The 72,089-nt window shown below is 41.5% G+C and overlaps 2 protein-coding genes and 1 pseudogene across 2 annotated transcripts in view; 1 reads left to right on the top strand and 2 right to left on the bottom strand.

The window, feature by feature from the left end:
• Positions 1-8,953, bottom strand: part of akap1b (A kinase (PRKA) anchor protein 1b) — a 48,056-nt gene extending 39,103 nt beyond the window's left edge. The window contains exons 1-2 of the mRNA XM_086216127.1: positions 8,732-8,953; positions 1-1,060 (exon numbers count right to left, since the gene is read on the bottom strand). The exon at positions 1-1,060 is cut by the window's left edge and continues 538 nt beyond it. Coding sequence (XP_086072253.1) covers positions 1-1,035 — 1,035 coding nt within the window. The 5' untranslated portion in view covers positions 1,036-1,060; positions 8,732-8,953. The remainder of the gene's footprint in view (positions 1,061-8,731) is intronic.
• Positions 5,352-6,514, top strand: LOC147254482 (zinc finger BED domain-containing protein 4-like; annotated as a pseudogene).
• Positions 8,954-45,089: 36,136 nt separating the features above from the next.
• LOC147254480 (mucin-5AC-like) lies at positions 45,090-61,651 on the bottom strand. Its single transcript, XM_086216126.1, has 18 exons — positions 61,569-61,651; positions 61,270-61,301; positions 61,128-61,158; positions 58,614-58,661; positions 58,345-58,522; positions 57,158-57,267; positions 55,774-55,960; positions 55,363-55,469; positions 53,785-53,956; positions 53,448-53,557; positions 52,551-52,722; positions 52,329-52,438; positions 50,233-50,404; positions 50,039-50,148; positions 48,977-49,154; positions 48,613-48,722; positions 48,340-48,514; positions 45,090-47,932 (listed from the first exon to the last, which is right to left on the bottom strand). Exons 2-18 carry the CDS (start codon positions 61,279-61,281, stop codon positions 47,833-47,835), a joined length of 2,082 nt encoding a protein of 693 aa, XP_086072252.1. The 5' UTR covers positions 61,282-61,301; positions 61,569-61,651; the 3' UTR covers positions 45,090-47,832.
• Between the last annotated feature and the right edge of the window lie 10,438 nt (positions 61,652-72,089).

Here is a 72,089-nt window from a genome sequence, read left to right as displayed (position 1 = left end):
GTGATGCTGCTTTGTTGCCGTGATCAATTCATGTTGGGAGCCTAGCCTGCCACTAGCCAGTGGCATGCTGCTACTGCAGTCGGGCTGGCTGTTTGTGAACTGACAGCTGGTGACATCAAGGACCTCCTGAGTGGCTGCAGAGATTACCTCACTTATGAGTCCTGCTGCAAGAAGCTCAAGGTCCTGCTCCTCTCCATTACCAGGATGCATCTGGATCATCTCTGGCATCACTGACGGGGTGGTAGTGTCTTGTACTGTGGCTGGGGCTGAGGTCAGAACCATGGAGGTAGGCGTACTGGTTACAATGTGTTGATGAAAACCTTGCACTGATGGGGGTGTCTCAAGAGAATCCATCTCTGATGGAATTATTGTCTGCTCTTTGGCTGGGGTGACAACACAAACAGTATGCTTGCTAACAGTGTTATGGTGCTTTTCAAGGTCCTCCTCTGCATCAAAAAGGCATGTCATTGTGGGGGATAATTGTGAGACTTTGGTAGACAGGCAGGGCATAACGATCTGTTCTAATGTGGCTTCTGAAGTAGAGCTCTTCGGCTCTGATGCCAAGGAAGAGACGGTGCTTTTCTCTAGGTCTTCCTGGTCTTGCAGCGAAACCACAAGTCTCTCTTCCTTTTCAGGTCGTGGCAGAATCAAGACTGCAGGCTCACAGACTTCTTGACTTACTCCACCTAGGTGATGGCCTGCCTCTTCTGAACTTTGTTCCAGTGACAGTGCTGGTTCCATTGCCTGGACATGTATCTGTGAAGTATTTTCCTGCTCAGTTTTCTGGTCACTGACCTTTACAGGCCTGTGGGTGAGCTCTTCTGTCCCCTTTGGAGGGGATACAGAGTCTTTCTCAATCAAACCATTGCTCCACTCTGATGGAGAAGTTCTAAGGCTAACATTAACTGGAAGCTCATCAGGGCTGTCATGACTGATGCGCCGCTCTTTCTTCCTTGAGATGTACCACCACCAGCCGACCAGCCCAAGGACTCCAGGGAGTGTGTAGGGCACAACAGAGCGAAACCTCAGTGGCATCTCCTTGGAATACTAGCAGCTACACCTGAAAAGAAATTTTGAGAAAAGAAAAAAAAAATCACAGAAAGCACATTTTCATTTTGGTTTAAGTATGTTTCACAAGTAACACAATTTGGAATAAACTGGTTGACTCAACTCCAATCTGAAATAAGACCTTTGAAACTGCATTTAATTAATCATCCCTTTTTATTCTTGTCCACATCCCACTGTGCTTTGCATAATGACTGGGGAGCAGTGTCACTGATGTTTGTAGTAGCAGCTAGCTTTGGACAGTATTTTGACATGGAGGCCTTACACTGGCACTTGTAGAAATTTTTTTTTTTTAAATCGTGAAACAGACAATTTTAAGATAGAAACACTTTTCAGAAAATTAGACTGTTAAAATATTTTTAAAAAAGATAACAAATGAAGCATGGCTAGCACAATACATATCTCTAACTCAGTGCCAGCTATTTTGTAAGCGCCAATTCAAATGGGGGCAAAAAACGATGAGACAGAGATAGGCAGCTGTTACAGTAAGTCCTATCATCTACAAAATGTGCCTAAATTGGACACCATTCTTAGGACAACCCTAAAGAGAGGAAGTAGGTAATCACTCCCCAAAGACAACAATACAAATCATAGGAAAAAGAGAGGATGTCACAAGCTACATTCCAAAAACAATCTGTTACTTAAGAAAGTTGAATTAGCTGCATTTAATGAAAGCTTTTCTGGTCATTTTGACTCAAATATCTCATAGACAGGCAATCACCTAACAAACTAAAATGGCAAGAACAAAAGGTTTTGTGTCAAAGGGCACTCAGATCAATATGCAAAAAGTAATAGGAGGTAGGGAGTTATTAAGTAAAAGAAAACTTTGAATAAAAATTGAGAAAAATGTAAATCAATTAATCTAGTCTTTTTAGTCCCCATTACTCTCAAAGGCCTTTTTCATGCTTTGCACAAAACATTGCAATACCATTTGTTGAAACATATACAACTGAAATTATCTCAGTCTAAATCAAAGTGAGCTAATAACAAATTTAGTTAACTGCAGTTGTTCATCATAATATATCATCTTAACTGCATTTATTAGTATGTAATCACAAGACTGGTGCAAGAACCATCACTGTGGTGAAGTGACAAAAAACACTGAGAAGCTTTTTTTGCACAATGTGATAATGTTATATCATGTACATGATTAGAGAAGATTTCATGGATTTGGACTTGACTTCCCTTTCGCTTCTTCTTGGCTGTACACTAAATGCTTCTCAGACAAATAAACTAAGAGTCAGCTAACAAAAATGCAATGCACCAGCAACTCAGTTTACAGAAAGTAGATAATCCGGCTGCAGTGATGAGCATAATATAGACTTGGTCATTTATTTTACTAAAAGGTTGCTGTTCAGTGGTTGATCTTCCATCAGAGCACCCATGAAGAGAGGTACGAAGAGAGCTTTGAAGTGTTATTTCAAACCTTAACACCTTCATGTTGGCAATGTGTTGAATGAAAACCATGAAGTCCATGGTGATAAAAATGGTGGCCCACACTACATTCATCGTGCTACATTCTGGTAGACATGTCAATGGTCCTGTGCACACTTGGTATTAAACTTTGTTCCTAGCAATCCAATCACAAATGGGCAGCCTTAAAACCAGGTGTACTCACTCAATGCATCACGAAGGCTTTTTGAGATCAGACCACATTCTGAAGTGGTTTCGGCCACATGTGGCCTAATTCTTTCATGCACACAAATGCATCCTGGACCACAATGAAGGTTCAACTCATTGGCTAATGTTCTTGAAGTGGAAATACACACTGATAAGTGGGCAAACTGCAGCATATAATAACAATGTCTGATAAAGTGAAAAACCCAAAAAGACATTATAGGTGCAACAAACATCATTGACTGGTTTGTCAGGAACATGCCATACATCTGCATTATTGAGATTTTTCTCCTAATAATTTCTGACTGAAACTACGGGCTAGTATAACTGGCTGTGCTGCTCACTCTCTTTATCAAGAGCCACCCTTCATGTGGCTTGTAGGGACGGGCACTGAAAGAAATTTTCTTAGTACACAGCAGAACATTTGTTTCTTCCCGTCTCCTAAAACTAATAAAATATCTATGCTCATCCCTTGCTGTTTGTATTGAATATCAACTCAGTGGCACTACTGGTACCTATGCAGATTAAAAAGCTTGTAATAGCAAGTAGTGTGTGTTTATTTGCATACAAAGTGGAACAGCAGCAGAGGTTGACTAAAATAATGACAGCAGCTGCTAGCAGTGGCACTTCAGGTGGCAGGGTCACCATTTGAGGACCTGCTGCGACTTTTTGAGGAATGGCCATTGCAATTGTGCACCTGTCACAGTTGAACCCTGATTTACAATGGGCACAGCTGCGTCATGTTATGTATTCCTTGCAAAACGCTGCAGCTTTGATGTGAACCAAATACTTGATGACAACTACCTTGATCACCTCGTGACCTGCCAGAGCAGACAAGCACCCAAGTAAATTAGGGGTGAGGATGTACCGCAGGATTTGCAACCGTTTGCGGACCACTGAAGGTCTCTTTAGGTGCCAACATTTCGTTCAGATGTTAAGAACTCTTCCCATTCACAATTGTTTATTTCTTTCTAAAAAGACAGGTACGGGGTATTCAAGGTTTGATTTAGCAAAACACATAAAAGCCTCAGATATTGCATCTGAACTTTGATCTTTCACAGTTGCTTGGTACTTTTACTGCTTGGTATCTCTCCAACTCAAAGGTCAACAGAAGTATATAGCCTATGTTAGGGTTGGGAACCGAATCAAAAACGGCGGGTAACGAGTACCCATAAAAAATATTTACTTTCGGTTCTGCTGATCAGTTCTTGGACACACTTGTAACCTTTTTTACAATGGCTGCATGTCTGCCAGGAGGGACCTGTCTGTTACGTGACTACGTCATGCATTCAAGCTGACTTCAACTTGCCGGAGGGAAAAAAAAAACACCAGAGAAACAAGAGGAAAAAGCTGTAGCTAACTGGCCTAACTATGCATGATGGATTGTGGAAAACACTCGAAAGCGTGGGTTCACTTTGAAAGACAAAGTGATGAAAAAGGAAAGTGCAACATATGTCATAAACTAATTAGCTGCAAGACAGGTTGCACGTCAAATTTGATGAAACATTTAATACTGCATGGCATCTACCTGAAAGACTGCACAGTGTTTGATGTACTGCGGTCGTCAACACCCGACAGCCAGTGCTAATGTTGCTACAAGCAGTATTCGCACCTTGCCAGCAGCCCCAACAGAGACACCGTTCATGTTGGCGAAAAAGAGGCTGACAAAAGAGAAAACTGAGGAGTGTCACTGTGCAGTAAAAAAGTTTGTAGTCAAAGGACTACATCCTTTCTCAGTTGATGAGTCTCCGTCATTCAGGTGAGTTAAATAATGTAACGTTGCTTATTTCCTTCCTAAAACCTTTGGCAAAAATACCGTATTTCGTATTGTGAAGGCTGTTTCCCTGCAAACGTCAATGACATATCAACTATAAAACGAGTGAACTTGTTCAGAATTAAATCAAAACAAATCTATAAAATAGAATAAACACAATAAAGGCATTCTCTATTAGTTTGAATTTTCATTTCAACTCTTGCAATTGTGTATTTCTGCCATTGCCACACTGTATTACTGATTTCCTAACAACACAACAATGTGATTAAGGTTGGAAATGGACGAGGTTTAAGTTTGTAGAATAAAATAAAAGATTTGATGCTAGATGATAGAAAACTTGTACAGTAATAGTTACTGTTATGTTGAATCTTTCTTTGCAGGAAGATGACCAGGGCCCTGAATGCAAAGTACACACCTCCCTCCAGAGATATTTTGGCAAATCCTTTTTAATTAATTAATAAATTAATTAATTAATTCCTGCCTGGTACAAGGTGGAAAAGTGAAACATATCTGAGCTTAATGATGTCAGCAAAGTTGCCATAACCAGTGACAGCTGGACAAGCCTGACCCAAGATCATTATCTTACAGTGACAGCACACTATGTCGTTGAGGGAAAGATGAAACAGACAGTTCTCAGAACAAAAGCAGTCTATACATCACAAACAGGACCAGTGGTGGCTGAAGAAATTAGTGACATTTTACAAGAATTTGGCATAATCAACACAATCACAGCTGTCACTGTTGATAATGCAACAAACATGAATGTGGCAATAAAAAGGCTATAATTCATAAAGCTAGCCTGTAGCGCTATAAGCTAAATCTGGGAGCATAAAGTGTGTACTCTGTTCCATCAGTGGCCAAATGGACGGCCAAGATCAGAGATGCTGTGATCTGGATGAAGAGGTCATCCATGGCAAAGATTGTGCTCAAAAACAAACAAAAAATCCTCAGTAAGTATCCCTCGGAGTTTGTCTTACAGAACAGCCAATTAATTAATGCAGAATAAAAATAAATCTATTTTCCTGTGATTTTCTGTTTGTCATACAGTAGATCTGCCTCAGCATGCCCTGATCCTTGATGTTAGGATGCGTTGGAACTCCCTCTACATGATGATGGAACGATTCCTCGAGCAATTTCCTGCAATTCAGACAGCCTGCCATGATCACCATCTGAAGAGGCCATTGGAGATTGACCTGCTTGTTCGACTGACAGATGAAGACTTCAGAAAGGCAGAGGAGTTCATCCATCTGATGAAAGTGTTGTACACATCTACACTCTGTTTTGTCTGAAACAAGTCCTACATAGAGTCAGATCCTGCCAATTCTGAAGAAACTTGAGACGCATTACATTGTGAAAGAAGAATACACAGTTTTTGCATCCGATCCGAAGCAGGCGATCTGGGGAAATGTGTCAAAGCGGTACCAAAATGATGACATTTTTAGTTTTCTTGAAGAGGCCACTGCAGTCGACCCATGTTTAAACACACTGTGGAGGACAGCACTGTATGGGAGCAGGTCAAGGAGAAGATGATGGCAAGAAAGTCGACTGAGTCTGAGCAGCCAACAGAGCAGCACTGTGGAGAAGATGGTGTGATGCTAGAGGGGGAGAACAAAAGAGAGAATAAGGAAGAAGGAGAGAAGAGTGAGGAAGAGGAGAATACGCCACCTCCCTGCAAGAGGGCTATGAAGTCTCCACTGGAGGAACTTTTTGCTCATGAAGACAACCTGAAAAATTGAAATTCTGTCAAGCAGAACCCCATCCATCCAGCACCAAATTGAGACAGAGCTTAAGATGTACCAAGAGATACCACCACTGCTGATGTCTGATGACCCTGCCACCTGGTGGTGGAACAACAGAGCCATGTACCCTTCTCTATCAGAAGTGGCCTTTTCATATTTGTGTGTACAGGCATCCTCAACCCCGAGTGAGAGGGTTTTCTCCACTGGTGGAGAGACCATTTGCGCAGAGAGATCACGCATACTACGAGAAAAGGCTGATATACTGATTTTTCAACATTTAACAACAACTGTTGAGCTGGACACTAACACAAACAGCTAAAACGCACTGAATACACTACAGATGTATTTTACCCTCAGTACTGCTTGGACATGGTATATGTGCAGAATGTGCACCATGGGATGCACTTTAATTTGTATTTCACAATTTATTTCTCAGGGATATTTACTTATTGTTAGCAGCTGTTATTTACTGAATGCACTTTATTTCTTGATGTTTATTTGCTGTTTTGCAGTGAATGCAATGCAGTTTAGTATTTTAGCACTAATGCTGCTCAGAAAGGATTTTATTTTTATTTACCATTTTCTTAAAACGAGTAATGTTACTTTTGTGAAATAAACATTTGACCTTCTATTTCTTTACTGTTTTGGAAACGAAATAAGGAATCGTTAGGAACTGGAATCACTAAGCAGAACCAGAATCAGAATCGGATTCATAAAAATCCTAACGATACCCATCCCTAGCCAAGATCCGGTTCACCATCTGCTGTTCCAAGTCCACAATCAGCAACAGGTCTTCCAACATCTACAGAATGTTTAAAAGGAGTTAAATCAATTATTGCTAGACTTCTCCCACCTCTCTTACCTCAACAGATGCAGAAGCCCCTGTACATCTATATTTTGGTGTAAGTATAGCCAGGTCAGGTATGCAAACTGATGGTGTAGGTCCCTTGTTGACCCTTGTTCCAGCGATATTTTTATGAGATGTGACTTTAGGAACTGCGTCAAATGCTATCAAATGCAGTCTGGAAAGAATATTGCATATAACAGGTTGTTCCACTCCAATGAAAGATTAATATGGAAGTTTTACAATACCAGTAGACAAGTAGAGGTTCCATTTTGACAAACTTAGTTGTGTAGGGAACAAGTGGTTAATTATGCCAAGTTCGCAGCATCACCTTGTCTGCTACTTTAAGGTAAATAGGATGCTAAGAATCACAACAAATAACTCAGCTGGCGTTGTTTCATGCAGTTGTGTAGCACTTGTGGAGATCTACGAACAGGTCATAAAGAGCTAATGACATTAGCTTGCTGCCAGGTTTGCATCAAAGACCACAGTGTTAAAGTTTGTTTTCTTCGCAGTGATACTGAGACGAACATGTTTACACTTTCTCTGTACGCTGTAAAACTTTACATGACAAACCTTCGACAGTCCATCTCTGCAGAAAACTCAACTAGTGGGCGGCGGAAAGCTACGAGACTAAATTAAATTTCACTTAACACGTGCCGCTTAGATCATTATGTGAAAGACCAATTAATCGGGTAATATCTCGAAGGCGACCTGAGGTCCGACACTGAAACTCAAACGTTCTGCTCGTTAACGTCAATGAAGTGCAGGGAGAGAACGTTAACCTTGTCTGGAGTAATGACACCAGAGAAGGTTGTGACCTAACGTTACACTGCTGGAAGTACAGCATGGCTGGTTCGGAGGCCCGGTGCATGAGTTAGCCGGATACCCCGCACATAACCTTTGGTGCACAAACGTCATTAGCCAAAGACACAAAGTAAAACGTCCAGGCAAATAATCGGGTATTCCCACCACGGCATTACTTTTGGGCCCAAAGACTGACCGTAGATTGGTTACATCATCACACGCCAGAAGACGGACATTTGAGTTTCACGTCTGTGCAACTACATAAAGACGGTATAACACACACCTAAACGCATCATCAGAATCCGTCAGGGGGATTTCCGAAAAATAAAACCAAAACAAAGCAAAAAAAAACCAAAACAAAACAAACGTTGAGCCAAGGATACCAAATGTCCTGCATGGGCCTCAGACCTTCAAGACAGCATGCTAGCCGGCCTAGCAAAAATGACAGCAGCTATACTAACGTTACTGCTGCTGACAACCAATAGGCATTTGTCATTTTTCCAGGATACCTGTCCCTGGTCAGTATGATCAATGAGGCCAATGGCTGGGCGAAATTAAGTTAATTTATCGTTAAGTTACACAACAGGTAAAGCGGCTAGTTTGAGTGAGTTGACTACGAAGTAGGGAACGTGTAGGCTAACGGTAATTCTTCAATGACATGGGATTACCACTCAGGCCATACCAATTGCGATACCGTGAAACTGCATCTAACCAAGAAGCATGAAAACTTTGATGCGCGAGTTTTCCAACACTCCATGTGCTTCAAAATTTAGTGAGTAACCTTAAGTCACGCCGTGTGTACATGCATATAGCTACAGGCTAACCTGCATTCCCCAACGACTTCTATAGACCCTTATTGTCTACATAGTTTTCAAATTCACTTACGGTAACTGAGGATTCTTGGTGCCGCCACGATGAGAGTGACACTGGTGTTATACTGCAACGTCGGTTTTAAAAAATATCCCTGTGGAAAGTTAGTTTCTCCTATCCACGTGTTGACCGAATAGCATCAGCCTAAAAAACACATACGAAACAGCTGGTCAAATCTTCTTCTTCACTCAATTAACTGGCGGATCGGGAACATTTTCTTCTTCCCTGATATTACTGGCGGATCGTAACCAGCGTAAAGAGATGCATACCGCCACCTACTGTATTTGAATTGGCAACATGCGTGCTTTCGCCGGTTACATGACAAAAAAAATCAATATGTGTGCGAGTTTCATCATAATATCTAGAAGATTTTTTGAAGCGCCCCGATGCAATTTACTGCATTTCTGTGCATCTTAGAATTAGAATTTAGTTAGATTTAATGCGTAGTTTGAACCACTTATGCACACCTTAACAATCGTATTGCACACAGTAGTATGCCGGAACTAATACGCCTTTCACTAACGCTGGCTTGCTGGTCGTTGCATTAATCACCTACAACAGAACAGACACAGGCCTATCATAAAGACAAAATTCACTACCACCCCCACCAGCAGCAGCAGCAGCAGCAGCAACGGATAGATCTTCCTCTTCATGAGCTTCAGCTTCTTTAGACGTCTTTGAAAAGAAATCGCCCAAAGTGAGTAGCTTTCTTTTTGGCATTTATACCTTTGATAAAAAAAAAACATGCCTAAAATTGCATTTATTTGGCTATCATATCAATATTTTGGAGCTCCCCTAAAATTTCACAAACTATGTTTGTAGGGGAGCTTGTGTCGCCACTTGGGGAGCCATGGCCCCTTGTTCCATTATAACTTGTTTGCTGATCAACCACACACTAAAAAAACCTACACCAGACACAAAATTATTTACATTTACTGGTAAAATTTAGAAGTGCAACAATACATTTATAAGTATTTATTTTAATGTATGTTCTAAATAATAAGAACTATAAAGATAGCTTTGGAGCACTCCCCCTTGCCCCTACTCATCCCTAAAAACCCATTCAAGCTCATTGCAGTATTAATACATGTATTTATATCATGGAATCTTCCTCTCTTAATTATATGTACTACATGCCATTATGACATGCTCAACATTTTTAGGAAAATCACACAGTTATCTGATAAGCTATCTGCTATTAAGTAAAGAGTTGATCTTAATCCAGAATGCTCACATCTTAATCTTGAAACAAATACATCATGTCTTCTGCACTTCCCTTTGAAAGCTTTCACTTCAGTTGATTTCTATATGCTGTAATAGTGCCTTCCTTAGGTAAGTGTTTCCTGCTTCTTCCTCTATAAACCAGAATCCAACACAACAGTTCATCTATTACAACGCATGATAGTTAACATTTCCATCAGGAAATCATCTGTTATTGGTACGTTTGAATTCAAGGTTTTTAGAGCTACAGTGGAGTCTCAATATATGACAGATCTCTCAGGCCTTACCTCTCCTCGCGACTGTGATGCTAGTATTATAAGAACTGCTATCTCTGTTTAAAATGCAGTTAGTCTATTTTGAATTCCTTTACATATCACCACACTGAACTCTTGTCATATATTATACTCCTGTTCCAACTTGTCCACTCTGTTGCTCTTTAAATCAATCCATAAATATTGGCGTGATGCTGAAAAATTCCCTCTTCATAAAATCGGATACCAAAAAGGCAGCGTTATTCTCATCACCTCCAATCCATTCTCTCTTCTGCTCAGCAAGTTGCAGGTTTACCTCTGGCACTGAAAGTATCCTTGAGGGAACATTACCCCACACAGCATTTGGTCCATACTGAGAGTTGTTCAACTCACAGGACCAGAGCAACCACTAGATGTTGCTACAGCCACACTCATGGCCCACATGGGTGGGGTGATCTGTGAGGGGATTTTTAGAGGCAGCCCTGAGAAATGAAAGGCAGAGAGAAGAGCTGCTATTGAGTGTGATAACAGGGACAGGTCCAGCATTTTATGACAGGAACTGGCAACAAATATGCTCTCTCAACTTGAAAGAAAACCAGTGAACTGTATCATCTGAATGATGTAAAACATGGGGGTTACATGCAGTGACTGAGGTCTACATAGTGTGCTGGAGCTACACTGAGGATTTAAAGATGAAGTTTACAATAGCAATGTTAATGTCACCTGTCTCTGTTGTACCGCACGTCCTAAGAATCCCTAAGTGGCAAACAATGTTGTTGGTGTGGCCCCAATGTATAGCCTCCCCCTCAGAGTTCTGGGACCATGACCAATTTGTCAACAGAATACTCTGGGGGAACCTGAACATTGATACAAGCTGACTGAGCCGAGACCTCAATGTTCCAAGATAAAGCAGAAACAAAGCAGGACTCTGGGAGTATTGTCTTGGGGGCCTGATTGGAATTGTCCAGGTCAAAAATACGAGAAAGGGAGAGTCGAGTTTAGTATTTTTGGAGCTGGGACATGTAGAATCTTGCTTACTTTCTTTATTGGTTATGCATTTCCTTTGTTATGTTTATGTATTTTTCTTTTATTAGATGTGAGTTATCAAGTATTGAGCTAATGGTAATGCATAATGCCTATGAACTGTGTAGTTCTTAAGAAATATATAACCAGCTCCAACTCTTTTAGATCTGTTAGTTTCTGTGCTTCTCCATAAAAGGTCAGGAAGGATGTGGTGAATTGTCACAGCTGAGACTAACTGCAGACTTAGGGAATCTTCACAGGTGCTGTTAAAAGCGTTGATACAGCATTAAGGATGTTCATGTGCTGACTTTACGAATGTACTTTATGTTGAAGGACAAACCACAGGTGCCAACATGTATACCATATGGTCTGGTTTTAAAGGTCTAAAAAAAACTTATTTTGTGGCTTCTGGGTGACAGATAGATGGTTGTCTCTGTTGGTTCTAGAGACTTGAACCATTTGGCTCTAACCTAAATAGCCACCTCACAAAAGTCCAGGAACTCTTTTTAAATTTTGTTCATATCCTGTGTTTGACCCCAATCTACATGCCCCCTCCCCAGTGGACGTGAAGAGATGTATAAATACCTGACAGTTATTCAGAACAACAGAGAAATTCTGATGCTCCGTGAACATGCTGTAACTTCTCTCTAATGCATGAATAAACTAGGATATAAGCTTTGGTATTGAGTTAGCGTCCTTTCTGGTCGCTGTTCTGCTGAACGATCACCTCACACCATGCCACCACAATTATATGGCAGCGAGGATGGGATCCTAAATGCCTGAGGTAACAGACTTGATGCAACTACTCCACTGATCATACAGACATATAGGTAAGAGGACACCTTTTCTAAAGATTCTCAAGTTTAGTGTCCAGTGTTTAGAGTTGCATTCTTGACTGTACTGAAGGTTACAAGATCCCTAATAAAAAAATTAAGGTAAAGAACACGGGGTGGCCCGAGGCCCCTCATTTGTGAGGATACAGCCGTGCGGACAGTGTGGGAAAAAGGACGAGGCTAAGAAAATGGATTAAGGGCATTTCACCTCCGCGTAGTGTGAAGCAGAAAGTGACACTGACGACTTATGCTTAGTAAGTAAGCCTCGCAACCTCACCGAGAACGGCATGGAGTTGTCTATAATAAGTGCATACAAACAATGTATGTATGTAGTATCGTTGATTCTCATCCATGTCTGTGGGATGGAGGATTGCTCCCCCATACAAAGTATTGTAGAAGAGATCAAGTAACCCTTAATATTATTTAGCGAACCTATGAGTTCCTGTTCGCTGGCAATAACCCGACCTTTTTCCTCAAAACCAACTTGTTGCCCTAACCCGCCTGCCTACTATGCCTGATCTCCAGCCCCGAAACCTCTACCTGTGCCAACCGTGCTCTCTGCTCCAACCTGCTCATGCGCAGCTGCAAGCACAGTCCCACTCTGACTCTCACGCCCTTCCTGAATCAATAAACCATCTGCAGTTCGTGAAACGCACTTGGGTCTCCTGTCCTGTGCCTGACAAAAGAGCTCTATTTTGGGAAAGATTGTAAAGGAGGGAAGTATCCTTTCTAAGAAGGAAGATGTTAAATGGGGTTTAGTGAAAGCTGTAAGTGAAAAACAGTCAGCAGCCACTAAATTAGAAGAAGTGACAAAATATTTAAAGGAAAAATCAAGAATTAAAAAAAAAAAAACTTGCGGCAGCAGATACAGGTAGATGAGGCAGGGAAGGTGTTGCTCACGGTGAAGAAAAGGATTTAAAGAAAGTCGAGGAAGGAAAGCAAAGGATGTTGAGAGGGTTGATAAGGAAGGATTGAAATAATGGATAGATAGGAGAAAAGAGGCAAATAGCGACATAAGCAGATCAGTGTCTCCCAGTGTGTGCAAAGATGTAAATGCAAAAAGGAAGTTGTATTAAAATGCCCTCAATTAACTGTAATTGCTGAACCTACAGCTGAATTATCAGTAGATGGAAAATCAATTGAACTATTAGTGGACACAGGCGCAACAGTCTCTACTATTAATAAATCAGACGCTACATGTTTAGGATTAGTTCCTACTTCTGATCACGTAAACACAGTAGGAATACCCGGGTAACTATGTCAAATCCTGTTGGAGCATCAGCTTAACTCAAATTTGGACCTATTTCATGTGAGCATCCATTTGTGATCACTGACTCACCATGTAATCTATTGGGTCACGATTTGTTAACCAAGTGGCATGCAACTATTCATTGTTCTCCTAACGGCATATACATAACAGTTCCTGTTACGGTATTTAGGATCACAATTCTCTGTGTTTTCAGATACCTTGGCAATAACCCCTAGAGGTGTTTTCTATTTACCGAACATTGGAGATTTGGCTTTGTCATTATTTCAGATTGCTGGAGCTTTGCCCCATATTTCAGTGGCTGTCATAGAAGGTGTAGAACAACCGCAATTAGGCCCTATTGCACATCATATGACTCACAGTGTACATTATAAAGGTGTAGGTTGGACTGTGACTGTGAATGGTAATTGGTATGATGACTCATTCTTTCCTGTGTGCACTGTTACACCGCTGCCTTCTACAGCATCAGTTCCTCAGCTAACTCAACTTATTTTGCACCCATTACTACAGGATATTCCATCCGAGCTTTGGTCTTCCCACTCTTTTGAATGTGGATTAATTAAATCAGTTGCTCCTGTGTTTTAGACACAGTGTTCCTCCTCCCAGAAAACTGCAGTATCCATTTCTAAAGAAGCTATAGATGGTATTAGACCAGTATTACATTCATTATTAGAACAGGGAATAATAGTTCCATTCCAGAGTCAATGCAACACTCCTATTTTACCAGTAAAAAAACCTAACAAAGTTAATGATTGGCATTTTGTGCAAGATTTGAGAAGTATCAACGATTATGTGGCTCCCATTGTCCCTGTGGTTCCTAATCTACATACAATTTTGACTTCCATACCACCCATCACAGAGTAATACACGGTAGTGGACCTGTGTTCAGTGTATTTCAGCATTCCAGTGCATCCTCATTGTCGGTACTTGTTTGTTTTCACTTATGAAGGACAGCGTATACTTAAGCATTTGCCTCAGGGATTTGTATACTCGCCCACCCACTACGCTAAGGCGCTTAAAGATAACTTAGAAGATGTAATTTTGCCTGGTGGTAGCACACTGTTGCAGTATGTTGATGATATCCTCATAGCTAGCCCCAGTAAAGAAGCCTGTGCAATTGATACGAAGGCTCTGTTAATGGCATTTGCAGTAAAAGGACACAAATCTAGCTTGGACAAGTTACAGCTAGAACAAACGAAAGTGGACTATTTGGGACATGTGTTGTACAAAGGAACTCGTGAGGTATCTCCAAGAAGACTTGAAGCTTTGATGGCTATTCCATGCCCAGTGAAAAGAAGCAAATGAAGTCTTTTTTGGGAATTACTGGCTATTCCTGCCCCTGGCTTTTGAATTATGCCAAACTGACTAGACCTCTCTATGATATGGTGTTGAGCTCTGCACCTGAGCCTCTTGTATGGACTCCCGTGGCTTCTCTGCTCTAAAGACTGGTCTAGCATCTGCTCCTGCACTGGTATAACCAGACTATTCAAAACTATTTCACTTGTATGTGCACGAAAAGAATGGTTTTGCCTCTGGAATACTCACACAATCACATGGACCCAAGCAACGTCCTATTGGATACTATTCCAAGTGTCTTGAACAGAGTTGGGTTTATCGCCCTGTCTTCCTGCTGTGGCGGCTGCTGCATTTATTGTTGAAACCACATCTGACATAGTGTAAGCCTATGACTGTCATCTTTATGTTCCTCATGCTGTACAGGCTATGCTTTTGTGGGCAGGTACTCAGCATTTCACCACTTCGCGACAGAGCAGGTATGAATTGGTCTTAGCTTCTTTGCCAAATTTGCAAATACATTGTTCACCTGCTCTCGATCCCTCAACTCTATTGCTCACATCAGAGGATGGGGACCCATCATGATTCTATTTTGGTGACTGATAATCAGTGTTGTTCATCTTACTTTGAAAAAGTAATTAGTTACAGTTACATATTACTTACCCAAAAAAGTAATTCCGTTAGTAACTGAGTTACTTCATTGTAAGAGTAATTAGTTACTCTGCAAAGTAACTGGGACGTTACTTTTCATGTTCGATACGCTATTACGTTCTACAACATCTTTAACATCAAAAATGTTTATAATAACTGATAGAAGAATACAAATATTTTCGAACATTTTGTATTTATTTGAACTGCACAATAAACAGTGCATTATCCAACTCTTAAACATTCAGTACAGTAAAACAGTTAAAAGTTGAAAATAAATAATATTTACACACTTTCAAGTACAAAACCCAATTCCCAAAAATGTAAACTTGGGTAAGGCAAATTTGGCCTTTAAATAGTGCAACTCTCTTCATCCGTACAACACTGCACAATAAAGACAGCAATATCCGACTCTTAAATAATAGTGAAATAATAAAAATGAAATATTGAAAATAAATTATTTTCAGTTATTCACATACTTTGCTATCAAGTGCAAAACTAAAATACACGAATGTAAACTTGTGTGAAAAGAAACACGGGAAGACCTGGCCATTGAGTAGTGCAGCTATCCAACTCTATTTAGATTAACATGTTGTTTGTTCTCAGTGAAAATGAACAATACATTAATCTACACTAAAATACTCCTCTCATCTAATGACTAAACCAGTGGTTGTAACGAAGGAGGAGAAGCTTTTCGAATCTTTTGTCAGACAGTCTGTTCCTCTTCGGAGAGAAGACAAGCTTGCCCTGGCTGACCAGTCTCTCAACAGGTGCACTAGATGGAGTAGCAGCATTGTAACGTAGTGAAATTTTCTTGATGAGAGAAAATCCACTCAGAGAGTTGAAGTTTTGTGCTGGGGATCTAAAATAGTCTGCCGCCTGGTTTTCTGCTAAAGAGGAGGTGTCCTCCTCATCCTCCTCAAAGGAAAAGAAATCGTTCTCTTCTGCTGAATCTGTGTGATGTGAAGATGTGCCAGTACCTTGATGTGGTTCTTTGAGGACAACTTTCCGGCACTCTGCCAGCAAACTTGCCTTAGCCTTATCCTTTAACTCCTGTGACCGCAACCAGCGAAGTTTGAATTTTGGAAGAGTTACGGCAGCAAGTATGCCTCTTCATTTCCCAAGACATCAGCAAATCTGTTTTTATAGCCTGAAAAAATAAGAATAATCACATTAAATATATGTATCTACACAAATAAGTGTTATTATTAATAGTAGTGGTAGTAGTAGCAGTCGTATTTATTATTATGAGTACTACAGCAATGCTCACTTAAATTATAATAAAATATTCAATTTAAGTTCTTACTGTGACAATGGCATCAGGAAGGTCCTTCAGTATTTGCAGGCCACTTGGAAGGGCTTCTGTCTTCAGTATTAATGTCTCTATCGTTGGTAGGAGTGTACCATAATAACAGTTGTCTTCTCCCTGGAGTATATCCAAGGCTACAGTAAGGGGCTTCATCACAGTACAGTACTCCTTTAAGAACTGGTGTCCCTTTCTGTTATCGCTGTCAGTCCTAACTTAGAGGACATGGTGTTAAGGCCTACCATGGATATTTCACAGATTCGAGCCAGGGCATCGTAGAAGGAGTTCCATCGTGTTGTACAAGGTACAAGCAGCTTTTTTGACACCAACTCGTCAACTGTTTCAGCAGCCAAAGCTGATCGACTAGTCTTGTTCCATAGGGCTGTACATTTGGCAGTAGCACTTCTGTAAATAGCCTTTGTTGCAGGTTTTGACAGCAGCCACTTGTCAATATCTGTGCACGAAATCAGATTTAGTGTGTGTGATGCACACATCTTGTGTGGGGGCAAAGTGATCACAACATCACCGTCATTATCATTAATTGCATGTAGAGCATCATTAATGTCTGTAAATGTCCCCTTATCTTCATCGTCTTCAGAATCACTCTCCTCAAGTGGCTGGAACTTCTTAAATGCTTTAACAAAATTAGAGCCATTGTCAGTCACTGTTGCTGCGATTTTGTGTGTTATCCCATATGTTGAGTGAATATTGTCAAGCTCAACTGCAATGGCATCATGAGTATGATGCCCCTTAGACCGTCTGCAAGAGCTGCTTTCTCTCTTTCCATGTTATCTGGATTGATCCAATGTGCTGTCACGCCCATGAAACTTCTATTGTGGGCAGTCCAGGTGTCTGCTGTGGTTGAAATGTACTCCAATTCCTCAAATGACTTTTTAAGCTCAATATTCATTTTTTTCGTATTCACTGTCTATGAATTTAGCAAAAGTGTTTCGGCATGGGGCACCCCCCCCTTCCTCCTCCTCGTATTGGTATCTTTGCAACTATTGCTCTGAATGGCTCAGACTCCACAGTGGACAGGGGTAGCATGTCTTCAACAACATACCTGGCTATCATTGAGTTCAGCTCGGCCTTGGTCACCTGTTGTTGCTGACCCGAAAAATCGAGCGTGGCTTGTTGTTTTGACGTTACTAGAGTGGCTCCGTCTCCCTCGCTAGCTGCATTTGGTCTTGGGGTTGGGTCAGAAGCAGCAACAAGTGTCATGTTAGCATGTACTGACGTGAGGTGCTTCATGAGGTTGGAGGTGCTTGAGGCAGACGTGGATAACGTCTTTTTCCCTGGGCATAGCGTACATATAACATAGACATTCTTGCCTTTAATTTCAATGAGTGAAAAGTAGCGCCGGTACTTCCAGTTGGCGAACGCTATCTTTGAATTTCCCTGCCTCGTCGCCATCGCTCCAGCCATGTGTGGCAGTCAGCATGCAGTGATCCACCCACCCAGCCAATCATCGTCCCATTCGCAGCGGCGTCATCATCCCCCAGCCAGAGGATGAGTGGCCAAAACATGACACTTCCGCTGCTTTTACAATGCTTGTGCTTCATATATCTCTGATTCAACCAAAGTAATTGTGTAGTAACGCGCCACGTTACATTCTCAGTAACGGCAACGGCGTTGCAATGATGAGAAAAGTAATTAATTAGATTACTCGTTACTGAAAAAATTACGCCGTTAGTAACGCCGTTATACTCTAACGCCGCTATTACCAACACTGCTGATAATGTATATGTGGTAAGAGACCACCTATGTGACCAACCTTTCTCTGAGACTGATGAAGAACGCATTCTGACTCTGTTTGTAGATGGGAGCTCTAGCAGAAACCTTGTTGGTACTTTGGATGCAGGTTTTGCGGTGACTACTCAAACTGATGTTTTATTATCTGGCAAATTACCCGACATGTTCTGCTCAGCAAGCTGAACTTATTGCTTTGACCAGAGCTTGTAAAAGACAAGGTCACAGACATATACACTAACTTTCAGTATGCATTTGGTTGTTGTCATGATTTTTGAGGTATTTGGTGACAGACAATTTCTCACTGCCGCTGGTACTCCTATTAGAAATGCCTGGTAAAACTGGTAAAAGATCTTCAGGATGCATTATTGTTACCTGCTAAAGTTGTAATTAGCAAATGTGACGCACACACTGGAAAGACTGAACCTGTCAGTGTAGGTAATGCATTAGCAAATTCTGCAGCTAAACCTGCTGCCATTTCACCTGATCATCCTGTGACCTCATTACCAGTAATTATGGCTCCCAAAGATTCTCCTTCTACTTATGATGTTGCTGCCTTTCAAACAGCCGCTGATGCCTCAGAAAGTGCTCATTGGGACATTCATTGTGTTCTCATAAATAATGTATATTATTCAGTGGATGGACGTCCTGCCTGCCCCAGATCATTACTCCCTTATTTGCTTCAAATTGTTCACGGTAAGTCACACCTGAACAAAGGGGGAATGGCAAAGAGTTTAAAATCCTCATGGTACATTAATGGAATAGATAAAGCATGTGAGAATTTTGTTCAAGATGCTCAATTTCTCAACAGTTTAACATAGGAAAAGTGGTAAAAATGGAACAAGGTGCGCACCCTGTGATAGGGATCCTCCCTCCCATGCTCTTCATGGCCCTCCTCAGGCTGATTCCAGCACAGGTGCCGCCTATCAGCAATCAGCCATGCCTGCAGGCAATTGCCGGGCCAGCTATAAAAGGAATCCAGGACCTTCAACCCGGGCTTGATCGTACTGACCCCACGTGGTAACTTTGCTGACAAGCTCCTTTGTTTTTCTCGCAGTTTACTACTTCATTGTTCGCTTGCTTCTAGCCGTTCATTCGTCACTCATCCCGTATGACTTTGTTTTTTTCCCCAAGATTCCCCCTGGCTCCCAGCTGCCTCCGAGAACCCCTCCGTGATTTCCTCCGCGTCTCTCGTCTGCCTCCTCGTCTGCCTCCTTGACCCTCCATGACTCCACGCCCCACTCCTGGACCATTCCCTATCCTCGACCCTCGACTTCACCCCCATCTCTGTCTCCTGGACGAATCCCAACTCCCTGCCTTTGCCTTCCCTCCTCTGGACACTTGTGCCCTCTGTCCCTAGCGGTAGGGCTCCCTTCCCCACGGACTGGTTAGTACACGCACACGCAACATTTCACAACGCACACCCACGCATACACATAGTTAAATTACACATCTCATCTTACACAGCTACGCACCACATTCCCCCCATTTTTTAGGTCCCTAAGTTGGTGTAGATTTTTTCCTTCCCCTTTTCCTCCATCCAATAAACAGCCTTCGGGTGGTTTAATCTGGCTTCTGTCTGTCTTGTTCTGTCTGTCTGTGGTTGTGCTACCTGGGTCCAGACACGTTTTGGGTCGCCTTATTCTGAGCGTAACACCCTGCCCCCGATGGTCCTTTTGTAGACTTACAAATAGATTTTGTACAAATGCCCAAACATGGCAGATACCAGTGGATACTGGTAGTTGTAGATAGTTTCTCAGGATGGACAGAAGCTTATCCATCTGCGAAAGCAGACAAATTAGCAGTGGCTAGAGCACTGCTCAGAGATTTTATCCCATGATTTGGTATTCCTCACTCAATATATAGTGAAAGGGGAACGCATTTCACAAGGTATGTGATAAAAGAAATAACAGATGCATTGGGGATAAAACAAACTACCAAGGCCATATCATCCGCAAAGTGCAGATGGTGGAAAGATCTAACCAAACCTTAAAACAGAAATGATTTGTTTTTGCAGCCTTACCAAACAGAGTCCTACGTGTATGTAAAAGGAGGACCTGTGTGTAGTTGGTCAACGGGTAAGTCGGCCATGATCTGCTCTTCCTGTTTGCCTCGCAACTTGCGACAAATGACAGTTGATGGGTCTCTTTCCCCAAACTATACAGTTACCGCCTGCTCTTACAGCTTTCACCGTAAAATGTCTACCTTGGTGATAAACTCTCATGAAAGTGTCGGATGAGCAGTAGACTGACATGATGTTTGCCAGGAATTAATATGGGGTGTGATTCATCTGATGTGAGCCGGGCTCTCTCCAACCTACCTCCAACTCTGAGAATATGATCTGAGTCAATGAAGGGACAAAGCTTGCTGAGTGGGCTTGATTTAGGGACAGGCCGCCCTTCTTTGAAACATTTGATGTCCTCTGCATACACTTCTCTCTGGACAGTGTGAATGATGGTAGCTTTGGCCTGATTGAGTTGCTCTTCACCAAGATGTCTGTTGCACTTATGCCAGCCGGGACAAATATTATCCTTGGGCCTCTTGATGAAGGACTTTGCAATGTGTCCAAGCCAGGCAACAGCTTTCAAGAGAGGACTCCAAGAAGAGAACTGTCCAAAGTGTGCACTGCCAAACTTATTGTGACTGAGTGGTGACACAAGTAGTAATGTCTGACCGTAACTCTGCATCTGACTCAGAGTTAACAAGGCTGAAAACCTTCCCGGATGATTGAATCTGTCTTTCATTGGTGAGGAAAGCAGGTCCTGTTTGCCATGAAGAGAAGACCAGCTGGTCAGCTGGTAGTGATCGGGTGGCATGATCAGCTGGGTTGAGGTCGGTGGGCACATAGTTCCACTGACTTGGCTTTGTGGACCGCCTGATGCGTTGCACACGATTGTGGACATAAAACCGCCTTGACTCATTGAAGATGTAACCAAGCACCACCTTGCCTGGAATGGCTCTCATGACGTCTGGGCTGTTAGATGCAATTTTGTGCAATCATAGATTGGACTGTGCAAGCATGTGTTCAGTACATGAACGGCATCCTCCACACTGGAGAACGACTTCAGTCCATCGTCGACATAAAAATGACGGTCAACAAAGAGTCTCACATTAGTTCCATACTCCTCTTCTCCTTCCATGGCCATCCTCTTAATGCTGTAGATGGCTGGGGACGGGCAATTCCCAAACACATGCACCTGCACACGAAACTCCACAATGTCCCCATCAAGCTGGTGGTCTTGAAACCACAGAAAGTGCAAGAAGTTACGATGCTCATCCTTGACCAAGAAGCTGTGGAACATCTGTTGAACATCAGTCATTTCTGCAAAAGGTTTGGGCCTGAAGCGGATAAGCACACCGATTAGGCTGTTATTTAGATCTGGGCCTCTAAGTAACACATCATTAAGGGATACATTGTTGTAGGCCAACCCAGTCTCATGTCAAAATGTGAAAAGGCTACATTTGTCCACAGGGCAAAACGTATCAGTCCTACGATAAAGGCCTAAAAATTGTAAAATGTCTACGTTTTTTTCCCCTATTCTTTTCTATTGGAATGCCAGAAGGTCACGTGACTCTTTCATGCAAGCCTCTCAAAACAAAAACACGATGGCCATTCCTTTAATTCTCAGAGGAAAGTACGTTATTCCAATATAGTTTTGATTTAAAATAAAACATTTTGATGACATTTCTAGCGAGAAATATACATTTTCTTTTCACAATATTAGTTCAGCTCTTGTTTATAATCTTTTATTTGTTCGTTATCACGATGAATCTTTCACCACTCGGAATAGAGTCGTTACAGTGTTACGTTTTCTGCAGTAGAAACAAAACAACATGGCCATTCCTGTCATTGTCGGAGGAAAGTGCCTTATTCCAATATAGTTTTGATTTTAAAAAGCATTCTGATGACATGTCTAGCGAGAAATATACACTTTGTTTTCATAATCTTCGCTCAGTTCTTGTATATAATCTTTGATTTGTTCATTTCACAATGAATCTTTCACCTCTCGGAATAAAGTCGTTACAATGTTACGTTTTCTGCAGTTGTTATGGTGGTTAAAACCACGGAAACCTAAATGGCGTTTATGTTCTTGTATTTTGTCGTTACATTGCGTCGTTATCTGAGTTGATAATATATTTGTGATTGTTGACTATATATATTAATAAAAATAAGATAAAACATATTGCCTCATCAAAATATAAAATAGCTATGCTTGTTTGTTGTTGTTTGTGTGATTGTTGACTATAGCTGTTCAATAAAAAAAAATATGAAATGGATTTTAGTGCCCCAGGAACTACATATATCAGCTTCCGTGGAATTTGGCACCCCCGTTCTTCTGTGAGACAATCCGGAAATTATCGCTCGCTTCAAGAAAAAAAAACTATTTTTAATACTTCATGTTTTGATTAATAAGACAATCAACAATTTAATTTAATTTCTGGTTATTTATGCAGCCTACACAATATAAACAATGATTAAAACGGGCGCGGTAAACTAACGTCACATCCGTCACAGAGGCTAACTCATGCACTCAGAGGTGGCCTTTTAGTTCTATCATTTCACGCTATATTTACAGATTTATTATTGAGTGAAACAAACCACACTTATGTCTCTGTTAATCAAGGGTATTATTACAGAAATCCAAACTTAAAACCCATTTTGCGAAGTCTACGATCTGCCATGGGTATTTTCTTGTTACACGGCAGCTGGGCAGTCACACCCACTCAGATTTAAAGGCCTGAAGCGCCAACAAGAAACCATTTGGCGACAACTATCATGACGGGAAGCACCATGGATCTGCTCAAAGACGACGACGCCTTATTTCTTGCTGATGTGCTCTTGAATGAGTGTGAGGTAAGCGGTACTGTAATTATATCTCCTTGAACTTTCTGAAACGAAAGCTGTCTGTTTAACATTACGTGATAAAGTATATTAAGGTAATACCGGCATGTCCCGTGATGTTTATTTTAAGGAGGCTCAACATAAACAACAAACAACAGAGACCTTTGTTTGGGCGGAGGAGGACGTGTAAGGGAACCCTCTCCCAAAAAATAGAACGGGGGAGGGGCGGAAGCAGGCCTCATCCACAGGTTGGTTTCCCCCCCAGTAAATTTGCTGGTCACTTTGTTGAAATAATGGTTCTTGTTTTAGGATGAGCCTATTGTCAGTGAATGACGTGGTGATAGCGCAAAAGTCAGTTCACTGTTTGATTGATACTTGTGTGTGGCATGTCCGTACATAAAAGATCCCAGCTCCTGTGTGTGTGTGTGTGTGTGTGTGTGTGGTGGTTTCTGTTGTTGCATACCCACATGTAATGTTTCAGGATCAATAATTTTTTTTTTAAGTCGAAAGCCCAATTACAGACAAGAGCTGGAAGTGAGCAATAGCTTTAGACTTTCTTTACAACTCATCATTTTAATGCTTTGTACTGAAACTATTGCACTGAATTGTCCCGTTCAAATAAATTCACACAACACTTTTAACTGTTACCTCTGAAAGCGTGGACCTGTTGAAGACCCAGCCCCTTCACATTGGAAGGATAGACAGGCCTCCATTTTGTAAAAGGGGACATTGTTAAGACCCCAGCATCTGTGGATCCATACACATTCCAGTGCCCTCTGACTGCTTTTTGCTACGGCCCCAGCTTTTTCCTACAGTGGTTCAACAAGTGGATGCATGGTTAAAACACACTGTGCAGGCTGGGCCAGGACTGTGATACTGATGCCTGTATGGAAAAGCTGATATTTAAATTGTACTTTGATTATTGTGCACAATAAAAAATAAATTCCTTGCAATATACACTTAATTTTTTTTCTGCACCATCTTAAATTGCTATATTTAATGTATTTGGTTTTCAGATGCTGAAGCTGTCAGAAACATTTGATAGTACTTTCTCACACACACACACATATATATAAATTAAAACAACCCCCGAACCCTACAGTTTTAAGAAGTTAAGGTATGTAAGGTAGGTCTGGTATGAGCACAGGAGTTGGAGTATATGAGGTTACTCTTTACTGAATGTAAGAACTACATTTATCCTTTGGTAGAACGCCTTCAGGGAAATTGTTTCCAGCAGCTTTGTTACATATTACACGAGTGAAGAAGAACACAGAATATAAAAAAGTAGATAAAATATATACATATGCAAACAAATTAATAATGAAAAAATGTTTAAAAATTGTGATAACATGTTGCCACCCAAAAGGAAGCAGCTGGGGTGCCGATTCTATTGTAGCTTCCTCTAATCTGTGAAAAAATGTGTTGTGTGTTTGGTGTGTGTGGACTCTGCTCCACCGATACCAAGCACAAGTCCCTTCCATATTTGTTTCCAGAGATATAGTAGTAATGACAGTGCACCTCCATTATAAAAAAAAACCTGCTGCAGTCTTTGGGGTCTTGTGTTTCAGCTCTGTAACTTCTAGATGGCTGAAAATGTCAGAATCAGTCCACTCACTGACATCAATCATTGGTGTGACTTTTGGTGGCTTCAGCTCAAATGAAACCAGGGAAGCAGGGCCAGACTTTGAGGAGCCCCTTAGGGTTAGTGGATGCCCCGGGACAGTGCTTGGGCCCCTTAGCACCTAGATGGCTGAAATTCACAGCACATGCTACTCTTGGGCATTATATTACCGTAAATTCCGGACTATAAGCCGCGACTTTTTTTCGACGCTTCATGCCCCGCGGCTTATGCTCCGGTGCGGCTTATACAAGGATTTTACCTTCACCCTGGGGTGTGGCGGGCAGCGGCAGCGGGCAGTAATTCCCTATTGTTCCTGATGGTAGCTCCAAATACCGTACTTAGGGAAATTCCTAGCCAAATGTTATGGTAATTTCTCTAAGTACCGTCCAGTCCATGCCGCGGTGCAGTGAAAAAGGAACAGTATGCTAAATCTTCAGCAGCTCCAAATACTGTACTTAGGGAAATTCCTAACCAAATGTTATGGTAATTTCTCTAAGTACTGTACTTGGAGCGTCCAGTCCATGCCGCGGTGCAGCATAAAAAGAGCATCACATGATATTTTCAGTCATTTGTACTCACCCTCAAGATGGAGAGCAGCAGAAGGAATGCCTATGATGCAGCTTTCAAGCTAAAGGCAATCAATCTGGCGGTTACAGATGGAAATAGAGCTGCAGCACTTAAGTTTGGAATAAACGAATCAATGGTGAGACGCTGGAGGCGGCAACACGATCAACTGACCCAATGCAAAAGGACGACAAAAGCTTTCCAAGGACATCATAGCAGGCGGCCCGAACTTGAGAACGCTCTGGAGGACTGGGTCAACACGCAGAGAACAGACGGCCGAGGTGTTTCCACCGTGCAGATGAGACTGAAAGCCAAAGCATTCGCCACCGAAATGAAAACTGCGGATTTTCGAGGTGGGCCATCATGGTGTTTTAGGTTTATGAGGAGAAAAGGTCTGTCCATCAGGGCACGCACTACTTTGTGCCAGCAACTCCCTTTGGACTGTGAGGAAAAAATTACAAACTTCCGCAAACAAAAATAGCGGAGAATTTCATTGGACCAGACAGACATCATAAATATGGACAAGGTGCCTTTGACGTTTGACCTGCCTCTCACTAAGACTTTTATCAATATGTGACTTGCACAACTAGGAGAGATAAGACATTGGACCTCTGCTATGGTACAATAAAGGGAGCATATAAATCAATTCGGTTGCCCCCATTAGGTTCTGCTGACCACAACTGTGTGCTCCTTCTCCCTCTGTGTTTCCACAGATCCACCAGAGCCCCAACCGCCGCCTGCATCGCCCCCCCCCCCCTATTCCCTACTGTTACACCGGCCTGCGCTCCCCTTCCATGAACCAGTCTGCCATCCAGTCCCCCATCAAGCTGGCTTGCTCTCCCTGCCTCCCCTTCCAGAAGCTTCCTTCTTCAGCTGTTATTAACATTTCCATGTTTCTCACATTCTGCATTGTAAACTGTTTTCTTGTCTGTAGCAACATCTACTGCACGTCTGTCCGTCCTGGGTGAGGGATCCCTCCTCTGTTGCTCACCCTGAGGTTTCTCAGATTTTTCCCTGTTAAAAGGGTTTTCTATGGAGTTTTTCCTCAGTCGATGTGAGGGTCTGAGGGCAGAGGATGTTGTTATGATGCCATGTGAAGCCCTTTGAGACAAACTGTTTGTGAAAATGAGCTATACAAATAAAATTGCCTTGCCTTGCCTTGCCTTACTTACAGAACTGTGCTAAAAAGGGAAAAAATTCAGACCAAAGAGGTCAAGATCTGGTCGAGGATTCAACTGCTTGTCTCCAAGGCTGCTTGGACAGCACTGATTGGGAGATGTTTAAGGACTCATGCACAGAGATTGATGAACTCACTGATGTAGTCTGTTCGTATGTGACTTTCTGCGAGAGCATCATCATTCCCACCAAAACAATTAAGGTGTACCCCAATAATAAACCCTGGATGTCGAAGGATGTCAGGGTTCATCTACAGCAGAGGAGGCTGTCTTTTAACCTGGGGAAACTTCTGAAATAAATGCAGCTAAAAGAGAACTGAGAAATGAAATTTTACGGGCCAAACAGAGGTATAAGGCTAAAATAGAGAGCAAACTAGCACAGAACCCTTCTGCAGCCTGGTCCGGAATGGAAACAATGGCAGGCAGACAAAGAGCACCTATCTCTCCATGGACGGTTTTGGGTCAAACTGTGAATTAGCCAGTGCCCTTAATCATTTCTATGGGCGATTTGACAAGTTTGACTTTGGTAAGGAAACCGAAAGCCTGAGGTATAAGCTGAAAAATGATCTTGAACACCTCATACTAGAACAGAGAGAAGTGGAAAAGTCTCTCCTCTCTTTCAAAGTAAATAAAAGCCCTGGCCCTGATAGAATCAGTGGTATTTTACTAAAGTCATGTGCACATCAATTGAGCTCTGTCTTTTGTTACCTTTTTAATATGTCGCTGAGGCAGCAAAAGGTGCCCGGGCTGTGGAAACAGGCCACCATTATTCCTGTTCCCAAAGTTAGCAGACCAACATCTCTGAATGATTTTAGACCAGTTGCTCTTACCTCCCTTTTAATGAAGACATTAGAAAGACTGGTTAAATCAGAGCTTTTAAAAAGTACTGCACATGCTATTGACCCTCTGCAATTTGCTTATAGGGCGCATAGAAGTGTGGAAGATGCCACACTTGCCCTTTTAAGTCTTTTATTTAAACACTTGGAGGGGAGGAAAACCCACGCTAGACTCACTTTTATTGATTTTTCATCTGCTTTAACACCATCCAACCGCACATTTTAGCCACAAGGCTTATTGAGCACTTTCACCTAAGCAATAACCTGGTGGGTTGGATTTTAAACTTTTTAACAGAGAGAACTCAGAGAGTCAAGGTGAATGGAGTTTTATCTGAGTCGCTATGCTCTTCTACTGGCTCACCACAAGGATGTGTTCTTTCCCCCTTACTTTTTATTTTTTATACAAACATGTGCAAAAGTACTTATGAAAACAGGCACATTTTGAAATTTGCAGATGATACTGTCATTGTAAGTCTGTTGTCAAACAGTGAATCCAGCCATGGTCCTGTTTTTAAAGATTTTATTGATTGGTGTGATCGTTCCTTCTTGGTGCTGAATACAGCCAAAACAAAAGATATGATCATTGATTTTAGACTACAGGCTGTAAACCATGATCCCACCGTCATTAAGGGTCAACCTCTGGAATGTGTTGAGAGTTACAGATACCTTGGGACTATCATTGACTCAAAACTAACTTTCAACTTAAACTGTGAAGCTGTGTGTAAAAAGGGACATCAGCGCTTGTTTTTACTTCGGAGACTGGCCCGTTTTAACATTGATAGATCTATGCTGACCCTGTTTTATCGTGCTTTTATCGAGTCTTTTTTATCCTTCGCCCTGGTCTCTTGGTTTGGGAATTTGTCACTTCAAAACAAAAACTCACTGAACCAAATTATAAAGTGGTCTGGCCGGCTTATTGGAGAGCCCCAACTCCCCATTACAGAACTGTACAATAGGCAGTTACTGAGGAAAGCAAACTCCATACTGGGGGTTCGCTCCCACCCCTTAAATGATGAGTTCCGGCTCCTCCGCTCTGGCCGCAGATTCAGCGTACCGAAGGGTCACACAAAGCGGTACAGAATCAGTTTTATACCCAGAGCAGTCGGAATTTTAAATGACCATAAGTCTAGACCATAGGGTACCGGACATAAATCTATATAAAGTTATTTATAACTTATTTATATGGATTTTACTTCTGATGATTTCAATCAGATCAAAGGACGCACTGACAAGCACTTTTACCATGTTTTTATATTTGGATAGATTTTTTGGGGGGGGGGGATTTTATTTGATTGATTTTATTGTATGGACCTGGCTGGTATGTCTAGTGTGGAGATGTGAGTGGTATGAGGGGATTGCTGAATTCCTGCCTGCAAAACAAATTTACCCTCGGGTACAAATAAAGAAACCTTGAACCTTGAAGACTGTCAACAAAAAAGGTGAATCGTCGGTCACACTGAAAACAACTGGCCATGAGAGAATGCATTTCACCTGTGTTCTGAGCTGCACAGCATCTGGACAGAAGCTTCCACCAATGGTGATGTTTAAGCGGTTGACAATGCCGAAGGAAAAATTCCCGAAAGGAATCGTGGTGAAAGTCAACAATAAAGGGTGGATGGTGGAAAGCCTAATGAAAGAGTGGCTAAGAGAGTGTTACAGCAAGCGACTTGGGGGATTTTTTCACCGCAAAAAAACTTTGCTCGTTTTTGACAGCATGAGGGCCCATATAACTGATTCAGTGAAAGCTGCCATCAAGAGTACAGACTCGATTCCAGCTGTGATTCCTGGGGGCACCACGAAGTATTTGCAACCACTGGACATCAGCGTGAATGGTGCATTTAAAGTGGCACTCCGGGCTGAGTGGGAGGATTGGACGACCAGTGGCGAAAAATCCTTTACCAAGACTGGTCTCATGTGGAAAGCATCTTTTGCACAAGTGTGGATCCTGACAGCGTTGAGCCGTGTCAAAAATTCCACAATTACCAACGGCTTTCAAAAGGCTGGACTGCTGCCTGGTGAAGAGGATCACACATGCTCCAGTGACAGCGATGACGGAAGAGACACTGATAAAGTGAACGAGGAGATATTGAGACTGTTCAATTCAGACACTGAAAATGAGGACTTATGTGGTTTTAGTGCTCAGGAGGAAGATGAATAAGGGAAATATGGTAACTTCTCCTGTTAGGCTGTGTTTTACCAGCCCTGTAAAACAACACCACCAGCACTGTGACAATATTTGCGGTATGTACCGTATTCGTTTTTAAATATTGCATACATTTGTGTATTTTTTTTTATAGTTTTTTACAGTAATTAAACATTTAAAAATCTTTAAAATTGTGTTATACCTTTCTGTGTAAATACAGTAGTATATCTCATATTACAACGTTTTAACCTTTTTAAACTTCATGTTAACACACACACAACGGGAACTGATGCCGCACCGATCCACCTGCGCTCCATCCGTGCCCGACTCTGAAAAAGACCCCAGACACTCCTTCATAGTAGTAAACCTTTTAAATGTTAATATTGTTTCACAAATATTCAAAGCAAAACTCTGAATGAAAACAGCCAATTAAGTTCTCCAGAGAACATCAGAAATATAAAGCATCTCAGCTGCGCAAAGTTAAATGAAAAGGATTTTACATCAGAAATAATTACCGTACTTGTTTTTGAGGTTTAGATTTTTAAAACAAATTAAAAGTCCTTCGCTAATTAAAAACAGACACTTGTTCACTTCCAAGCACTTTAAAGTGCCTTTCAATTCATTTTAAGGCGATCTGCAGCTGGCAAGACGCAAATCAATCCGTATCAGAAAAACCCGATAAATCCACCGACAAAACAGGAGAGAGAACATGTGGTTTTATAACTATCACACTCAGAGAAAACCTTACGTTTTCTATTATTACTTTTCCATATGAGACTTTGATGGAAAATCATTTCACCAGTAATTTACTTTTTAGGTGATAATGTCACCAGGTTGACACCCGCGGCTTATTTACCGGTGCGGCTTATACGTGTACAAAGTTGATTTTTTTCCCCTAAAATAAGCATCTGCGGCTTATATAACGGTGCACTCTATCGTCTGGAATTTACGGTATGTGTGTAAAGTTTGGTGTATGTAGCCCAAGTAGAAACACCAGAGCCCAGATTTGATCCTCAATTCTGCTCCAAAAGGCTCTAGGAGTGCAGAAGTCACAGACCCTGATTTTGCCCAGTTTCACAAGAGGATGTTTTTTTTCTCGTTTAACCTAGGAAGTTGAAATTTTAGTATGTTGTTCTGTCCTCCATAAGGATCGCATGTATGGTGGTTTGACCCCCCTTAGTCCTTTCTGCTGTCTGTAAAGGGCGTGGCAAAGTCCAATAAAGTCTTTAAATTACTTTAAACAACTTGGTCAAAGTTGCTCCAAATGAGATGAGATTTCTGGGATGAGTTCACACCTCTGCCAGAAATCAATATTTAAAATTTTGAAGCCCCACCTCCTTCCTGAAGCTACTTCCTGTTTGGGAGGGGGTTATAGACAGGGGTGCACATAACTGGTATGCAGGTACGCATGCGCAGCGAAAACAACGATTGCGTACCGGAAATTGTGTTACAGAGTGCCTTTGCGGACCACACTTGATCGGTAATTTACGTTCCAGGATGTCTAACAAAAAATAACAGACATTAAGCAGCTTCTTTGGTGTTCACCACCAACAAAGAGACACCAACCAGAGCCAGAGCCGCAGAAAAGACTTTTTTTTAGAGAAGTGGCTTCAGGATGTGCAGTGGCTTGAAGCTAACGATGATTGCACTGAAATGTGGTGCAAGATTTTCCGCGCACATCCACAGATAGCAGATGAAACAGGTGCGTTTTATAAAGGCTCAAAGAATTTCAACCACCCTCTTTTTGACAAACATGAAAAGAGCAAGGAGCATGCGAAAGCGGCACAAGCTATGGCTAATAAAGAAGCTAGCCGAGAGGAGCTGTCCAGCCATCCACTTGGCAGGTGGCGGGACAAGCTGAATGAGGAACAGCGCCAAGCTCTGTTCAGTATTTTTCTCCTCGTCTTCCATAAAGCAAAACACGCACGTCCCATGTCTTCCTATTCTGAGGACATCCCTTTATTGAAGCGGCTAGGAGTAAATGTTAGAGGCGCATATCATTCACGTGAAGGAGGGGCACGGATCATGCAGAGCATCGCTATGAGCCAAATTGCAGTCTGCTGAATTTTGGGGGCTGCTTTTTGATGGATCTGAGGACATCACAAAAACTGAGCAGGAGATTGTTTACATTGTGTCTGTGTTGAGCAGTGGAGAGTTTACCTCGGACTCTCTTGGACTGATTGAACTGGGCGCAGACAGAACTGTGCAGGCAATAGCTGACGGACTTGTGAAGCTTTTCCTGGACACAGGCTTGGATGAGTGGGCATCAAAGTTGGTCGCTGTTTGCACAGAAGGGGCTGCTGTCAACGTTGGCATCTACAATGCCGTTGTCCCAAAACTCTGACAACTTGTTGCTATTGGAGAGTTCCTTGTCCACGTCCTGTGGATAATATGAAGCCACCTTGCAACTTGACAAGGATACAGCTGTGACAGAATGGATGCGCTTAAAGCAGGCAGGAAAATGTCTGCTTGCCACCTCTGTGTACGACTTGGTACAAATAGTAAATACAAGTAACCCAGATGCTAACCCCAACATCAACAAGGTGGTTAGGCTGTCTCTTACACTGCCTTTAAGCAGTGCAGCCTGTGAGAGGGGATTCTCACATCTCAACATAATAAAAACCAAGTACAGATCTCGGCTGTCTCATCCTCGTATCACCGCCTTGATGCACATTCACCTGTCCAAGCAGACCACAGACACATTTGACCCAAAGCAAGCTGATGAACTGTGGATGGAGAGAGCTAACTGGAGGCTCAGCCAAGGACAAAGAGGAGCAGCTGCAGCAGCTTCATCATCTACCATGCAAGGAGCTGAAACAGAAGACAGTTGGAGCGGCACGGAGGAGTACAGTGAGGAAGACGGTGCTTCTTGAGACCATACTACATATGGAGTGAGAACCAAACACCATGTCCTGGTACTCACCTGAGTACTTCACTGAAAAAGTTATGTGCACCCCTGGTTATAGAATTATTCCACCAGATTATGATTTTATACATTTTAGAGGCCTCACAGTTCAAGTTTCAGGTCTGTATCCACTGTAGAGGCCAAATGAGAGCAAAAGAGCAACAGGGTCAAAGGGTCAACAGGCCTCATGTCTCAGCCAGGCCTCAAAGGGTTAAGTGAGCCTTTTGGAGCTCCTTTGAAAAAAGGCCTGACACCAATCTTGTTCCACGACAAACATGAAGAATGATCTTTGGGAATATTTTCACATCTTTAAGACCGCCTTGACTCCTTTTTATAGCAGGTGTCACTGAACAGCACAAAGCCTGCTATTTCAGCCCATCAGGCCTCATTTCCTGATCAATTATTATTGTTTGAAACAAAGCTTAATATAAATTGTTTATTTTTATTGTAATCATTTTGAACACCTGATAAGAGAAACACAATAAAAACATTTGAAAAGGAAGGATCAAGGTGTTGTTGTTCTGCAATACTACTGTACAGCATCAGAGACATTCAGTTATTGATTGCCTGAATGATTGAGTTACCCATGAATAGGAACAGCTTTGTTGGAGCAGTAAAAATATACATATCAGAACAAAAAATGTTACATTTGAAAAGAAATTACATGACATTACCAGCACAATATATGAAGAACAGTTAGGATAAATTTAACTTGCCAAATAGTTTGGATTTCTTTAATTATATCCTTGATTAACCCAGACGTAAGTTTGGTTTGTTTCACTCAATAATAAATCTGTAAATATAGCATGAAATGATAGAACTAAAAGGCCACCTCTGAGTGCATGAGTTAGCCTCTGTGACGGATGTGACGTCAGCAGACCGCGCTCATTCGTTTTAATCACTGTTTATATTCTTAATGCTGATTGTTAGATCTATACTGGTTACAAATGTAAGTATTAAAAATATGTTTGGTTTTTTTTCCTCGGAGCGAGCGATAACTTCCGGATTGTCTCACAGAAGAACGGGGTGCCGAATTCCACGGAAGCTTATATATGTAATTCCTGGGGCACTAAAATCCATTTCATGTTATTTTTATTGAACAGCTGTAGTCAACAATCACACAAACAACAACAAACAAGCGTAGCTATTTTATATTTTGATGGTAATTCCTGGAGCAACATGTTCCATCGTCGTCTTCCGCTTATTCCTTACAAGTAAGAGTTGCGGGGGTGCTGGAGCCTATCCCAGCATCTACGGGCGAGAGGCAGGGTTCACCCTGGACAGGTCACCAGTCCATCACAGGGCCAACATACAGAGACGAACAACCATTCACACTCACATTCATACCTACGGTCAATTTAGAGAATCCAATCAGCCTAGTCCCCAAATTGCATGTCTTTGGACAGTGGGAGGAAGCCGGAGTACCAGAGAGAACCCACACAGGCACGGGGAGAACATGCAAACTCCACACAGAAAGATCCCGCTCCCGAGCCGGGACTTGAACACGGAACCTTCTTGCTGTGAGGCCACAGTGCTAACCACTGCACCACCGTGCAGCCCACAATGTTTTATATTATTTTTTATTAAACATATATATATATACATACATATATATATATATATATATATATATATATGTGTGTGTGTGTGTGTGTGTGTATATATATATATATATACATATATACATATATATGTATATATATGTGTATATAGTCAACAACAAAATATTTTATCAGTTCAGATAACGACACAATGTAACGACAAATTACAATAACATACACGCCATTTGGTTTCGTCTGTAGTAGCGTCCTTAGCAACCACCACAACAACTGCAGAAAACGTGACACAACGACTCTCTTAAGAGGTGAAAGATTCATCGTAATAACGAACAAATCAAAGACTATATACAAGAACCGAGCGAATATTATGGAAATGAAATGTGTATTTCTCGCCAGAAATGTCCTTAAAATGCTTTTTTAAAATCAAAACTATCTTGGAATGACGCTCGTCCGTAGTAGCATCCTTAGCAACCACCATAGCAACTGCAAAAAACGTAACATTGTAACGACTCTATTCGAAGAGGTGAAAAATTCATTGTGAAAACGAACAAACCAAAGATTATACACAAGAACTGAGCGAATATTATGAAAATAAAATATATATTTCTTGCTAGAAATGTGTGATGTTCTGGCCCCCCCACATCAGCTACAGCCAGCTACACACAGCATCCAAGACAAACCGTAGCACACACATACACACACACACACACGCGCGCGCGCGCGCGTATACACACATACACGCATGCGGCGCACAACTGACCCATAATCACACACTCAGACATTTATCTAAAAATTATATTAAACCAAATGGTAAGCCTGCACTGGAAATTCTGCAAGCAATGTTTTTTCCTTTTTTTTTCTTTTCTCCTCTCTGTTGTTGTTGTTACTTTTTCTTTGTTTGTTTGTTTGTTTTTTGTTTTTTCTGCTATTGTTGTTGTTGTTCCTCCCCCTTGTCTTCCCTATCCTGTCCCTGTTCTCTCTTCCTATCCACTCCTGAGCCTCAGTCCGGTAGCTTTATCAATGAACCAATACCATTCCTAATAAAATTAAGCATAAATGGCAATAGGAGGAGTTTATCAGATTCCTCCTATGCAGAGTAAAACTGCTTCAGTACAACAAGGCACCAGGAACATTGATGCTGCTTGCCCCAGCTGCTGAACAGGACAGGTTTAAAAAGAAAAAAAAGGATGCTTTTTTAAATCAAAACTATCTTGGAATAAGGCACTTTCCTCCAACAATGACAGGAGTGGCCACCATGTTTTTGTTTTGAGAGGCCCGCATGAAAGAGTCACATGACCTACCAGCCTTCCAATGGAAAAGAAAACGTAAAAATGTCATGATTTTTAGGCCTTTATCGTAGGACTGTTACGTTTTGCACTGTGGAAAAACGTAGCCTTTTCACATTTTGACATGAGACTGGGTTGACTGGGCACTTGAGTCAAAGATGACCCTGATCTGCCCAGGCTTCTGGGGATGATAGACGCCAAAGCTTGGCAGATACCAGCGCTCTTCATCAAATTTCAGAGGGGGAGCTGGTTCTGCGTGTTCAAAACAGAAGAGCTTTTCCATGAACTCTACACAGTGGTCTTTTATCTCCGGCTTCTAATTCAAAGTATGCCGAAGGGACGGGAGACGGTTGAGGTGGTATCTTGGTAGCATGGTTTTGAGATGACGATGATGTGTAGCAGTCTCTGGAGTAGGAATTTCCTCTCTCTTCTTAGGTATCAGATTGCATTCAATGACTGTTGGCAGTGCCATGGATACTCTGCCATCTATAGCCTCTATCATGAAGTTCGTGCCTCTTCCTGCACTGGTCTCTGTTATGCCAGAACATTTTTTCAATATATAATATCGAAGAAGGCTGACTTGGTCGGTTAGAAATTACTCTGGTCGTCCAGCATCACATACATTTCCTTCTTCTGTTCAGGATATCCTTTAGGATATACAGTGACCAGATATATTTTGGAACATGGCTTCACGTACAAGCCTTCCCCACAAAATTCTGTGCAGCTGGATGTAGTCTCAGGAGAGTTCACCTCAGCTTGCTCCCCGCCATCTCCTTCTGCTGAAGTCACAGGCTCTTTTGCCATCCAGGGAGGTGGACCGTCATGAAGAGCTGAGACGTGAAAATCGATGTCATACTCTGAACAGCGAATGAGTCTTACAGTCTTTGGCTCTATGGTTGGTGGACATACAGCATTTGAAGCAAATGTAATGCTCTTTAAGGAAGCTCTTCCTTTCATCTAAACACTTTATTCTGGAACCGCTACACTTCCTGAGGGAGTATGGTTTCTCATTAATGGGACAATGTTTCTCTAGATCTATGGAAAGCTGGTCACTATCTGGAGAGCTGGAGGCTTTAACCTCAGTTTTATTAGCAGCGATGGGAGTCCTGGCCTTCCACTGCCTGGCGGGAGGTTTCTCATCTTTGTAGGGTGCTGTACTGGAGCCTTGGCGGGAAAAACTGGGGTCTGCACAACATAATTGGTGCCTTGTGTGAGGCCATCCCGAGACATTTGACCACATTTGCACACAAATGTGAAAAATATCAATGTTTTCATCATTCATAGTTTTTCTGATTTTGATTTTGATTTCGGCACTTCTCTCTACAGACAGAGATTAGTTAAGGACCTAATTATTACAAAATTATTAATTTTTATAATTTCAGAATTCTTGATTTTATAATTTTCCAATTTTTCCAAATTCAAATTTGATTTTTTCTCCTTTTTCTCTTCAATTTTCAATCTGGTTTATAGTTTGGCTTTCGTTTACAGAACTGTCACCCCTTTTCTTTTGCGATCTGCCAAATCATATGCAGCATCTTGAGATGTGCACCAGTGCATCGCAGTTAGCCCAGATAACCTATACAGCCACCGCTCTTAGGTACTGAAACCCTAATTATTGCTACGTATAGGCTTGAATCAGGGAAAGGCACCCAGGAAGATACCCACCTGTAAGCCACAGGCCTGCCTGTGCACCTCTTCTCAAAAAAGCAGTTTAAAAACTTTCGAAGTAACACCAGTATGGCTGAGAGGGGTGCAGACAAGCCCACTGACCTTCTTGGCCGCGACCTACGCAAAGGGGTCTCCCGGCTCATCGCACTTCCACAAAATGATGAACAAATATTAGCCGACTACAGAGTCGGAGACTGCGACGTAAATCTACAGTGCTTGGTAAGTGATCTCAATGAGTCACCCAAGCTAAATACGTCAAGTGCTAAAATACTGGGCAAAATGCTCCTGTTGCTCTGTCAGAGATCTGAACAACAAGAGCTTGAATTTAGGGGCTGCATGGAGACGGCCGCCAGGGTGACACGTGTCCTGGAGGAGGATATTCGTCACCTGCAGCGAAATAACACTGAACTGCGGGCATAAGCGAAAGCCCGACTGGAAGAGTTGGAATCACTCACTCAGTCTCTCCGCAGGAAACATTTGCAAGTGGAACAGCTGCAAGAGCAGGTTGCACATCTGCAGGTGACGAATGATTCAGAGGTAAGTAACCAGGCCGGGCCAGAGGAATCTGGCCCAGAAGTAGAAGTACAGGCAAGAGAACCTGGTGAGGATGATGAGGCAGAGGAATATGCCCTGCTGGACAACCGTCCCACTCCCAGGTTCGTCACCGCCAACCAGATGCCCGAGTACAACCGCTCGACAATTTCGATCCTGACGCACGTGGAGCGGACATCAATGCGTACGTTCGGGGGGTCGATTTCTGCTTGAGGTTTGTGTGGAGAACCACAACACGACAGGTGAGGGACTTTGAGAAGCTTGCCCCAGACATACGCGCAAGCTATCCAAGGTTGTGTTTCGCATTGCGGGAAGAGTATTGGCTGTACTCAGACCAGACCTCAGCCACTCTTGACGCTTTCGCCATGAAGCAGAAAAGAGAGGAGTTGCCACGGGCATTCTTCAACTGCCTGAGGGCTGCTTATTTCCTGGGCCGCCATCAACCAGGCCTTTTCAACCTGCATGACAGCATACAATATGATGTGTCTATGCATTGCAGGACAGGCAACTTCACCATTGTGCAGGCTAAAAAGTACGCAGAGATGGCGTGGGAAATGCAGAACCCTGCTCTTTGCAGGTTTGATAACAACCCGCATGTCTTAGGGATCCAGGCCTCGAACTTTGATGACCTGGGGCTTCATGTATCAATACTAGCGTGGATCTCATACTAAAAAACTGCGGTCACAAGAATCGCGAAAGTTGCTTACGCACAAAAATCCGGCTGTATCAAGGAAACATGCGTGGATTCCGGCGCTCACACATATTGATACATCCCAGTCAGCGTGGAATTGAGCGCAGATGTCGGAGGACTGGGCCCGCCCCCGTTACGCCCACCTATAAATACGAACATTTATTTAAATAGGGTCTCCGCTGTCTGTACTCACAAAATAATATCAAAGAAAAAGAGGTTCACGAAGTGGAGCTGGAGGTGCTGGTAGGAGAGGTGGAGGAGAGACAGCAGATTCTGTTTGGCAGCCTGTCCATTGGTGTCAGGATAAACAATAAACGTGAGTGGGGTAAGAAGTGAGAGGGTGAACACGGTGGGTTCGGAGCAACGCGGAGATTAAAAAAAAGTGGTTGGACCTGTTATTGGCTAAAGTTCCCTTCTCATCACCAGTGTTGTTGATCATCATGTTCATACATCTTAACCTCTTCTAATGATGGAAAGAACGAGTCGCTATGAGTTTGAGGTTTTATGACCACGGTAGAAGTGTTGGCTCCTCTTTTACTGAACGATCAAGGAGATAAAGCACAGTTTTCCTCACTAAACCTGCACAGCCATAACTACATCATAAGCTTGCACCACTGCATTTCCTCTCTATTTCTACTGCATGTCTGCAATTCTAACTTCCTAAACAATGCAAGCTAAATGTATCACTAAATTCAACACTGCGCAATCACTAAATGCAATAACTACAATAATCAATTGGCTTACATCTAAATTACAACAATATGGAAAATGGCACTAACAGGACCTCAAGGTGGAGGTCAAGCGACGTACAGCTGCCTTCTGGAAGAGTGCGGGCCAGACAGGTGGGGATCAGGGAGAGGGGCACCTGATGGAATTTGAGCAGCGGGTGGCAGCAGCATAGTGCGGCAAACAGTAATCTTGCTCAGATTTTCTGCATCACCAACTGAATACATGTCGGTTCCCATGGCAGAAAAACATAATGATTTGCACACAGTTTGTGCTATCATGAGTGCATGGCTCCTTTTTGTGGAGTTACTCACATGTGGCTCCAGCGGTTTGCATAAATAATATATTCCCTCAGTTGAGAATCTGTAACGTTCATAGGGAATGATGTCAGGATAACATAGCAAATCACTCCGGTCTCTAAATTCTCTCTCCCTCTGAAGAGAACCTTGCACAATACTTGTGCTGAGGTCCACTGGATTATTCAAAAAGTGGTGATGTCATTTTCAAAAGAGGTGGTTAGTGAAAGGGCAGTGCTTTTATAGCCGATTTAAGTCTAAACTTGGGACATAACCCTGGCATTAGTTTCAATATACCTTGCTAACCCACTAATCTCGCTTCATAGTACACCCTTCAGCTATGTTTGTTTTGACGGAGTGGCTCTGTCTTCGCTGGAGGTCAGGCTAGCTGCATCTGTGCTTAGCGTTGGGTAAGCAGCAGCAACAAGTGGCATGTTTGCATGTGTTGATATGAGGTGGTTCATTCCCAGTCCCTGCCAACACTTAAATAAAAATATTTACTTTGACATCTTGGGTCTACCTTTGAGTCTCTTCAGTTAAAGCCTAAAAGAATAATCTGGCCAGCATGGAGACAGCAGACTCAGACTCTGGACCCGTGGCAATTCTAAAGGCAGTCTCCAGCCAAGGACAACTGCTTGGCCATCATGATCAACTAATTCAGACCCTCGTGAACAGTCACCAGTCAATGGTGAATCAAATGTCTCAGTTAACCAGTCATGTTATCACATTAACAAGCCAACTTGCTCCTGCAGCTCAGCCCAGCCAGCCTTCTCCCACAGTTCCACCACTCAGAGATTTGTACACATCAGAACCGGAACCCTTTGCTGGGGATTTGGGCAAATGCAGAGGTTTTCTATTCCAGTGCTCTCTGGTTTTCAGCCAGCACCCATTGACCTTTCCTTCAGACCAATCCAGGGTACAGTACATTGTCAGTTTATTGAGAGGAAGGACTTTGGCTTGGGCAGAGGCAATCAATTCAAGTCAGTCAATTACCACTTTTACTTTGGAGGAATTTGTGACAAAACTTAAGAATGTGTTTGATCATCCTGACCACTGTGGAAATGCATCTAAACATCTGTAGTATCTTCGCCAGGGGAGAAGAAGTGTTGCTGATGAGTCAGTGAAGTGTAGGATGCTGGCAGCAGATGCCGGATGGAATTACCAAGCACTTCAGGGCGTGTTTTTGAATGGACTCTGTGAGCAATTAAAGGATGAACTGGCTTCTCATGAGGAATCTAATGACTTTGACTCTCTTGTTACCCTCGCTATTAAATTAGACAACTGCGTTGTTCAGTGACAAAGGGAGAAAGCTGGCCGTTCTCAAGTGCCACCCAGTGTTCGGTCTGCACCCTCTCTTGTGAGATCTGGAGCACTCCCTATGTGTGAAGTTCAGTCTACTCCATCTCCCTCAACCACAGACAAGGAATCCATGCAGTTGGGTCAGGCTAAACTTTCCCCTTCAGATGCATTTCCGCAGGATTAGAGTGGGTGAGTGTACTGTGGGAGGTTGGGACCAGTAGCTGTGGGGATACTGGTGAGCCAAACAGCCCAAGGCCCAGCTTCAGCCCCAGATTCCAAGCAACCAGCCCAAGCCCCAGGATCCCAGCAACAAGACCAAGCCCCAGACCATGCTCCAGATTTGAATAAGATGCAGGTTCAAGCTACTCTATGTCATCAGCAATTATCTTTGCCTCTCTGTGCCTTAATTGACTCAGGTACTGAAGATAATTTTTTGGATGAGGAATTGGCCCTCCAATCTGGTATTCCTTTTTGAGCATCTTAAAGTTCCATGCACTGCCAGTACTTTAAATGGACAATTTCTGGCTCAAGTCACTCACTGCACTGTACCTGTAACCTTGGTTGCGTCTGGCAGTCACAGAGAACTTATCAAGTTTAAGATAATCTCCTCACCTAATTCTCCTCTGGTTTTGGGCCATCCATGGTTGAAACTGCATAACCCCCACATTGATTGGTCTGCTGGTAAAATTGTCAGCTGGAGTTCTTTCTGCCTCTTCTAGTTTGCAATAAACTCTGCCCGCAGTAGAGGTCACTGCCCCTCCTAGTTCTGAGCCCTTATATTTGTCCTCCATTCCTATCTATTACCACGATCTGAGTCAAGTCTTCAGTAAAGATTTCGCCCTGTCTCTACCACCACACCGACCCTACGATTGTGCCATAGATCTGTTATCTGGTTCCCCACTTCCTGCTAGTCACCTATACAACCTGTCTCGTCCTGAAAGAGAGACTATGGAGAGATACATAAATGACTCCTTGGCTGCTCGCATAATAAGACCATCTTCCTCTCCAGTTTATGCTGGCTTCTTTTTTGTGTCCAAGGAAGACAAGACACTTTGCCCTTCTATTGTCTACTGTGGGTTAAATAAAATCCCAGTCAAAAATTAATATCATCTGCCTTTAATCTTCTCTGCTTTTGAGTCACTACAGGGTGCGAATGTGTTTTCAAAGCTCAACCTGAGAAATGCGTACCACATTGTCGAAATCAGACAAGGAGATGAGTGGAAGACAGTGTTCAACATACCTCTGGGTCACTTTGAATATCTGTTTTGTCTAACAAATGCTCCTGCTGTTTTTCAAGCCCTTGTCAATGACGTTCTCAGAGATTTCTTGACCCGTTCCATATTTGTGTACTTTGATGAGATCATGATCTTCTCAAAGAACATGTCTGACCATATCTTCCATGTCCATCAGGTTCTCCAGATGCTGCTGGAGAATACATTTTTTATGAAAGCCAAAAAAATATGAATTCCATGCCAGTTCCGTGAGCTTCCTTGGTTTCATCATCAGTAGTGGGCAAGTGCAGGCAGATCCGGAGATGATTAGAGCTGTGGCAGAGTGGCCCAGACCCACCACCAGACATTTTCTAGGAATCGCCAAAATCTACCACCGATTCATCCATGACTACAGTAAGGTTGCTGCTCTTCTCACAAGACTCATGTCCACCTCCATGGTGTTCTCATGGACACCTGAGGCAGAGAACACATCCTCTAAGTTAAAGACCCTCTTCACCTCTGCTCCCATCCTGGTCCAGCCTGGTCTCTCACGCCAGTTCATTGTGGAAGTTGATGCCTCCGACATTGGGGTAGGGGCAGTCCACTCCCAATGTTCTGGTCCTGACCAGAAGCTTCATCTATGCGCCTTCTTCTCACCGGTGTCTCTCTCTTGCTTAACGCAATTATGACATTGGCAACAGGGAGCTGTTAGCCGTCAAGTTAGCATTAGAGGAGTGGAGAAACTGGCTAGAGGGGTCAGAATAACCATTAGTGGTCTGGACAGACAACAAGAACCTGGCATACATTGAGAAAGCTAAGTGTAGCAGGATGGTTTATATCATATGCCCGAGTTGCCTTTTCCCCTGAGTGCTCCCTTAACCACCTGGCTATCAGCAGCCAATCACAGCCAGGAGTCGGTTATAAGTCAGGCGGCAGACTACGAACGGCCTCTCTGACTGAGGATCAAGACACGCCCACTTCTGGTTGCCTCACTTCCATGTCCTTTGTTTACACCAGCTGCAGGTCCCGCCGCAGCAACGAAGCCCCGATCACTCTGTGCTCTCCTCTCTTGCAACGCACGCAGCGGTGTAAGATTGCTGGGAGGTACAGTGGATATCGCAAGGCCCTAAAGAAACACTGCTGCTTTGCCTCTATCGGATTCTGCCTGTGTTTTGCCTTGCCACCGTGGTCCACGCTTGGCTGAAATTCACGCCAGCCATGTGGTGTCTCACACCTACACCTGTCATCTGTTGCTGTGGGTTCTGGCTGGTGCAGTCCGTGGTACTTTTGGTGTGGTTTTTGCCCAGTTTAAGGGAACCAATTCCCATAATTTATATGTGTGGTTAAAGGTGGTTAGTTTGTATTTGTCTGTTTGATTAACTTATCTTTTGTCATATTTCATTTCAGTCAGGCAGTTGATTTGATTAGTTTCATTCTGTTTTGTGGGTGTTTTGTGATTGATTAGTCAATTACTTTATCATTTCATTCCAGTTATTTTGCGTAGTCTATATCTATTTTGTTTGACCATATCTTGTATACCATATTGTTTTGGGTAGTGTTAAAAATTATTTTGATTTCATTTATATATCCTGAGTTCAATCAGTAATTTAAGTAATTTTGTTTGGGATCTTCCCATTAATATAGTTAAGTTTTCTCCTTATTTCCCCAGGAGCTGAAGGCCCCAAAGGTGGTGGAACGGGTGTCGCAGATGGTGGGATCCCCTTTCCTGTGTGCTGTGTTGTTCACCCCCTGTTTGGTTTGTGCACTTAAGCGTGAGTGTGTGTGTATGAACTGCATTTTCTGTGTAATAGTGCCACATGTGTGTGGGTGACCTTTTTTTGGGGCTCCCAAATTGCCCTCGCGGCCCAGTCCACCCTGGTAGCTTCAGCTTTGAGTGGCTTCCCTATTCCACCCTTACCTTGCCAAGTGTCTTGTATGGAGTTTTAAACGCGATCGAAATTTTAAAGTATTACAACATATAAAACTTTTTTTTGTACCTGAACCACGTCTCTTGCTTTCAGGGTTAACAAACCGGAGTGCCTTAACTCTGATCTTATAGAATTTACATTCCCTGGGTGAAACTCCCAGGGTGGCGTTTTCTGGCTTGTTTCCTTTTTTTTGTACTGTGATCTGCCTTTGACTAGTACCTCTGCACGCCACATAAGCATTTAAATTCCCCGCAAGCTCATTGGGCACTGTTTTTATGGGTCATTTAACTTTATTTGCAGCTATAGACCTGGCTCCCGAAACGTGAAACCTAATGCTCTCTCCTGCTAGTTTGTTAAAGATGAAGCGACACTTAGTCCTGAGCCCATCCTCCTTCCAGCCTGTGTTGTGGCCGCAGTTTCCTGGGAGATTGAGTCCCTGGTTAAAGAGGCACAACAGAACCAACCTGACCCTGGTAATGGACCACCTAACTGCTTGTTTGTTCCAGACTCTGCTTGTTCCCAAGTTCTCCAGTGGGTGCACACCTCTTGTTATGCTTGACATCCTGGAATGAACTGCACTCTGACCCCTCTCAAGAGGCATTTCTGTTGGCCTACCATCCACAACCGATGCTTACGTTTCTGCCTGTACAATCTGCACTTGAGAAAAGTCTTCTCATCGCCCGTCTGCTGGCCTTTTGCATCCTCTCCCTATTCCTGGTCGTCCCTGGTCATATATACTGTAGCTCTAGACTTTGTCACTGGTCTACCACCATTGCGAGGTAATACAGTCATTCTCACCATTGTTGATCGGTTTTCCAAGGCAGTTCACTTTGTGGCCCATCCCAAACTGCCTACAACCCATGAAACTGCTGATCTCCTGGTTCAACATGTCTTCTGTTTTCATGGGATCCCATTAGACGTAGTCTCAGACTGAGGTCCTCAGTTCACATCACAGATCTGGAAGGCTTTGTGTCAAACTCTTGGTGCCTCTGTGAGTCTTACCTCTGGTTTTCATCCCCAGACCAATGGCCAGATTGAAAGGGCAAGTGAAGATCTAGAGTCAGCTCTGTGCTGTGTAACCTCTACCAACCCCTCATCTTGGTGTACTCACCACTGTTGGATTGAATATGCACACAACTCCTTGATCAGCTCTGCCTCAAGGCTTCCATGGGTTATCTTCCGCCTCTGTTTCCCCTCCCAGGAAAGTGATCTTGTGGTGCAATCAGTTCAGAGTCACCTCCGCCACTGCCATAAGGTCGGGAATGATACCTGTTCTGCCCTGCTTTGCACCTCTGACCAGAATAAGCGCATTGCTGACGGCAACAGATCCAGACTCCAACATTTGAAGGTCAGGAGGTGTGGTTTAGTTCCAAGAATATTCCACTGGAAACTGAGTTCAGGAAGCACTCTCCCCGTTACATTGGCCCATTCACAATTGAACACATCATAAATCCATCTGCTGTTAGACTTTATTAACTCAGGTCCATGAGAATCCACCCAACTTTCATGTGTCTCAGTTAAAGAAAGTGTCTTCCAGCCCTCTGTGCCAAGTGTATGCTGTAGTAAAGATGTGTCCTGCGTATGTCATGCTATCTTCCTTGTCAAATGTTAATGAGGACACAACAAGCAGAAAAACTAGGGGCTGGACTGAACCAGCCCTAACGATAAGCTTTGTCAAAAAGAAAAGAGTCAAGGTTACTTTTAAATTTAGAAAGGGAGTCTATCTCCTGGATTGAGACTGGGAGATAATTCCACAGGAGAGGAAGCCTGATAACCGAAGGCTCTGGCTGCAATTCTTCATTTGGAGACTCTAGGAACCACAAGTAATCCTTCACTGTGGGAGTGCAGAGTTGAGCTGGGTAGGGAACTATAAGCTCTTTCAGATATAAAGGTACCTGATCATGCAGGCCTTGTATGTTAGAAAGATTTTGGGTTCTATTTTGGACAGGGAGTCAGTGGATCAAAGCCAAATGGGATAAATATGCTCTCTTTTGTTGGTTCTCATCTGCATACAGGGAGCAACATTTGGATTAGCTAAGGGATATCCTAGACTTACTGGGGCATCTTGATGGGAGGGAAATGCATTTATCTAGCCTTGAAGTAACAAATGAATGGAATAATTTTTCTGTATCTTTTTGAGAAAGGATTCCTTAAATTTCATGAGGTTATGTAGCTGAAAGAAGACAGTCTGAGGGATTTGTTTTATATGGGAGTTACAGTGGTGCTGGAAGCCAACGTAATGCGCTGAGGCCTCTTCCCGGTCGGACAAACCTAGAACACCTCCTGAGAGAGGTGTCCAGGAGGCATCCTCACCAGATGCCCAAACCACCTCAACTGACTCCTCTCAACATGGAGGAGCTCTACTTGGAGTCCCTCCCGAATGACTGAGCTTCTCACCCTATCTCTAAAGGTGTGTTCACACCAAATGCGATAGGAATTTTCACCACTTTATTTGCGCAAATTTGATCGCTGTATCATATATGTTTTTGTTTGTGTCACTCTCACAAACATTTTTCCCCTGTGAGAAGAATTTATTTCCGACATTTCTTTCTATCATCAATCATGGCTGACCCAACAACCGTTGCTGGCTTGTATCTGTTGTGGAAGGCCCAGATATGGCGGAAACCAAATGCTGCTACATCTGGATCCTAAAGAACACACAGATGGGTGAATTTCACCACTTTCTCTGGGAATTGCTTCTGGGTGACGGCAGTTTCCAGCGGTACTTCAGCTTGACAAGGGCCCAGTTTGATTACCTGGTGGTGAGGATTGGTGCCAGGATATCACAGATGGACACCAATTACAGATGCCAGGACCGTTGACATGACTTCACTGAAGCCAGGGAAATCTCAACGGTGATAGGCTCTCTCGACACATCACTCGAATTTGTCACGTACGTTAAATATTTTCAACTTGTGCGTAGATGCAAATACACAAAATTTGTGCCGCAAAATTTTTGCCGCAAAATTTGTGTCGCATTATTCACATTGCCCGGCAAGTATACACGCAAATTCGTGTCTAATCGCTTCTCTACACAGACTTTACATGTAAACTTAAAGTGCAAAAAAATTGCGTTACGTTTGGTGTGAACACGCCTTAAGGGAGAGCCCAGCCACCCGAGGTTACAGTGCATTGTGTTCTGCGTCCTGATTGGCTGCAGCCCATTGTCAATCAGTCTCCTCTTTGCCGTGTCTCCTGTACAGTACAGAATGCATTCAGCTTGCCAAATTTACATAAATCTTCAATCACTAGCAGTGTGACTCTTAAGTGCTGTACTGTATGTTTGCAAGTTTTTTCCCCAACAAACTCCACAATGTCGACGTTTGTCAAACATGTCAAACATTCTGCACCGTCAAAGGCACCTGTGGTAGCACCCAAAAGGTAGAGGAAGATGCTTACAAAAAACAACAAAAGTTGGACTTCTGGACATGCTAAAGAAAGGTAGAAGTTATGCGGTTATAATAATGTAAAACAAATGAAGCTTACTATTTCGCGGATTTCACCTATTGCGGGTTATTTTTAAAAAGTAAAATGCAAGTTTTTTTCAGTCATTACAATTCTGTGCTATGAAATTTTCAGCTCGTGAAGACAGCATGGATGCACAATGGTCCGTTATAAAGATTGGAAGTGCTACACTATCTTCAAGAGAATGTTTTTTATTATTATTATTATTATTTTACGTTCTATTGTGGTTCATCATATAACAACAGCACTGAGATCCATTCATTCAACTCAACTGTTCACCTTTTTTTAAAATATCTTTTGAATTTCAGACAAATTCTTTCACAAGAATGACTTAGGACACTGTCGTAAATATACAAGTATATTTCCATGAAGGTGTAGTTCCTTCTTTCTCCTCAAGAAATTAATTAAGCAATTAATTAATTAATTAATATGACAAGACCACAACTCATAAATTCTAAAACAGTTCTGGAAACTAATTAGAAATCAAAATTGCACTACATTGATATTGGCAAATCTCTCACTGGAATTATGATGAAGTTATAGTTGTTTTGATTTGGATTAAAACATTTTATGCTAAATATAAAGATCATACATGTCAAACTAACCTCATTCAAATAAAGTTTGGGACATGTAAATAATAAAGAGGTTGACTTAAAAAATCACATTGACAGCTGTTCAAAAAATTCTGAATCAATCACTTCTATACAGTATGTCTGTATTCTGAATGTCATCACGGAGTGGGTGACTAAATGACATTTCATGAGCAAGGGCATCCAAAGCGTACTTTGTAGTCACGGCACCTTTTATCTCCTGGCTGATCGTCATTGATACAGACAAATCCACTGGATGGACTGGATCTGAAAATTATTGAAAGATGGTAATTCAGTAACTACTCAAAATAAAAGTGTACAAACACGGAAATGTTATATGAAAGGTGATTTGTAAAATTTCAAATGTGCATTTAGTAAACTGTAAATTCTGTCAGCATGATCAAGAAGGATAGAGTATATAGGCATCCATTAATCATAAACATAATCAAATGTTTGTGTGGACTCTCTCATTGATTGTTCAAAGTGTAGCCCTTATTCTGAGCAGAAAATATAGTTTAGTTATGGCAGCCCTTAGCTCATATCAACCCAGGCCCCCTTAGCTTTGAAGGAAAGATGAAAGGGCTTGATCAAATGATGATATGAAATGATATGATATGATATGATATGAGTGATCTTTGCAGCGTTGAAGACAGAGCTTCTTTCCAACAACTTACACAGAAAATATCTGGCCAGTAGAGGTGGCTGGGGTGTTTGTGTCAGTAGTAACAACCTCTATGTTAAGAGGGGTCTCACAGATTTCACCAGGATTATCATGCCTCAGGCTACTCAAAGTTTCCCAGTCCCCACTTCCACTGGGATTGTCACGGTCATACCACTTTGTCCAGCACACTGGTCAGGACAGAAGACATTTTTTCTGTCATTAACACATCACAACTGACAATCATTTAAAGCTCTTATATTAATAAAATAAACGCACTACTGGTTACCTTGTTGTTTGCAGAAATCAGCGGGGCACTTGAAACGAACACGATAATCTGCACACTTGCCCTGCTCCTGGTCAGAGTTTTTACAGACAAATCCTTTGTCTGTATCACTTCTGCAGAAGGAGCCAAACTAAGTTAAATTAGGAAAACTTACACACAGATAGCTTTACTGTTGACTGTTTTGTGGCTATAGTACCTGTCTCGGATGTTATATGAATGTGTTTGTTGACAGTTTACCATACATGCATTATGTTTTAATAGAAATAAACAGCCTGCTTTGGGAACCTAAAATAAGTGTTTAAAATGATTTCACCCCATAAATAAATTGGTTATATGAGCATACATTTGAGTCTCATCCAGTACTTACACAGCAATCTCATCCCCTGTTGATGCTACACTGTCCCCAGAAGTAGTTTCGACATCAATTTTAAGTGGATTATCACATATTTTATTTGGGTTTTCACTGCGCAGAGCATGAAGAGTCTCCCAGTCTCCACTTCCAGAGGGGTTGTCTCGGTCAAACCAGTCAGTCCAACATCTTGAACCTATCATTCAGAAAGGGACAAGACCAATTTTCTCAGCACTCATACAGAGAGACATCAGTGTGGCAGGTCAGACTGCATTTCAAGTTCAAGTTACATCCATGAAAATGTGACACAAGCACTCTTTTATTCATCAGTTGTTTACTATAGTGCATTGGTGAGACATGGCATGAAAAGTGCAGGAATGTTTTGTTGTGCCATCAAAGTGGTCATTACTGCTGTGAAGCTGGGCATGTTTAACATGGGGTGCTCAAAGGGAGAAAGTCTTTTTTAGACCTTGCCTCAAGTGGCCACTCAGGGGACTGCAACTTTTGGTACCACTGCTTTCGCTTCAGTGTTTGAGGTTTGAAGCTGCCACCTAACAACAATATCTACAAGTAACTTCTCACATTCAGAAAGCACTGCAAAGGAGTTTCTTTTCCTTTAACCCTTGAACACTAACGTCTGCTGATTTTCACCCACACAATCTTGTCATGTGATATTCATGAGCAAGTTCCCAACTTCATCATTTATTTGTTTGGAAATTTCTCATGAATGATTATTTGATTTTTTCAATAATTTTGGAGCCTTATAGGGTCCGCCATGGTACCTTTTTCATTTTATGCAATATTGAGTATTGGGAAATTAGAGAAGAGTACTTCAATTTGGCATACAGTGTTGTACTGTAATTTCAATGAAAACTATATTTCATCAGGAAAATTATATCAGGTAAAATATTCCCGTCGTTCGTGATGGTGTTACTAGTTTTAACGTTAGTGTTCAAGGGTTAATGTAAAACAGTTCTATGTCAATTAATTGGATGTTAAACAAAAGAGAAATATATCTGGTCAAAAGCTTACCACAATTTCTACATATATGAAATACCTAATGAATGTTCTCATTGTTACCTTCTGGAGTGCAGAAATCGGTGGGGCACAGGAAGCGGACACGATAATCTTCACACCTGCCCTGTTCCTGCTCAGAGTTTTTACAGACAAACCCTATGTTTGGGTCTCTGCTGCAGGAGGAACCAGTAAATTAACAACGATAACTCATCAAAATTGTTACAAGAGCATGCATTTGGGGTGTATCCAGTACTTACACAGAAATAATATCCCCTGTTGATGCTACACTGGACCCCGCTGTAGTTTGGACCTTGATTTGAAGTGGATTATTGCATATTTTATTTGGGTTTTCACTGTGCAGATCACTAAGAAGCTCCCAGTCACCACTTCCAGAGGGGTTGTCTCGATCAAACCAGTCAGTCCAACATTCTGAAAGAGATGGTTGAGAATGCTAGTTTTAAGACCAAATGTCTGACCTTCCTCAGCACTCCTACAGAGAGAGGAGGAGGTTAGTCAGACAGCATTTCAAGCTCATATTCCATCTGTAAAATAAAGAGGGTTCTAGTTATAATGCACTATTGAATTTGAGGAAAAAAATACTTTTTTTGTCAAAAATTATCTTTCAGTTTTAATGTTACTGCCACAGTGTTCTGAAGGCATGAAAAATGCAACAAAACATGTCATCAATGACCCTAAACACAGAGCCATTAATGCTGACAATTCCCAAGAGTGCAGACGGCTCTTTTTACCATCGACAGGTCTGCAATCTGTTTGTGACCCATATCTACATGGGGTGCATTTCTATCAGACCAGCTAATACTTTCCAGATCCCTGACTGATGCTGCTGCTGTAGGAGGTAAAAGACCTGAAGAGGCTCAAGCTGCCACCCTTTATAATCAGTATTAGTAGTATTTATATCAGTATTCTCAATACTGTATTAGCATTAGCATCAGCATTCTGTTTTCTACCACATAATTGCTCATATTATGCTGAAATTGATTGCTTGTTTTGAACCTGTAGATGTGATTACTGGTAGCTAACTGGTGTTACTGTTTGCCAACCTTCTCCTCCTTTCTTTCTCTCTCTTTGTTTCTGTCCCCCTGCATATCTGTCTTTTTCCATTATCTGTCTTTGTCTCCACCCCACTCTCATGCTCTCTTTCACCCCAACCGGTTACCATCCAGCCTGCATCTGCTTCATGTTCCTGCCTGTTAAAAGGAAGGTTTTCATTGACGCTGTTGCAGGATGTGCTTGCTGATGGAGAGTTGTTGGGTGTAAATTCATTGAAGGAGTGTGGTACTAGACCTGCTCTAATTGTAAAGTGTCATGAGATAACTTTTGTTGTGATTTGGTACAAATAAAATTGACTTACACCTGAATTGCTATTTGAGCCACCTGAGCAAACTTCATAGGGAAGTCGCTTGGTGTTGGAGTCCTGCAGCTAATAAATTTGGTGTCACATACAGGGACAGTCACTTTGGTTTCACACACATCTACCTCTGGCTTGCAGGTTAAGTTCTCTGAAGAACGATCTAAAAACTTTGGACAATTGGTGATGCTTTCCCAGATGTTTTCTTTGAAACAAGTTGCATGTTGTATCCAGTAGACTTTGCTTTGGTTGATGCCAGAAAGTTTTATTGTCCAACCATCCATTTTCTACTGCTTATCCTGTTAAGGGTCGCGGGGGCTGGAGCCTATCCCAGCTGCCTTTGGGCGAGAGGCAGGGAAAACTCTAGACCAGTCGCCGGTCCATCACAGCGCCAACATATATACACAACCATTCACACTCAACAGCCCACAGCCAGACAGTTTTAGAGTATCCGATTAACCTAGTCCACTCTTGCATGTCTTTGGAATGTGGGAGGAAGCTGGAGTATCCGGAGAGAACTGATGCACGCGAACACAGGGAGAACATTCAAACTCCACACAGAAAGACCTTGTGCTCAAGCCAGGGCTCGAACCCGGAAACTTCTTGTTGTGAGGTGAAAATGCTAATCACTGCACCACTGTGCAACCTGTATATTCTTTGAAATTACAATAATTAAATATCAAATTAATGACAAATACAATATAAAAAGGGAATACTAGTGCTGCATTTTAAAATACAGAACACTGTTTGGCACTGGATAGGACAATAGACTATGTGAAATGAATGCTGTAGGTGTGATAGTGGTAACTACTCACTACCTTAAAGCACTGTAAAGAGTTTCTCTTTACTAAAAGCGAAAACAATTCAGAGTTACTGACAGGAGGTGGATATTAAAATGAAAAAGAGGGAAAAGTATCCTGCCAATAACTTAACACAAACTATGACCATTTTATACTTAAACATTATGAATACACTCATGATTACCTGATGGATTGCAGAAAGTAGTTGGGCACTGGAAACGAACACGATAATCTGCACATTTGCCCTGCGTCTGATCAGAGTTTTTACAGACAAAACCCTTTTCTGTGTTACTCCTGCAGAAGGAACCCAATTTATTACAATTAGGAATGCAAACAGATTAAAGATTACTGTCAGATTTTTCTGGGCTAAATAATTGTGTTTAGACAAAGCACATCCAGTACTTACACAGCAATCATGTTCCCTGTTGATGCCACAGTGGCCCCTGATGTAGTTTGGACATCAATTTTAAGTGGATTATCGCAAATTTTATTTGGGTTTTCACTGCGCAGAGCATGAAGAGACTCCCAGTCTCCACTTCCAGAGGGGTTGTCTCGGTCAAACCAGTCAGTCCAACATCCTAAACAGATATGAAAATTAATAGCATCAGGACTTTTCTATGGTTTGATGTGACTGTTTTTTGTTTCCTCCCCACTTCTATTTGAAATACAAACACGGCTGATATGAGCAAGGATCATAGACTGCATAAGAAATGAATGAAGCAGTTGTGGAGCTCAATTCTTTTTTTCTGATGTTTTTAAAAATTTGTTTAGTGAATAGTGTTCCTGTTAGGTTTTTCTTAACCAGCAATATACATTGACTTTATATAGACAGACTATTTATAGGTGGCAACTGTGACAGAACCTACATCTGCCACTCAAATTAGCCTTTCCCCCAACTATGCAAAAATTGGAGCCTGCATATAATTGAAATGGAGAAGATTAATAAAACTGAATCACCCCTATAGAGTTGTTACAAGATGAGACATTAACTATACAGCTTAAATTAATTTTTTGGACCTCACCATAGCTGCTGTAAAGTTGGACATTGGCCTGTGAGGATTGACTTGTCTTTGGAACTTGTGCCATGTAGCTCAAAAAGTAAGTACAGCTTTGGCTTCAGAGGTTGCTGCTTGGCTTGGGTGTGAAGCAGTAACTACTCAATATCTTAAAGCACTGTTTATGATAAAACAAATATAAAGAACTTACAGTCGGTGGATGTAAAACAAAGAGAAAAAGTATCCTGCTATAAACTAATCCCAAATTCTAATAATCTGACACACATGATGAATGTACTCATGATTACCAGATGGAGTGCAGAAATCGCTGGGACACAGGAAACGAACGTGGTAATCTGCGCACTTGCCCTGCTTCTGGTCAGAATTTTTACAGACGAATCCCTTTTCTGTGTTACTCCTGCAGAAAAAAAAATCTGTGCGTTAGATAAGGAAAACTAAACAGAGATAACTTAAATTTGACGTCTTATTATTCATGCATGAAGATTTGCAAAAACTACAAAACACCATCATAGAACCAAAACATGATGAAATGTCTCAACAACAATGGAAAAATACCATAGATGTTCACATTCCTCAAACAAATTGGTTATTAGAGCATACATTTTGGGGACAACCAGTACTTACACAGCAATTACATCCCCTGTTGATGCTACACTGGACCCAGATGTTGTTTGGACATCAATTTGAAGCGGATTATCACATATTTTATTTGGGTTTTCACTGCGCAGAGCATGAAGAGTCTCCCAGTCTCCACTTCCAGAGGGGTTGTCTCGATCAAACCAGTCAGTCCAGCATCCTGAGAAGTGACAGAAGTAATATTAACCATCAGAAGTTTAAAGACAGAGTGAAAAACTTTCTTCACCACTCTTACAGATAGAATTCTACTGGAATCAGTGTTGCTGCTGAGACTGGTAGTGAAATCGGGGATCAGTTTGGGTGAACCAGGGCATGCTAAGAACAGTACAGCTCGGAAGGGGGAGTCTTATTTAGTTTTTCTCTTGCTGTCAAATTTTTTTATTTCATCTTTTTCCAAATTCCCTGACTGCAAGCCAACCTCGACCAGCTAAATCCAGTCATAAGCATATTTTTCCTGTGAAGGATATTCTGTGAAGCATCTTATACCATGTGAGTTGTTTGTTGGCATTGTTTTTTCATGAAGAGATGTTTGTGCTGGCTAGGACCAGAAGTCAGCATTAGAAGCAACCCCATTTTGTTTACAGTATAGATCATGTTTTTGACAGAATTTCATTGATTTTTGTTAAGGGATATTTCTTGGTGGGCGGTGCAGTGATGCAGTGGTTAGCACTGTCGCCTCAAAGCAAGAAGATTCCGGGTTCGAGCTCGGGCACAGGATCCTTCTGTGTGGAGTCTGCATGTTCTCCCTGTTCCTGCGTGGGTTCTCTCCGGTACTCCGGCTTCCTCCCACAGTCCAAAGACATGCAAGTGGGGAGTAGGCTGAGTGGATATTCTTAATTGACCGTAGGTGCGACTCTGAGTGTGAGTGGTAGTCTGTCTCTATGTGTTGGCCCTGCAATGGATTGGCGATCTGTGCAGGGTGAACTCCACTCTCACCCGAAGGCTGCTGGGATAGGCTCCAGCCCCCCCCCCCGCGACACCCTTAAGTGGTAGAAAATGGATGGATGGATATTTCTCATCCCTTTTCAAAGCAACCAACTGTACAAGTCATTGCAAGGTGAACACAGGTGTACTTCATATATCCTTTTCTATTACTTATCCTGTTAAGGGGGGTGGGGCTGGAGCCTATCCCAGCAACCTTTGGGCGAGAAGCGGGGTTCCCCCCGGATGGATTGCCAGTCCATGCGGGGTTCACCCTGGATGGATTGCCAGTGTGTCTCTCTGTGTTACCACAGATCCACTGGAGCTCCATCTGTCTGCACCAACCACCGCCTGCATCGCCCCCCTATCCCTCCTTTTTCCCTGCTGTTACACCGGCCTGCGCTCCCCTCCCATGAACAAGTCTGCCATCCAGTCCTCCCATCAAGCTGGCTCATTCTCCCTGCCTCCACTGCCTACCAGAAGTCCACATTCTGTGTTATAAATGGTTTTCTTGTCTGTAACAACATCTATTGCACATCTGTCAACCCTGGGTGAGGGATCCCTCCTCTGTCGCTTACCCTGAGAAGTGACATTTATCACAATTTATGATTATTTAAAACTTACACCTGATGAATGTACCCTTACCTAATGGAATGCAGAAATCTGAGGGGCACTTAAAGCAAACACGATAGTCTTCACACACTTGCCAGTTGTCATTGCTTTTACAGACAATTTCAGTGACTGTTTCAGCTCTGCAAAAGGAACCAAAGTAAATTAAATCACGTAAACGTACACAGCATGCTGTACTGCTTGCTGTGATATAGCAATAGCATTGTGTTTAGATGAATCTGTTTTGGTGACCCTGTACACACATGAGGTGTTGCTAAAAATCCCCCTCTAGAAAATTAAAGACGATGCAGTCATTAGTGCCAAGTAATACAGCAAGTTGAAAATGACATAAGAACTACAATGACAAAGACAGTGTGTATTTTATGTTCTTGTTCTCTAAACACATTGGGTATGTGAGCATTCATCTGAGGCACATCCAGTACTTACACTTTATTAATATCCCCTGTTAAAGTTAATCTGAGTCCACTTGCAGTTTGGATCCTGATGTGATGTGGCTGTTGACAGATGCTCTGTGTGTTGTCATTGAGTAGAATCATGAGAGAGTTCACATCTCCACTTCCATTGTCGCCATCATCTTCATTTTGATCAAACCATTTAGTCCAGCATTCTGTGTCTATAATGATAAAATGTGACAGGGGAGTTATATTGGAAATTTTCACGGACAAAAGGATTTGACTTCAAAGACTTTTTGACATCTAAGGATTTTTCTCCAGCGTTTTCAATTGCCCACTTTTGAAGTACCCATCCATCCATCCATTTTCTTCTGCTTATACTGTTAAGGGGGCTGGAGCCTATCCCAGCGGCCTTTTGGCAAGAGGCAAGATACACTCTAGACCGGTCGCCAGTCCATCACAGCGCCAACACATATAAATAACCATCCACACTCACAGCCACGCCTGCAGACAATTTTAGAGTATCCGATTAACCTAGTCCCCATTTGCATGTCTTTGGACTGTGGGAGGAGGTCGGAGTACCCGGAGAGAACCCACGCAGAACATACAAACTCCACACAGAAAGATCCCGTGCCTGGGATTCGAACTCAGGAACTTCTTGCAGTGAGGCGACAGTGCTCACCACCGCACAACCATGCCGCCCCCTAGTTTAAGAATGAGCGGCTGAAATCGATCGTAATTATATCACACACTCTATAAATGCACGGTTTAGAAGCCACTAGATTTTATGTCTTTATGTAAGATATACAGCGGAATCTGAATAAATTACAACATCATGGAATAGTTGATGTATTTCTGTAATTCAATTCCAAAAGTGAAACTCCTATTAAAATACATAGGTATTATATAGATTTATTGCATATAGCCTTTATCTATTTATTTCTTTGTCTGGCTGACATTGGGTGAGAGGCAGGGTACACCCTGGACGGGTTGCCAGTCTGTCGCAGGGCCATCAGGAGCAATTAGGATTTCAGAATGTTGCTCAAGGATACTTAAAACATGGTCACCGGGGAAAGTGAGGTTCAAACCTCACTGCTAGACAGCCACTCTACCTCCAAGCCATGCCACCCCTGTGCAATGAATATATATGTATATATGATAAATAGGTTTCACCTTTTGAAACTTTTGAACTGAATTACTGAAGTTAATCAACTTCTCCATGATATTCTAATTTTTTGAGATGCACCTGGGTATATGTAACAGATAACAGTCTGAAAGCAAGAGCTTCTTTGTCCTTTTTTTAAAACATGTGTCGATAACTTTGCTGGATGTAAACAAAAAGAGAGAGACGTTTCTTGCCACTTGCTTATCACAATTTAAAATAATTTGATAGAAATAATTAATGAATGCATATTTACCATGTGGACTGCAGAAACTGGAGGGGCACATGAAACGCACACGATAATCAGCACACAAGCCATGTTTCTGGTCAGAGTTTTTACAGACCAATCCTTTGTTTTTGTCAGTCCTATAGAAGAAAGCAGAGTAAGTTCAATTACAAAAACATACACACAGATAACATGACTGTCGGCGGTATGGTTATAGCATTGCATTTGGTGACTGTTTTATGAGTCTGCTTTGACATTTCACTGAACAAGCATGAGGTTTTGCAAGAATGCATAGTCACCTTGTTATATGCTGACAGTTACCAGTGTGAGCATCAATGTGACTATTTTCTATCAAAGCAAGCCTCTCTCTATGGTAGACAGCAGAATTGATGATGATGATGATAGTGGGTTTTTTTTTGACAATACGGACAATACTGTCAGCCTGTCTCCCAGCCTGTGTGTTCTGAGGAGTTTTCTGAGGGGATTTTAAGTAGGATACTCCTTCTCCTGCTGTTTACATTGCCAGTATTTTCAACAAACACTATCATCTCTCTGCATGTGCTATACAGATTGTTTTCACCACCAGATAACTAACAGACTGTTTATCCATTTAACTATTAGAAAATATCCATTTGATAGATCAAATGTACTAAATATGGGAGTAAACATTCACTCAAATTCATGCTCTACTGTGTTATGAATCTCAAAAACACAAACATCATTTTTGCCTCTGAAATATTTTTTGTATTATTGTTCAAAATGATGATAACAGTTTTTGAACAATTTGATTAGAATTGGATATAAGTTCTCTAGGCTTCATTCATTGAATCAGCCATAGTCTTAAAATTAACAAATTTCATTTATACTATCAACTAACTTGCCAAATTGACAAAACAGATGACTCGAAAGACAGTCCATGTCGCTGTGAAATATAAGAAAATCCCCAGATTTGAACCTATCCTGCTTGCTTACATCTGCTATCTGTGCTTAAAAAAAAAAAAAACTACTTTGCATGTTCGCAGATGAATGAAGCCTGAAGTGAGAAAAAAAAACTATGACAGGGTGAAGGTTGGGGTATGACAAGAATTTCAATCTGGAGAGGTGAGTAAAAAGGAGAAGCAGGTGTAAAACAACAAAAACTCATAATACCATAGTTTTTTTATGTTCTTCCAAAAATTGTCTGAAGAATATACATTTGTAATGCATTCAGTACTTACACGACTATCATGTCCCCTGTTGATGCTACACTTTCCCCAGATGTAGTTTGGACCTCAATCTGAAGTGGACTATCACATATTTTATTTGGGTTTTCATTGCGCAGATCAGTAAGAAGCTCCCAGTCTCCACTTCCAGAGGGGTTGTCGCGATCAAACCACTCAGTCCAACATTCAGAACCTATCATCATTGGATAGATCAGAGGTTTGAAACTCCACGCCTCTGGGATAATTCAACTGTAGACCATACGGGAATTTAGAAGCTTGCTTACTAAATTCTTTGATGATTCCATCTCCAACAGCCTGCTGGATGGGACATTCTGTTGAGAAGAAATATCAGAATAAGATTGTGAAAGCTCATTTTAATTTTTGGAATTTTAGTTTGACAAACTAATCTTGATTTAAGCTCACTAACATCCATGAAACTGCAGGGAATCTGGATGAGAAATGAGACATGATAATAATAGCCTCATCCGGGATATCCAAAAAGTTTATATGTTTTTGCTGTTGGCTAATTGCACATTCAATTATTATCATCAAGTATTGTCAGGGAAGAGGTGTACCCAGGTGTATTGTGACATATGTTTGCACCTCATGCATGTTACTAGCATTCACACGGATGTAATAATAGTAATAATAATAATAATAATAACTTAAAGGAGCCTTTCCTGGTGCACAAGGTGCCCGTACAGAGCACATTTAAAAAAAAACCACACATCTAAAAACATCAAAACAAAAATAAAGGATAAAAACAACAGAAAAAGGCAAAGAGATTTCCATTAAGTTGGTTACACAGATTTGAACAGATGAGTTTTGAGTTGTAATTTGAAGTGGGCGAGTGAGTCAATGTTTCTGAGTTGGGGTGGTAATGAATGCCCTGCTCCCCATGGTAGTGAAACGGGTGGAGGCGACAGACAGGTGTATGGAGGAAGAGGATCTTAGGGCAGGGAGCGAGAAGATGGAGGAGGTCGGACAGATATGGGGTGGGCAAGATTTTGAATGGCCTTGAATGTAAGCAGGAGGATTTTGAATTGGATGCGGACATGAACCGGGAGCCAGTGGAGCTGTTGGAGGACCAGAGTGACATGGTGGGTGGAGGGAGTTCAAGTTATGATGGGAGCAGCTGAATTCTGGACCAGTTGGAGTTTGTGAAGGGATTTGTGAGGGAGGCTGAAGAGGAGAGCGTTACAGTATTCCAGGCAGGAGGTGATGAGGCTGTGAACTAGGATGGCACATCCAGTGGATGGTTTGGATGAGTTCTGTGATTTCTGAGAGAGTGGGGGAGAGAGTGGGGAGTTGGAAGGCAGAAAAAGGGCTTGTGGACGAGTGAAGGTCTGCTGAGATGCTGATGCGAGGAACTGATTCAAGTTGCTCATGAAAGTTCTTGATTTTATCAGTTTAAAATGACATGATAGCGTTGCAGTAGGGGGTTGAGTAGAAGTGAGAAGGGAGAGAGTCCTGGGGTTTGTTGATATGTGGTCTTAAATTGAGAGCTAAAACAAGTTCCCATACATACATTTAAATGTGCTCTTCACCGCTTGTAACTCAATACACGCATAAGTCAACAACATGGCTTTGCATTTTGAAACTGTTTTGAAGATGAAAAAAGAAAATTTTTTTATGTGATAAAGAATTATAGATAGTATCCTCTGTTTGAACTTTCTTGTACCTCAGCTTCCAAATTTGTCTGAAAGGTCAATCGCTGGTCTGACCCCAGCGCCTTGGCCTGAATCAGTGGTAAAACTGGGGTGCCTTTCATAATCATAAATTTGTAGTCTGCAACTGATAGTAAAGCTGACATCACACCGCTGGCACTGTAGCTGTGTTTAGACTATGTGAAGGTCACATTTGTGCAGAATGCTGTGATTCGATAGTACTGAGTAGAAGGGGTGCAACGAAATAGTCAACTCAAGAAACGATACGAAATATGAAACAGGGCTCACAACACAAAAATACTCAATACAAAATACAGATTAAAGAAAATCAAAAATCAGAAATGCAATAATCAAATATTCTTTATCCTCTTCCTTAATATGCAGACATACAAATTATTGCTGTGTTAGTACAAAATAAAATGTCCACTTCTTGTTCGACCTTATCTTCCTCCACTTTAAAATAATTGATCAGCTGCTTATTCTTCTTCTATGGTGTTGCTACTTCTCATAATATGTGCATACAGTAGATGAGAGGGTCAAAAATCATCAGTGTTGGTGTCTGGCGCCGCTTCGCATTTTTTTTACACTGATTTTTATTCCGTGCATCTTTGAATTTTATTTCATCGTTTTTTTATTTTGCAAAGTTTCGTGATGCGAAATTTCATAACACTCCTACTGAGTAGTGCCCGGCATTATAAGTATGACTGTTTACGAATGTCAGGCACAGATGCTCTGGGGGGAGATGACTCAACCACATCTCAGTACAATGAACCTTGTACATCTGTCATGGACGTCAATTAAAGTTGTCCAGTGTAAGCTACCTCTGAGTTGCCAGCCTGTTTCCTGTATCTGATGAATTCCTTCATCACACAAAATTCCTCCACAATATGTTCACACCCATGAAAGATGATAGTTGCTGGTACTATTGTACTTGTACTAATCAGTATTTAAAAAAATCTTACATCCTTTGATGAAGCTTGGGATATGCAAGTGAAAGCCCTAAAAGATGGCCTAAGAGTAGTTTTGAGGGTGATAATTGTGCCCAAAAACACAAAAAAACAAACAGAATCTGGAGTATAAAAGATAAACTTGTTGCAGTCATGAAGACTTATTTTCTTGAAATAGACTTACCGAACAGAACCACAATCAGGGTGATGGTTAACTGGAGGAAAAAAAATTGGACCTATTGTCAGAGTATGATCGTTGAAATAGACAGTTTAAATAAATCCACATCCACATTTGAATTTGAACATTTGAAAATATAATACAATACCTCTCTGATCATTGCTGGAGACACGTTTAATGCTGCAACAATAAAAGAAACAAAAGAACAAAAATAAAGAGGATTTTTTTTTTACTTGAAATTTAAAAAATTGAAACTCTTCATTAAGCTGAGTTACTATCAAATTTGTATAATCATAGATTCATAGATAACTTTTAATTGGTTATGTTTTTTAATAGAATTACGTAACCATAACTACAAAAGTATCTAATAATTAGGAGAACATACGAGAAAATGCCTGAAAGAAAAAAATCACAGTATACTGTAAAATGCAGGATGAAGCAACTCACCAAAATGTATAAAGTGCTGCTGTTAGTGCCAGAGGAAAAGAACTGTAGTAAACACTGCAAACCTCTTCTTAGCTCATCTGCTGAACCTATATACTTTTTTACACAAGGAAGAATACATTCAGAAGCATGGATACACCCACCACACCTCATTCTACGTATTAGTTTTGCATGTCACACCCAAGTTCAGCAATTACTTAATTATTGACAAGCATTCCAACTATTGCGCAATTAGTCTCTGTCTTATTGTGCAACAGGAAGAGAAACATTTCCTAACTCTCCACTGTCACACATTGGTTTTACATGATGTAAAACATTTATCATTTAAAATGAGCAGGAGGAGTTCAGTGAGCTTTGAACACTCCAGAACTAACAAATTGAGGCCACTGACTATGGAGTAATTCTCTATTTTAACTATTTGGAATCTACAGCATAGATTATAGGACATGATTTGCAGTGGTGACTATGATTTTAGGGGTAAAGGGTATTGACTGATGACTGAGCACCGAGTGGAGTATCTGCTGGAATGGGCAATGTGATTTATATTTTCCAAGTAACACAGCATGAGCAGACCACACCAGATACCAAAACCCCCCATTCTGGATTAAGATGTCGCAGAAAACACACATTAAGGTGGGCTGATAGCCAGTTAACTTGACCAGATGTGGAAACAACCTTACTGTGAGTTTATAACCTAAATTAGGTCTACTGTTAAAAGACACTGACAGTAACCAGAAACATTAAACACTCTAAAACACTAACTAAAACACACACTCACATTTTTAAAAGTCCATGTCCTTCATGAGGTTTACTAATAAATGTTATGACCTGAAATACGCCTAATTGTTACACCTTAAGGGAATATTTCCTGAGAAGAGAGAGCATTTTCCCTGCAATGATAAAGAAAATGAAAAAAAGTGTCTCTTTGTTGTCCAGATGTCTACAGTCCACCCTCAAATGGATTTTATGAAAATCACTCATTCAAGTAATTCATCCATAAAATTGCTAACTAACAGAAGGACAAACAAACAAATAAACAAGCTGCACTGACCCATTGAAAAGAAAAATGACAAATTCCTTGGCTGAAATAAATAAAACTGAATGTGCTGGATTATAACTGGACTTGACTTGATAATTGGTCTTGACTGACACCTCTCAACCTGAAACTCAACCTGTTTTATCAGTCTTTGTCAGTCTTTATCTTAGCAGTTTCATACGCAATCAGTTATATGTAATTAATTACCCTACAATTATGGAGGGTAGGGCCATTGTATTGTGCTACTGAGTCACCGGAATGAAAAAATTGCTGCTAGCACATACCGTTTCATATACTTTCAATTAATTTATGATGCGGTACAACAGGTTTTATTTGGCTTTCTACCCATTACATGAAATGTGTGTGTGTGTCTTCTTTCGTGTTTGTGTGTGTGAGTTAGTGTGAGTATCTCCGGTTTCTGCTGGTATCAGTGTACAACATAACATGAGGTTATTCCATACAGTTGTCATTCTTAGGAAATCATGGCAGTAGTAGTCTACATATGCCCCCCCCCCCCAAAAAAAATAAAAATAAAACCCCAAACAAAGCTGTAGAAACACTACTGCAGCACCAAAGTAATGAAATACCCAGTAAGTAAAATATTTTCATATAAGAGTGAAACCCAACACTGGGTGTAAACCCAACACTGGGTGTAAACCCAAACGCCAACCTTGTAATAGCAGACCCAGAACACCTAAGATTCAATAAATTCCTAGCCTGCTTTCACACACACAAGATCTCTCAGCTCATGTGAAGACCTCTTTACATAAGACGACCAGCTTGTTTGTTGCATGAGCCCTGGGCCTTATGGCATGCCAAAAAGAACACTGAAAACTTGTTTTCAGGACCTCTCACTAATACTTCACTCAGTCTTCTGCAAATCTTATTTATTTAAAAACAATCCATACCCTTTGGAAAACTGAGAGCATAATCCCTATGCCTAAAAACTGCAGCCCTCAAAACACTACCACTATCGCTCTGTAGCTCTTGCATTTCACTCACAGGAAGTTCTGGAAAACCATTCAACCACCATTTCCAAATTCATCCATTGGTATAACAATAACCATATTCAATTCAATGTCAGTAAGACCAGGAAAATAATAATTGGTCCCCTCTCACCTCAGCACCACACTCTCGTCAATAACCAAATTCTCATCATTAGCCAAACCATTGAAATGCTGGACAGTTTTAAATAACTTAGAATGACATTGGAAAATAAAATCAACTTCAACTAGCACACACAATTTATAAAAAAGGAGCAATCAAAGGTTATCAATCATCCACAAACTGAAAGCATTTGGTGTTACTCCCCACCTCCTCCTGTGTACCAAAGCATTATACAACCCATTCTAGTGTCTGGTTCCACTGAATTCTTTAATATACTATCTGATACTCATACCATAACCACATTAGATAATGATAATTGGTTTCATTACACACAGCTAAACCATATGGCCATCACATATTTTGCAACTTTAGTAGAACAGGACATCACACATCCACTCTGTGACTACCCAATCCACTGACCTCTGGACAAATGAGTAGCTGGCCTTGTCCAACAGCTTAGGCAGCCACAGCTGCTCTAAATATAACTCCTTACTGATGTATGATTTGTATTGTTATCTGTAATTATAGGTTGCTGTTGTCTCAGTACTGCTGTGTGTACCTTTTTCAAACTTTGTCTTAATCTGCTGTTATACTGTTGTTGGTAAGTACAGTGCTGTGAAAGCAATTTTTCCCACGGGGACAATTAAGTCCAAGTCTAAATATCTTGAATATTTCCATTCACTACTATCAGGGTGTAGCTCCATGGCAACTTGACAAAGACATGGATGAGGTAGCGAAGTCATGGAGGGTTTGCACAAAACACTTGTCGCTGATTAGCTAATTAAATCAATAAATTGTGAAATACTTGATTCATTCCATATTGTGTGTATCCCATTTTAAAGAAAAGTATGAACATAGAATATGGGTGAACTGAATGGTGAACACATTAAAATAGACTTTAATGCATAAAAAATACAATAACAGCAGTATATTGTTAAAGGTATCAGTCCAACCAATTTTCTAAAGGTCTAGCTTTCCTCACATGATCTTGTACCTGGCTCATGCAGCTTGATGTGGCTGCTGATAGTGTTGGAGCCATAAGCAACACATTGAACACTGCTCGATTTTTTTAACATTCATGACCCAGTAATTAAAAATTGTGCAATAAGTAAAGGAAAAGTCAAGTACAATGTATAATATCTAAACAAGAATTAAAAGAAATACAAAAAAAAACAAATTTAATCAAATAACTTTTTCTGTGATGGTTGATACTGATCTCAGAGTCATTATGGCCACCAAATTAAAAATGTAACCTCAGTTCCACTCAGTGAATCAGTAAATGGGCTTTTCTGGACATTATGAGAACTATGTACATGTAGATCCAAGGTGCTCTTCTTTCAAAACAGCATCTTCTTTCGTTCCTTCTCAAAACTCTTTTGTTAGGCTGGTGTCTCTCTTGTTGGTCATGAAATAGAAAAAGGATTGGTTTTAAAGATGAAAATAGAACTATTAATTTTTAATTAAATACTTCAATGAAGAAACTGTATTTTAAAGCCATTTACACTGCTATCATTTTGGGTGTCCTGTGCTGAAAAATTTGGGAACACTGATACAGAGTTTAATTGGTAACCATGAAGATTACCTAGCTGCCTGTTGTCTTTAAGCCATGATGTCAGCTGTTAGTGTATGAGCACTAGGCAAGACTGATAAAGCAAATCAAAAATAGTAAAGGCATGTTGGATTCGTGCAAGAGTAGGTTGTGACTGTGAAATTATAACTGATCTAAATTGAACCTCTTTTTAGAATGTACTGTGCTTTGATCCTGGTGAGAAGATGGAATGTTGTTCAGTGTCTTCAGTGCAATCACATTGTGCCTGTTCTACAGGCTCATTATTCATGATAACAAGAGCACCTGGGTTTCTTTAACCCACTTCCCCACCAATCAGCCATGGACTTACCAACATGAAAAAAAGAGAAAAAAAGAGTGTTTATTAGCTTGTTTGTACTCTGACGCCTGTAGTAGCCACAGTAGCTATTGTTTGCTTAAGTGGCTGTATAAATTATAATGTTACTAGTCTTTCAAAGACATCCCCAACCTGGGTTGGGTTAGGCTTGCACGTTTGTGGCCAAAATGCTGATCACAATCCTTTTCCGATTAAAATTAATATTAAGGACATATTAAACTGAGGACAGCATTAAGGGATCACCTTTATTTTCCTAAAATGATAAATGGGAACTGACACAATTTCTGTTGTGGCACAGGGGTGATATTCACACCCACACTGAAAGGAGCAGTGTTGAAAATAAACATTTAGTCACATCATAGAATCAGCATCCTTTGTAGAAACTGTCTGAAAGTGGCACAGGACTAAAGCTGGCCTGCAGTCTACTTATATATATATATATATATATATATATATATATATATATATATATATATATGTGTGTGTGTGTTAATGTTGGTAGACATACTTACGGTCGTGTACTGACAGCCTTGGCTCTTGTTTAATCTGATTAGACGTGGAGCCTAAGTGTCGGGGATCATCATTAGAAATATAGTTCCACATACTTATTTTCACACTATGTCCTCCTTTGGTCTGAACTCTTTTTAGTTTTATATTTATGTCAATGGCTGTAAGTTTTGTTGTTCAAAATTTGTTCCAACTCCAAAACAATTTGCGTTCTATCAGCTGCCACTGTTTGAAGCACGCAAAGACAGCCAACACAGAGACATATCAGCCTCATTGCTAACCTGCATTTTGATGATGTCATTGTGATTGTTTTGTCAGGCGGTGGTTTGGAGAGGTCTGACTTGTTTTGCAGCATGTCACCTATGGGCAGTCAAAACATTTCACAGTTGAAATTCGATCAGTTCTGATGCCCTATGCTTATGTCTTATTTTGTACATTGTTCAGTCTTTGTGGCAGCAGCTGCAACATTTCAGGTAAGCTCATGCTCTGTTACGCGCATTGAGTTTCTACCTTAAATGAAATGTACAATATAAATAAAGCTTTCTTCTTTGCTTTTTGTTAAACCAAGACTGAACCCACATTGGAGTATTTCCCCATGTCAACACGAAGAGATGAAACATGTCAAGCAAAATTTCTCTTGCTATCCATTTCAAGGCAATCCTGATCAACCAGTTCTCCGTGTCCTAATTTGTCATAATGAATGACGTTTCTCAGATTTTTGTATCACTGTTAAAAGAAATTCGATCAATTGACGAAAGCACAGACTTGTGAGAGACTTGAAGCGAAGGAGGAAAAGCTAATCAAGCCTTTTAAAAAGCTTTAAGGTTGTTTATTGTTTATTGTTAAAAAGATCCCCATTAGCTATCACCAAAGTGGGACGAGCTAGTCTTCCTGGGGTCCACAAGACAAAACAAAAATCACTTAACAATTGAACATTGCAGACATTATTATAGACATCAAATTATTACATTCATAACTATTACATTTATTCTCACTGTCAAACAGTAAATATGTTAATTCACTACTCACAAATTTGAATGTGCATTCTCAAGTATAATTAAAAGATACCTTACTATTCAGTTCACGTATATTCAATGGGCAATTATTCCAATAACTGATGGCACGATAAATAACTGTTCTCTTTAAGGCATTTGATTTTGGACATGGTAACATCATCTGACCACCATTAGCTGACCTTGTCACATAAGAATGAACCTGATCACAGCTGACAATTTGGTTATATAAAAAAACGGGTTGAAAAGAATAGACAGTGTTTCTGAAAAATTTTGTTGTATTGCAAGCCAACCTGTTCTCTACCATTAACCAGGAAAGTTGACGGTGCATACTGATAGTGCTTGTTCTTATGGAACAATGTAAAACCAACCGGGCAGCTCTATTCTGGGCAGTTTGTAATTTCTTTAGTTGCCCTTTAGATGCGGAGGACCATACAGGTGCACAATAATCCAGGTGACATAAAATTAACGATTTAGCCACCTGTCCCACAATATTTGTAGGGACATAAGAAAGACATTTCCTCACCGTTGAAATACCACAACCCATCTTCCTAACTATGGTATCAATGTGTTCTGCCCATGACAACTGATTATCAATAATTGTGCCCAATAATTTTACTTTATCTACCTGTTCTATAGGTTCCCCAGACAAGTTCAAACTCATCTTTGGTGTAGATGACAGTTTATGACTTGATCCCAAGATAATTGATTTGGTTTTAGAGATATTCAGTACCATCTTATTTTGTTTTATCCAGTCAAACACCATATTTAACTCAGCTGTCAAAACATTGTCCAGTTCACTGACAGTTTTTGCAGCATAATACAGTGTGGAATCATCAGCATACATTTGTACAGTCGCTTTACACAAAACTGATGGTAAATCATTTGTGAAGATAGCATATAAGAGTGGTCCCAGACAACTCCCTTGCGGGACCCCACAATCCAAAATCCTGGAGTGAGACCAACTGCCAGTGTAATAAACCCGTTGCGTCCTACTTGTGAGATAACTCTTCATAAATTTGATGGCGGGTGGACTAAATCCATAGCATTCTAATTTACTGATGAGTAGATTATGATCTATGACATCGAATGCTGCACTGAAATCGAGTAATACTGCACCAGTCATCTTAGAATTTTCTATTTCTTTAAGCCAATCATCTGTCATTGCTGTAAGGGCGGAACAAGTTGAGTGGTTATGTCTGTAAGCATGTTGGAAATCTCGATTCAAACCATTACAGTCAAAGTATTCCTGTATTTGTGAGTGGACAATTCTCTCCATCAGTTTACGAAGAACTGGGAGAATAGTGATAGGTCTGCTGTCCTTCCCAGTGAGTGCTTGTCTGCCATCTTTGGGTAAGAGAATAATTAGGGCCTGAGCCTGAAGGTACTTCAGGCGAAGACCCTATTATGTTTGCTCGGCAGAGCAACACATTAGCAGCACTAAACACACTACAAACACACACTAAACAGTGTCCCAGCCCCCACCTAAACCCATGAGGCAACTCGGCCAGACGGCCCGGAGCCGGTTTTCACATACACACCCATTCAAAACCTGGTACTTGCTGTCAATGAGCGCACGCAATATGAGCATTATGCGCATAACGCGCATAATCTAATTTCACCCCCTGAACATGCATGAAATTCTCTGAAATTTGGCACAATTGTCCGGTCTGGCTAAACATTCACTAATCAAAAAATAAAAACACCACAAAAGTCTATAGCGCCACCTAGGGAGCCACACAACTACAAGATGATTTTTTTATAATTTGGAGCACTATAACTCCTCCCACGAATGTCCCACAAACATGGCACCAACACCGTTGGACTCATCTCATCAAGAAAAACAATTCATACACTCAGACCCCTGACCTATTTACAACAGAAAGTCCACAACTTGGACAAAACTGTCCAAAAAAGGACTTTTTTTACTCCCCGAACAAAATCTATCTCCTCCTAAGCCGTTAATGGCATCACTTCCAAACTTTCACACAAGGTTTGCTTCTCACGTCTACACCATACATCCCACAGCTTTTAAAAACACACCACTGCATTCCTGACAAAAATCCCTACAAAAATATGGTATTATGAGTCACTCTTGACCAACGTATGCCGACTTATTCAGCTTTTACCCACTCCAATTCTGTTGATCCTCCTCTCTCTCCACTCTAGCACAGATCATAGACAGAGCAGTGAGGGAGGGGTTCTTAAAGGGCCAGCTCTCAACTCTGCTCTCCACTCTATTACAGATCATAGACAGAGCAGCAGGGGAGGGGTTCTTAAAGGGCCAGCTCTCAACTCTGCTCTCCACTCTATTACAGATCATAGACAGAGCAGTGGGGGAGGGGTTCTTAAAGGGCCAGCTCTCAACTCTGCTCTCACTCTCTGATCAGACTCAGGCTTCTAACTCCTAAACTACAAGGCCCAGGGATTTGACCAAGACACTGTTGGATTCAGGCCAGTGTGAAGGTTGCGGCCACAGGCCCTTACAACGCTGCTTGCAGCTTTAATTTTACCTTCCTTCCAGATCGTGGGAAAAACACCTTTCATTAAGCATGCATTTAATATATGACATATCGGACCATAAACATAGTCAGCTGCCAGACTAAGTACTTTACTGTCCAGCATGTCAGTACCCACTGAGCTGTGGTCAGGGAGGGACTTCAACAACTTCCTTACTTCTTCTTTATCCACACTATTAAACTGAAAAGTGCAACACTTGTCTAGCATCACATTATTTTTTGTAAGTTTTAGAAAATCAGAGTCAGTATCACCCGTATTCTGCCTTCGTGCATTAACCCTAAATACAAAAAAATCATTAAAATAATTTGCTATATCCAATGGTTTGGTCAAAAATATGCCGTCTGATTCAACAAAAGAAGCCCGGCCAGTTGTTTTTCTCCCCATTATTTCATTAAGGGTTTTCCAGAGCTCTTTACCATCTTCCTTTACAGCATTTATTCCAGCATTATTATTATCATCAGAAATTATGATCATTATCATTATTATTATGATCCAGCATTCCTGTGCTAATTCCTCTCTCTCCACCCAGTTCTGAGTTCTGCCCCTGGTGGTTGGTGTTTGCTGCTCCCTCTGTCAGTCACTCTGCGGCACACAGCAAACACCAGCTGAATCAAATTCCTGATTACCCCTTGGGTCTATAAGTCCGAGCTGGTGGTTTCTGTGTTGCTGGAATATTAAATAGCGTTCTTCGTCCTGACCTGCTCACCTTCCGTGCATTTTGTAAGTTTTTTACGAGTTTGCTGCCTCGTCGCTGTTTTCTACTTTTTGTCATTGTTATATTTTTCTAGCCTGAGAGCACTCCTGGTTGATTGAACTTTATTTTCTAAGTGTGATTTCGCTCCACCTTTCCTGAGCCACTGTGGTGTGCCAGAAGACCCAGTATTTCTGTGGTATTTTTGTTCAAGTTATTTCCCAGATTATAGCAGCCATGTGCTGACCTTTTTGATTTCCTTAGATTTCCGTTCCCGTTCTAATTTGGCTCGCTGAATTCTCAGCCTTGATTTATTCTCCCCAAATTCTTATTTCACCTCAGTTAGTCTGGTGGTCGCCCTTTTATCGTTCTTTCAGCTTATAGTGCTGCCCGTGTTTAGATTTAGTGTTTTTCCAAATTTTAATTTTGCGCCCCGTGCGTCTTGTCAGTGTCTTACTTGTTGTACCTCAGAGAAACCACGACCATAGTACACCAATAAACCTCATTTATTAAACCTTGAGCTCCTTGTCACAGGTTATGTGCCACAGGCCTTCAAGGTGGCTGTCATCAACCCTTTGCTTAAAAAACCTTCTCTTGACCCAGATGTGTTAGCCAACTATAGGCCAATATCCAACCTCCCCTACATCTCCAAGATCCTTGAGAAGGTTGCCCTGGAGCAGCTACATGAACATTTACACAGCAACGAGCTCTTTGAAGCCTTCCAGTCTGGATTCAGGGAACACCATAGCACTGAAACCAGCACTGGTCAGAGTCTCTAATGATCTTCTTATAGCTTCAGACAGAGGTCTTGTCTCTGTGCTTGTCCTTTTGGACCTCAGTGCTGCATTTGACACCATCGACCACAGCATCCTGCTGCAGAGACTAGACCATGACATTGGGATTAAAGGAACTGTCCTAAAATGGTTTAAGTCCTACTTATCTGACAGGTTTCAGTTTGTTAATGTTAATAATGACCATTCGGAGTATAGCAGAGTTACATATGGTGTACCACAGGGTTCAGTTTTAGGACCGATTCTCTTCACTCTTTACATGCTCCCATTAGGTGACATAATCCGGAAGCACTCGATCAACTTCCACTGTTATGCAGATGACACACAACTTTACTTGTCGATGGAGCCAGACAACACAAGCCAGCTTACTCATCTGCAGGACTGCCTGAAAGACATTAAATCCTGGGTGTCTTCTAACTTCTTAATGCTCAATTCAGATAAAACTGAGGTAATCATTTTTGGACCTAAACACCACAGGGACACACTCTTGAATCGGATCTCTACTCTAGATGGCATCACCCTAACTTCGAGTACAACTGCAAGGAAACTTGGGGTCATTTTTGACCATGACCTTTCCTTCAGCTCCCACATAAAGCATGTGACTAGGACCGCCTTCTTCCATCTGCGAAGTATCGCTAAGATTAGGAATATCCTTTCCCAGAGTGATGCTGAAAAACTGGTGCATGCATTTATCACTTCTCGGCTGGACTACTGCAACTCTCTCCTGTCAGGATGTCCTAAATACTCTCTAAAGAGTCTCCAGCTGGTCCAGAATGCTGCAGCGAGGGTTTTGACGGGAGTTAAGAAGAGAGAACACATCTCTCCCACTTTAGCTTCTCTCCACTGGCTTCCTGTAGGATCTAGAATCGACTTCAAAGTCCTTCTGCTAACTTATAAGGCTCTCAATGATAAAGCTCCATCCTATTTGAAAGAGCTCATTAGTCCCTACTGTCCG

Source organism: Aulostomus chinensis, chromosome 10 (genome assembly GCF_037954235.1).
Source record: "Aulostomus chinensis isolate RoL2024-O1b breed Wild chromosome 10, RoL_Achi_v1.0, whole genome shotgun sequence".
NCBI classification, from domain to species: domain Eukaryota; kingdom Metazoa; phylum Chordata; class Actinopteri; order Syngnathiformes; family Aulostomidae; genus Aulostomus; species Aulostomus chinensis.
This window is presented reverse-complemented; position numbering and strand designations above follow the sequence as displayed.

Bases quoted from the DNA above. Each gene is read 5' to 3' on its own strand.
- LOC147254480 (XM_086216126.1), bottom strand. The intron at 58,662-61,127 runs GTAAGTCTATTT...TCTTCTCAACAG, and splicing joins CCTGATTGTGGTTCTGTTCG to AATGTCCCATCCAGCAGGCT. The intron at 47,933-48,339 runs GTAAGTTGTTGG...AATAATTTTCAG, and splicing joins ACTGGCCAGATATTTTCTGT to ATCCAGTCCATCCAGTGGAT.